The 72,089-nt window shown below is 41.1% G+C and overlaps 4 protein-coding genes across 6 annotated transcripts; all 4 read left to right on the forward strand.

The window, feature by feature from the left end:
* Window positions 1–4,268: 4,268 nt before the first annotated feature.
* On the forward strand, window positions 4,269–18,634 carry LOC311031956 (ras-related protein Rap-1b). 2 transcript variants are annotated; one of them, XM_084038556.1, is made up of 8 exons: window positions 4,269–4,356; window positions 9,491–9,563; window positions 10,858–10,926; window positions 12,398–12,454; window positions 13,090–13,230; window positions 15,204–15,347; window positions 16,648–16,740; window positions 16,813–18,634. In XM_084038556.1, the coding sequence occupies exons 2-7, from the start codon at window positions 9,507–9,509 to the stop codon at window positions 16,732–16,734; spliced, it is 555 nt and encodes a 184-aa protein (XP_083894682.1). In that variant the 5' UTR covers window positions 4,269–4,356; window positions 9,491–9,506; the 3' UTR covers window positions 16,735–16,740; window positions 16,813–18,634. The 2 variants fall into 2 exon arrangements, with proteins under 2 accessions (XP_083894682.1, XP_083894683.1); XM_084038557.1 differs by having other exon boundaries at window positions 4,276–4,356; window positions 9,494–9,563.
* A 2,414-nt stretch (window positions 18,635–21,048) lies between these two features.
* On the forward strand, window positions 21,049–40,117 carry mdm1 (Mdm1 nuclear protein). Of its 2 annotated transcripts, XM_084038507.1 has the most exons (16): window positions 21,050–21,252; window positions 22,466–22,565; window positions 22,860–22,997; window positions 23,245–23,436; window positions 23,589–23,680; window positions 23,759–23,896; window positions 25,763–25,927; window positions 30,120–30,235; window positions 30,409–30,496; window positions 35,243–35,484; window positions 35,560–35,700; window positions 36,520–36,602; window positions 36,703–36,761; window positions 37,081–37,327; window positions 38,808–38,867; window positions 38,963–40,117. In XM_084038507.1, exons 1-16 carry the CDS (start codon window positions 21,235–21,237, stop codon window positions 39,070–39,072), a joined length of 1,989 nt encoding a protein of 662 aa, XP_083894633.1. In that variant the 5' UTR covers window positions 21,050–21,234; the 3' UTR covers window positions 39,073–40,117. The 2 variants fall into 2 exon arrangements, with proteins under 2 accessions (XP_083894634.1, XP_083894633.1); XM_084038508.1 differs by lacking the exon at window positions 38,808–38,867 and having other exon boundaries at window positions 21,049–21,252.
* Window positions 40,118–46,108: 5,991 nt separating this feature from the next.
* il22 (interleukin 22) lies at window positions 46,109–49,786 on the forward strand. Its single transcript, XM_084038555.1, has 5 exons — window positions 46,109–46,431; window positions 47,337–47,402; window positions 47,480–47,629; window positions 48,325–48,384; window positions 49,313–49,786. Exons 1-5 carry the CDS (start codon window positions 46,264–46,266, stop codon window positions 49,430–49,432), a joined length of 564 nt encoding a protein of 187 aa, XP_083894681.1. The 5' UTR covers window positions 46,109–46,263; the 3' UTR covers window positions 49,433–49,786.
* An 11,303-nt stretch (window positions 49,787–61,089) lies between these two features.
* On the forward strand, window positions 61,090–66,385 carry LOC311032190 (uncharacterized protein; the record flags this gene model as incomplete). The annotated part of the gene is made up of 5 exons (XM_084038828.1): window positions 61,090–61,251; window positions 63,516–63,578; window positions 64,415–64,555; window positions 65,196–65,261; window positions 66,076–66,385. 5 exons carry the CDS (start codon window positions 61,090–61,092, stop codon window positions 66,166–66,168), a joined length of 525 nt encoding a protein of 174 aa, XP_083894954.1. The 3' UTR covers window positions 66,169–66,385.
* Window positions 66,386–72,089: the final 5,704 nt, after the last annotated feature.

Genomic DNA, 72,089 nt, shown 5'->3' on the forward strand with positions numbered 1-72,089 from the left:
GAGGTTAGCCTTTCAGAGAGGACGACTCCCATTGGTTGTTGAGGGCCGATGTTTGTTATCTGCTTTATGTTTGGTCTGAACGTCTTCAGAGGCAAAACTGTCAAAAGTCAACGGTGGGATTTTAATATTCAGCGTGACTTCCTATAGATCATCATCTCTGATGTGCATCATAAATAAATCTGCTTAGAAATCTTAAAGGAAAGAATCTGATCCGACCAGACGTAAGTATCAAAGTAATCCACTGATAGATGTCTACACAGCAAACCAAAGCTGCTTATAACTCATTCAGCATACTTGTAGTGGCAAAATGTAAACAAATATTAGTTGTAGCCAACAGAATGAGTCACTAAAGAGTGCAACCTTTCAGAAACGCTGGAATGGCACAATTTATTTTTAAAGGTAAAGATAATCCTTTATTTAAAGGTTGAGTTGGTCATTTTGAAAAACCTAAGTCGTCGACCTTGAATACATCTCCGAACTGACAAAGCCCCGCCCCCTTTATTCAGACCTCTTCAAAGCCCCGCCCCCTTTATTCAGACATTTTCAAAGCCCCGCCCCCTTTATTCAGACCTCTTCAAGGCCCCCCCCCCTTTATTCAGACCTCTTCAAAGCCCAGCCCCCTTTATTCAGACCTCTTCAAGGCCCCCCCCCTTTATTCAGACCTCTTCAAAGCCCCGCCCCCTTTATTCATACCTCTTCAAAGCCCCGCCCCCTTTATTCAGACCTCTTCAAGGCCCAACCCCCTTTATTCAGACCTCTTCAAGCCCCCCCCCCCCTTTATTCAGACCTCTTCAAAGCCCCGCCCCCAGAACGTCAAACAAGTGCTCGAGATCAGCAGAGTGCAATCAGGAAGTAAACATTAACAGACAGGCAGGTCGTCCAATTATTTTCTCCGGCCCGGCTGATTGGACGGGGTTTTTACAGTCCTGCCACGGCCACAGATTACATTTAAATTGTTTTAACGTATTCATTTTAATGTATAAATTTAATGTTATCGGTACGTTACAAGGATTTCAAGTAATATAACAAAGTGTTTCTGAATAGAATCACCTACTCAACCTTTAAGTAAGAGTAGCAATACCATGATGTAAAACTACTTAATCACAAATAAAAGTCCTGCATTCATTATTGTAAATAAGTCAAAGTAGACGCACCATCTACAACCCCATGAGTATTCTGTATTCTATATATTTCTGATTAATTAATAATGATGAGTTAGCATTTTAGCCCTGTGATAGACTGGCGTCCTGTCCAGGTGTACCCCGCCTTCGCCCAATGACAGCTGGGATCGGCTCCAGCCCCCCCGCGACCCTGAATACAGGATAAGCGGTAGAAAATGGATGGATGGATGGATGGATGGAGTTAGCATTTTAATATTTGGATCTTAATGTACTCTGTGACTCTCGCCTCACAGCAAGAGGGTCCTGGGTTCGATTCCCGGGTCGGCCCGGGTTCCTTCTGTGTGGAGTTTGCATGTTCTCCCCGTGTAAGCGTGGGTTCTCTCCGGGTTCTCCGGCTTCCTCCCACAGTCCAAAGACATGCAGGATGGGGATAGGTTAATTGGTGACTCTAAATTGCCCGTAGGTGTCAATGTGAGCGTGAATGGTTGTCTGTCTCTACATGTCGGCCCTGCGATAGACTGGCGTCCTGTCCAGAGTGTACCCTGCCTTCGCCCAATGACAGCTGGGATTGGCTCCAGCCCCCCCCGTGACCCTAAAATACAGGATAAGCGGTAGAAAATGGATGGATGGATGGATGTACTCTGTGATATTTATTTAATTTAAAAGAAATGTAATATAATGTTTACAAAGTAACTATGGGTGTGAAATAAATGTAGAAGTAAAAAGTAGTGTGTAATGTAGTTATCTGGTTAGGTCTGAGGGCGTCAAACAACCAGGTAAGTTTTTCTGTTTGGAGCTGTTATGTATCATTTGTACAAGCAGAGGGCGCCAGAACACAGTATTTGACGGTATTGCAGCAGAAACAACACACACTAGAAGCAGAGAGACTGAACCCTGAGTTCAGCTTGCAGGGCTCCACTAATCTTCTTGTTGTGTAGTCATGTAAGAATTAAAATAAACCACCAGATAAAAATAAGCTGCTCTGATTGGCTGTTTCAGCGAGGTGGAAAGTGACGCTCATTCATCCCGGTGTCTTAGCGACGGCTGAACCAGCGTTTGTAAAGCAGTCTGGCTGATCATTGACATGCTGATGATTTCTTTCCTCTTTGAAGTTAATGAATGCGTTCTGAGTTGTGAGCACTGAACCTCTTATGAACCAATATATTTCCATAACTGACAGAAATGATTAGAATAAGATGGTTGAGAATCACCTCCCCTCTAGTATTATCATTTTACACTTTCTTTTTGCTGCTGTGTTCTCACGACGCTATTCTTGGTGACTGCTTCCTGTTAGGGTGTGGCTTCACAGCGACGGAGTGTGTGTGTGTGTGTGTGTGTGTGTGTGTGTGTGTGTGTGTGTGTGTGTGTGTGTGTGTGTATGTATAGGCGTGTTCCGATCAACACGCTCTGACATGCTGCGTTGCTCTCTGACTGCAGTAACACTCTGTGAGTTCTGTGGTTTTCATTTCATTTTTCATTTTCATCTTTGGCGAACTCAGGACTCGCTTTTGACCTTTGACCTCCAATGTGAGCAGTTAGAAAAGGAAAAAAACTGATGACATCACAAGACATCATCAGCAACAGAAAAACATTTCGAGGCTCACATGGTCCTTTTGACCCTCTGGAGACATTCAGACGTGGGTCTAGTTTGATTCCGATCTTTTACTGCAGTGAAAGTACCTCGACCACGCTGTGAAAAATACTCCACTACAAGTAAAAGTACTTGCATTCAAACCCTTACTTCAAAGTATTATCAGCAGAATACTTGAAGGTGCAGTATGTGGAATTTCGGCACATTAACATCCATGTTGCAAGTCTATAACTAGATTAATCTGCAGCAGTGCATCATGTTCTATATGGTCACCACGTCCTGTGAGAACCACAGATCTGTTTTCAGCTCTCTGACGATGCTTTTGAGTATTTTACACACATTCAGATTCCGATAAATGTAGGAAGTGTAAAAAGTAGGACTACAATATTGACCTCTAAGATGTGAAGGAGGAGAAGAAGAAAGTAGCAGAACGTGGAAATAGTTGAGTACAAATACCTCGAATGTGTACTTTAGTACAGCGCCACTAGACTATTTGATACCATGCTGATAAAGTTTGATAGTTCTTCGACTGGTCGTCGTTTCATTGCAGTAAAAGTAGAAACCCGACATGTATTGTTTCTACTCTGCAGGAAGCGGGAAGCAGCTGAGAAAGAGGCCGAAACGTCACAAGAAAAAAAGAGCGAGCCAAATGTGACGAAGTTTGCGCGAAACCGGATGTAATTGTATTGTGCCTTCAAAATAAAAGGATATGATTAACGACTATACGATAACAACAGTGAAGGCAACGGACTACATTTCAACTTCATATGACCATAGAATAGATTTTGACAGTGAACAGTGTGTGTACGGTTTCTATTCTGTAGTGTTTAGAGTCTTGATTTTCGTTTTTATTTTGATCATTTTGTGAGGAAATTTGTATGTTTGTTTCATTTTGTGTTTATTAATATTACAAGCTCTCACAGATTTATAATCCATAGTTATAATAACTAATTATAATTTCGAATGTTTCTGAATCACAGTAAATTTTCTGATTTTAATTCATTTCCTGTAAAAAAAAAAAGTATGAATCTTTTTTTGTTGGTTTTGCTTTGTCACACATATAACACATTTCCTTTAGTGCTTGAGGTGGATGTTCTGTTGATTATTGTATATTATTTTAGTTTATCTGTGAAGGTTCTCAGTCATCCAGGTCATGGTAATATTTGAAAGCTTCATCATAGGCAACATGAGAATCCACTCTTGACCTTGCATCTAATAGTTTGAGAATAAATTATCTTAACTCAAAGTCTAATTACTTTCTTTTATCCATATATTTCAACCTCACATCACAGTCTTCATAAATGCCCCCCCCCCCCCCCCCCCCCCCCCATATATGACAGATTTTACTGTTAAGCTGATCATTGCACATAATTTACTTTAATTAATTTGTTTAAAATCCTTTTTCGTTTTGTTAATTTGTATCCTTTTGCCTTTACTATTACAAAGCCTCGTATTGTGTTATCAATACCGTACCTTTATTTTGAAAGAACTCACAGGAAGCGCCAGAGTTCACCACGTCGAACTTGACGTCAGCGCGCAGAGCGGCGTTAGGAGGGAGCGGCTCTGGTAGAGCGGCATAGACAGAGGGGGGGGAGAGAGAGAGCGAGAGAGAGAGAGAGCAGCGGAGCGGACGGTTGGATGACTGTGAGTACCGCTTCCTTTCTCTCATTTCTCTCTTTTCCTCTTTTCCTCCCCTTTCTTTTCGTTCCCCTCCATCATGTAGACGTAGCTTTACCCGCGAGGGTCCGGGACGGACCGTGACAGAGGGGTTGGGGGGACAGGCCGGTGCCGAGCTGGGCTGGGTTTGCGGAAGCGACCGGCGGACAGACAGGCAGGCAGGCGGAAAGGAGAGGCAGACAGACAGGAGCTCTGTTGATGATAATATTGTTGATATTACACACAGAAAGACAGCCGAGGGAACAACATGGCGGCTGTGTGTCTGTCCCCCTTCACGCCCAGAAACCATCTGTGCGTCCCAGCTTGCGTTTCGTTCGTCACCGGCTCCTCCAGCAGGGCAGCGGGGCCTGCCGCCACCGCTAGACGGGAAGCGAGCGTTATGAGGCGGCCTCACAGTTGCGGAACTGCCGCTGCTCTGCTGGAGAGAAAACAAAGAGGAAGTAACTTATTGCAGACTGCGGAGTTGAGGAGTTTTAAGACAAACACTTTGAAGAAACCTGTCTGTCTGTCTGTCTGTCTGCCTGTCTTTCTGTCTGCCTGCCTGCCTGTCTGTCTGTCTTTCTGACTGTCAGTCTTTCTGACTGTAGTGTATAGACAAGGCTTGGTTTTATTCCTCTGCTGTTGTACTCTCAGCAACACACACACACACACACACACACACACACACACACACACACACACACACACACACACACACACACACACACACCGAGTATTGGCAGGCCCCACCTAGTTCTGGTTGACTCAGGGATCTGTGTGTTTGTGTCCATCTCTCTCCTCCACGAACTTCACATTAGTAGATTAACATCATGCTGCATTCGGTGTCTGGTGGAAAAAGCAGAACTTAGTGCAAATAGCAATACAAATAGGTAAAATCAATGTTACGCTCGTTTATAAATCATTTTAATATTGAAACTCTTCTTTAGTACACAATTTTTTTTTTACTATTTTCTTAATTTGTATATTGATTGATAAGGCCTCTCATGACCAAAGTCCGATTTTGTGGCTTTGTGTCTTATTTCAATAATTTCTAGAGGCAAATAAAAACTATAATTCTGTGCAGCGGAAATGATTTGCCCCTCAGATGAATCTTACAAGTTGGGGTATTGAAAACAAAATGATAATATCAAATATTTGATGAGTATTTATCAGTAGGCTTATAACTATGTGGTCCAGATTTAGGCAATGCCATTTGTTACGGGCGTGGACAAAATAACAGGAGCGCTGGGAAAATGAGATGCTCTACATATCAGCTCTGCATTAAATGATCCATCTCTGCACTATATGATCAATATATTCTACAGGCGGAAAATCTAACAGTTACAATTCATTGTCATTTTTCAAACAAAATGCCAAAGAAATATCTGACTCTGATCCCCTGAAACAGTTCCGATAGGACAAGTAAAAACCGTTGTGGGGCGAGAAGATTCTGACGAAGGAAGTGGAAAAACAGTGTACATGTAAACATGGTGTCAGGGTAGCAAGTAACAGTTATTTTCATTTCTGCTCATTTTCTTTCACTTGACAAGATGATGTCCTCAAAGTTCTTGAGTTGTCTAATGTATATCAAATATTAACTTTAGTAAAAACATGACAAACAAAACCAGCAAATCTTCACATTTGAAAAGCTAGGACCACAAGATTTTTGTCATTTTTACTCTGAAAAATGGTTCAATCAATTATGGAAATCGGCCTTTCAGATCCATGTTTTACTACAACTATTGACTAATCAGTTGTGTTGTACATGCATCTTATTTAGTTCTGCCTGTGTTCTATGTGGTGTCCAGTTCACCCTGTTATCTGTCGTTAATTACATGCTTCAATGTTATACTTTGACTTTGAGTCAACAAGCTGTGACCTTTGACTGTTATCAAAACATTTCATCTCAACGTTTATGACCGTGAATGTTCAGTGAGTCAGTGACTTTAAGTGGAAAGAGAGAGTTTAGGTGAACCAGGTTTGAACTACAACAACTGTGTGTATTTGTACGTGTAAATATGAACGTTTTTCTCAAAGTGTGAAAACCACAAAGATGTTGTCAGCAAACTGCAGCTCTTTATCAAACTTTTTTAGCTTCTTAAAGCTTCTAGTTCCGGTTCAGCGTCAGTGTTTCCAGCAGTCAGCTGTTCTGGGGAACAGAGTGGAACATTTAGCAGCTATAGACAGATATATCCCTCAGGATTTGGAGGAGGAGACCAAAAACAGAGCTAAAAGTGTGACAATATTTGACTTAATTCATCAGGTGACACAAACACAAGGCCTGCTAGTCAAGCATCACCTTGCTCTGTTCCTGCTGGATGTGGATATAGTGAGATTATGCTAACTCGTTAGCCGTACCAGCTGTATAAGGTGATTATGTTTCCAGGTGTCTGTTAAGGGAAGAAAAATGACTGGATTTTGGTATTGTTAAAAGGGTGCAGACAATGTCCAGGGAGATGTGGTCTAAAATCTCCACTTTAAATGGTTTTATTATGCTTTAATTTGTACTTTGACTGTGAGTCATGGTGCACATGTTTAATTCAGGCCGAGTCATGAACTATGAGGGGAAAGGTCCTGATCCAGATCCAGAGTCACCCAGGTAGAGACGCCTGTAGGAGGATTCATGACTCTGTTTCCCTTCATGGGCCTCTCCTGCTGCTGCTTCGGTCTGACACTTCCTGCTAATCCCTGAACCCGCCCGGACTTGTTGCGTCAAATTAAGGAGAAACGTAGTGAGGCGGGTTCCCGTCAGACCTCCAGGCACAGAAATCCACCTCTGGTGATGCATTCACTTTGTTTTAATGATCTAGTCTAGTAGGGATTTAATAGGTTTGTTCACCCGACTAACATTTCTTTCATCTTTCTTTATGTCTTTCTGTAGCAGCTGGGTAAAGTGGATACTCACTGAAAATCCCTGTTAAATCCTAAAGCCCATAGTACCTTGTATAACAGTACTTTGTAATGATGTATGTATACAATGATAAGCCATTAAAATAATAATCGTTGACAGATTCATATATTTTTAGAACTTATTGTAATTCTATATTGGCAATTTCACACCCCAATTTACATTTATATTTGCTTATGAGATGTTGCATTAATGTTAATTTGGACATTTTACATTTTGGAAGTAAAAGAGTTTGGGATCAAATCATTTTGGAGACCGCCTGCTGTTTGTGGACCCCCTAGGGGTCCCGGACCCCCTGTTGAAGATCTCTGCTGTAAATAAATGATATTGGGCGTGCAGGTGGCGGAGTGGTTAGAGCGCATGCCATGTAAGAACGTACATACGCAGCCGGCCCCAGTTCAAATCCCGACCGGAGGTCTTTTGCTGCATGTCACACCCCCTCTCTCTCCTTTGTTTCTGAACTGTCCACTGCTAATAAAAGCCGTCTGTGCCTCAAAAAAAAAAAAAGATATTCAGCATTCGGAGTGGTAGAATAAGTATTGACATATCTTATTTTAGTACAAGTAAAAATACCAAACTTTAAAAAATACTGTTCTAAAATTAGAAAGAGGAACATTCAGGCATTCACACATTTCACAAGTAAAAGTACACAAGTATCGTCAACAAAATGTGTGTCCCATTTTATTGGCAGAAAATAATAAAAGAAATAATCTTATTACATTTGTTTTCTTGAGTGTACAATCACCTGAGACTGGTTGGTTCCTGACATGATTGGCATTCTGGGTTAGACGTTTCAGTTGTTGATGTGACCTCACCACCTGACAATCTGTGACCTCACCACTAGTTATCAGATTCAACGCACTGCATATGTATAGTATCAACAATGTTCTAAATGTGCTATTATTGTTCTGTTCACATTATAATTGGACTAAGTAATCGTTGGGGAATTAAAGCACATCTTTGAAAAGAAAGGACACTATATCATTCCACAGCTGGTTCAGGCTCAGCAAAAGAGAGGAGATGATAAGGAGTTACCATGGTAACTGACCTCAAGTTTTAAGTTCCCTCTCTTTCTGGAAGGGAAAAGCCAGAGTTTGCCTCTTCTCAGGGTGAACACACCTCAGACTACTTACCGGTGAGGCTGGTGTTGTGTCCCAGTTTGAATACTTTAGTTCAGGGGGGTCTTCATCCAATCTGGTCCAGTCTTATCCAAGAAGGGCCGGGTGAGTCCAGGTTTTTGTTTTAGTCCAGCACTCAGGCACCTAATTAACTCACCATGGTCTTCAATCAACACCTTGGTGAGTTGGATCAGGTGAGGTAGTGCTGGGCTGAAACAGAAACCTGGACCCACCCGGTCCGTCCTGGATTAGACTGGACACTACGGCTTTACTTCGTACAGCTCCATGTACTGTAGTATACAATGTACTTACCTGCACAGTGTGTGGGTGAAACATGGTTGTTGTGTACTCACCGGAGATGATGACCTCAACGTTGACTTCTTCTTATTCTTATTATTTTTAGCAAATTGCAACGGGACAAAGCGTTCCAGCCAATATTTGGCATATTTGACTGCCATTGGTGCCCACCAAAATATCAGCCAGCTAGATTGATCCTACTTACCACTTGATCTTTGGATTAAAGTCCTAGCGCGTCTGGTGGCCCCTCCCATTCCGCTACGTAGCCAAGATGGCCACCGTGGAGCTTGAGAAGTGTCCGAGTGTCATTCTGTCACTGTGAACGCTCGTAGGCACTCACAACAACCTTAGTATCAGACATGAGGAGCTCCCAGTGTGTGTGTGTGCGTGTGTGTGTGTGTGTGTGTGTGTGTGCGTGTGTGTGTGTCTTGTTGCTTCTTGTTGCTGCAACGGCAAACACGCAGCGAGGCATGACTGGTATGCAAAAACACACACACACACACACACACACACACACACACACACACACACACACACACACACACACACACACACACACACACACACATACATGCATATATATGAGGGCACATAGCAACAGTAACCAGGATGGATTCCACAGTTGTGACATCACCACCGGCTGTGTGTGATCACGTGGCCGGGCTGTGTTTTTAATGAACACACCCAGGTGCATGCTGGGAAATTATGACCTCCCAGTGAGAAGGAAGAGTCTCTCTCTGTGTGTGACTGAGTTTTCCAGGTGTGTTGTAGTAAAGCTGTCTGTCTCTCTGTCTCCCAGCAGACAGACAGTCAGGATGCGTGAATACAAGCTGGTTGTTTTAGGATCAGGAGGAGTCGGCAAGTCAGCTCTGGTGAGTTCTTAAGAAGCACTTTATTGTTCCTGTTAAAGAATAACCATCATATGTTTTTATTGTTGTCATAAAGCAGCAGTGAATGTGTCGACAAGTATGATGTGTGAGGAAAAGACAACGAGCCTCACTATTGTTTCTTCACCACCATGAACACACTCTGTAGTTGAGTTTGACCTCAATCCCACATACAAATACTCCAATGTGGATTCATCCGCTGCTGAAAATAGTCCTGGACCATTTTTGCCCTCATTTTATAAAAGAAAAAACATTTTCATTTATGATGTTTGGAAAATAAAATTAATATGTTTTATCAAATATTATATTTTACTCGAGAACATGCATTTCATGTGTACATTTTAATAATAATATTACTAGTATTAAGAAAAGCTACAGAGATGTACAGTGTTTACACTAGCCAGGCTTTTCTACATATTTAGAGCAACGATTCATGTTTCCATCCACTGGTACAAGTATTAGCAGTTCATTCATTGAACAACTCAACATTTTATTTAAAAATGTGTGGGTTTTAAGAAGTTTTGTTTATTTACAATGACGGCATTTTACAATCTAGCACATTGATATTTGTAGATAATTATTCATTCATAACAAAGAGAATAATGTGTATTGTTACATTTCATGAGAAAAGATGAATGTCTCTCAAAGGTGCCTTTTCATGCACAACAGTAGCAGAAAAATAAAAAAATGTGTATATATGTAATATATTAATATTAATTATATTATATTAGTTTCGAGTTTCAAAATAAAATTCCCAAATCCTGATACCTGCTTCCTGCTTCTTGTCATATGCAAGTGCTTTTGGTCCCTTTTAGGCCTTTAATCCAACAGAACCTACCTGCTGTTTAAAGCAGTTATATTGTGTTAGAGAGGACAACGTTGTCTTCGCTTCGACGTATTCATCGTGTACGAGACTTCAAACTTCCTCAATGCCACTGAAACGGCATCCAATCTGAGTTTTAGTTTGAATTTAGAAACATCAGAAACTCAGAATTTGTCATTGGACGTAAACGGATGTAGACTGAGGTCACACACACACACACACACACACACACACACACACACACACACACACACACACACACACACACACACACACACACACACAAAGTCTCACCACAATTCAGTGCTTTACTCCAGATGATATAATGGAGATGTGTCAGTGTGTCACATTAATTCCATTCTAATGACTTCCAATGGAGAACAGAACAGAGCTCCATTAACATGACTGGCCTACTTCTCTGTATCTGTCTGTCTCTCTGTCTGTCTGTCTCTCCAGACTGTCCAGTTTGTTCAGGGAATCTTTGTGGAGAAATATGACCCGACGATAGAGGACTCCTATAGGAAGGTAAGACAGTTTCAGCCTGTCTGTCTCTCCTGTGTGTCCTCCTACGTGAGTGATGTGAGACAGTTGGTCGTCACTGGTTCCCAAGGCCTGATGGGATGGACTGGATACTAATGTTAGCTGCTAACTATCCCACAATGCAACACAAAGGAAACGGATGAAAAGGAGGGGAGGGAGAAGAAAGAGAAAAGGGAAAATGATCAGAAGATATATATATAAACAATATGCATAACATTTTATAATAACTCAAAATTATACATGTTTAGTCACAATGAGGAGATAAGCCAAAGTTATCAAATAAAATTAATAAATATGATTAATTTCCTAAACTTTGACTTTAGGCAAATTATCACATAATACTTTAAAATGATTAAAATATAAGTCACTATCTATATTGACTCAACATTATTAAATAATATGTTCAAATTGATATATAATAAGTCAAATGTAAATATTAACGGATATCTGTTGAATATTATTAAGTGTGAAATATGAGATATTAAATAAACATTGTGAGTCAGAATATTATGTGCAAGAGAATATATTAAGCAAGAGATATTTAGTAATGTATTAAATTGTTAGTGAAAAATCATAATTATTAAGTCAAAATGATTAAATAATCAATAGGGTAATTCCGTGTCATTTCATCAAAAGCCTCCCACCTGACCATCTCAGAATGTCCTGTAAAAAGTCTAGTAAAAAGACACACTTGTTAATAGGACAAATCCAAAATATCATATTGATATATTTCTCATATAAACATCATTGAATAAAGGGTAGTTTAGACGGTTTTTGGCATCATGCTCTGAAAAGCCATTTTTAAACAGCAATATCTGGAAAACTATCTCACCTGTGGCCTTCAAAATTTTTACAGAGTTTATCTGTTACTAATAGCCTCCAGACATGAAATATCAGGGATGTAGCTCAATGATAACCTAGTATGGTAGGTACTTAAGATTAGGCTTTTTGAAATAAAGTAGTACATTTGAAGAGTAGCTGAGCTCCCATTTTTGCAGATAAAAGACTTCTATCACTTCTGCCTCTATCTCTGGGGTTAGCTTAAACATTCTACAAAATATGGTCTCTCTCAGATGATTAGTTTCACAGATATTAAGGCTCAAAAATGGAAGTAAACACATCTTTGCCCAACTTCAGAGCCATATTCCAAAAAACTGACAGGTATCAGGTCCAAACTTACTTTTTTTGAAAGTTGTTAAAATCATATTAAAAAATCGGGAGGGTGTTTTGCCTCATTTTGTTGCAGTGATTTTTTAAAATCCTGGTATTGGTAGGTTTTTGTGGCCGTCTTTGGTACTGCATGTCGTAACAGCCTACTAGTAAACATCACAGGAGGGCAATTCTTCTTGTAGCGCTGCTACAAGTCTCCATGTCTTCCAAACAGACGACACGTCTGATTTTATTTTGAAATCTTCAACGTGTTTGTGATGGATTCTGTCTCTTTGTCTCTTTGCAGCAAGTGGAGGTCGATGGACAGCAGTGTATGTTGGAGATCCTGGATACAGCAGGAACAGTAAGATCTGTCTGTCTGTCTGTCTACCTGTCTGTCTGCCTATCTCTATCTGCGTCTCTGTCTACCTGCCTGTTTGTCTACCTGTCTGTCTCTGTCTGTCTGTCTAGTACCTGGTTGTTTGTCTACCTGTCTTTCTCTGTCTGTCTGTATACCTGTCTGTTTGTCTACCTGTCTGTCTCTGCCTACCTGTCTATATACCCGTTTGTTCATCTACCTGTCTTTCTCTGTCTGTCTACCTTGTTTGTCAACCTGTTTTTCTACATGTCTGTCTGCCTATCTATATCTGCCTCTCTGTCTACCTGTCTGTCTGCCTATCTATATCTGCCTCTCTGTCTACCTGTCTGTCTGCCTATCTATATCTGCCTCTCTGTCTACCTGTCTGTCTGCCTATTTATATCTGCCTCTCTGTCTACCTGTCTGTCTCTGTCTGTCTGTCTGTCTGTCTATCTACCTGTCTGTCTCCCTGTCTGTCCATCTGTCTTACTCTCTCTAACCCTAGAAAGTATGAGACTTTCTGTTCATCTTCTAACATTTTCCATCATAAACCAGTAAAACAGAAACAGGAATCATATGTAACGTTTGAGTATGTCTTCCTGACCACCTGTCTGTCTCCCTGACCACCCGTCTGTCTTCAGGAGCAGTTCACGGCGATGAGAGACCTGTACATGAAGAACGGTCAGGGCTTCGCTCTGGTTTACTCCATCACGGCTCAGTCGACCTTCAATGATCTTCAGGACCTCCGAGAGCAGATCCTCAGAGTGAAGGACACCGAGGACGTACGACGCACACACTCAGACACGCCCCTCTTGTGATGTCACTTCCTCTGTTCCACTTGCTTTTGTGATCAATATAATCTGTCGTTCATTAGACGCTCTGTTGCTGGAAATAACCAATCAGCACTGAGTTACTTAGTTACTTTATGAGTTACAGAAAAAAGATCCCATGAAAGAACTACACGCTCTGCATCATGGGTATTCACGTCATCGTAACTTGGTTACATCCATATAATTGAAGTTGACAATTATTGAGTAAATATAATTTTAAAAAAAATATCTAAATTCTGAGATGCAAAATCAAAACTATTAAGTCAAAATAATGAGATTTTAAATAAACATTTTCATATGTCAGAATTTAGAGATATACCAAAAATATTAAATAAGTTAAAAAGGATAAATATTGAGTCAATATTATTGAAACATTTTATTCAGATATCAGAGACTTGATATAATACATTTTGAGATAAATACACATTTTTAGATGTTAAGTCAAAATGATTAAAAATTAGTAAAAATTGATACATTCATACACGCTTCATTTGTTTTTATGAGCCAGAGAGGTCTCCTCCATCACGGCTGAAATCACCACTACTGCTGCTCTGTACATGTTGAAGATCCACCAGGAAACCAAACACCATCCTGTCTGAGTTCATGACATCATCATGACATCACCCAAAAATGAGCTTTCACCACAGTCCACCACAGTCCACCACAGTCCACCACAGTCCACCACAGTCTTCAACAGTTATATGACAAATGAGACTTTCTTGATGTGCAAAATAGTCTTTTTAAGTGATAAACATGAGTATTATGAGTATTTCATGGTACAAGTCAAACAGGGTCAAAAAGTAATGTGTCTCTCCCGTAGAGATTTTGTTATATTGTTTTTGAAATAAGGTCCCATGGTGATGGGCAAGGATGCTAAAACATGAACATTAAACAGCATTATTCAATGTTTTTCCCAAAACAACCTTTTCTAAACATAAGAAACAAATGACATGTCGTTGACAAAGTCTCCAAGGCTGTAATTTAAGTTCTGAGAGTCGTTCCAAATGGCAATGAGATTTTGAATGAACATCACATCGTCCAAAATGATCATATCATTGAACGTCACTAAAACGGCTCAAATATGGAACATTCTCACCTTCCTGAGGATAGAAATGATATCAGGGCCGTTGTGTTAATGTGTTTTATTCAGTTTGATGGTGTCCGACAGCGACCAGGACGAGACTGTTTGGAGCCATAGATCAAGTGAAGTGACAGCCAGACATCACAGTGACTGTACATGTTGTACATGAAGTACTTTGTAGTGCTTTTTCTCAGACCTCATGAAGCTAATATCATCCAGCTGGAAAACACATGCTTCAAGGCAAAGCAAAACTGACACGCTTACTTTCATTTTTGCTTGATTCTTTGCTCCTTTTTTTTTGCTCTATATCTATCTATATATATATATATATATATATATATATATATATATATGTTTTATCTGAGCAATAAATTAATATTCCAATTATTAGTACCGTTGCATATATGGCTATGACTGTGTACTAACCTCACTAAAATCAAGGCATTGCAATTCAAAGAATAAATCAATTACAAAAGTATGAAAATATGTATTTAGCACTAACTGTGCACTGATTACAACAATGCACAGTATATAATAAAAAAATAAAATGTTTAATGTCTCATCGAACATATCAGACAACGAGGGTGCATGCCCCTCATCTGGCACAGAGAGAATGATGTTGGACATGAAGCTTTCCAAACTCTCCACGTTCAAGCAGTTCATACTTTCAGAGGGTTCGATGGGGAGGAAATGGCGACATCTGCTGGCCAACTAATGGGGCTGTATCTATCTGTGAAACCTCATAATCGAGGCTCTTTATGCATGTTGATACACAAGCGCAAGACATCAGAAATGCAAGTGTTGTTGGAATGCAGGAATGTGACCATCGGTTGTGGCGTTGCAGGTTCCCATGATCCTGGTTGGGAATAAGTGCGACCTGGAGGTGGAGCGCGTGGTGGCCAAAGAGTCGGGCACCGGCCTCGCCCGCCAGTGGAACTCCTGTGCCTTTCTGGAGACCTCGGCCAAGAGCAAGATCAACGTCAATGAGGTGACCACACACCCTTCATTTACGTTGGATACGTCAAAGCACAAAAACACAACACAATGGCATAAAAAAACCCAAACAAACACAGCATGACAAAAAGGAAAGCCGCCCAGCTGCAACAATTGTGCAAACCGGTGGCCTGAGGCATATGGTTTAAATCATATTTCACATATTAAACAAAGTAAATATCAGTGGCTATTTCAACTTGTTGCAGCTTAAACTCCCAACAGAATACTGCTTCAACACTCAGAGATGTCCTTAAACATTTCAGAAAACATCTAAGAGCTATTCAAAGAATCTTCTCCGGTCGGAGATTATGTCCACGATATGAAATGTTGGAAATGTAACCCTGGGAAATTTGTTAGATATGTGATAGATTGTGTGGAAAACATAACGTTCTACTAAGTATTTGCTGTCCTTCCACGTTAATTAGCAAAGGACTCCGCGTTCCTCCACAGCTGGTTCAGGCTCAGCAAAGCAGAGACGGATAGGGAGGAACTAGGTTCACTGAGTCTGTTACCATGGTAACTGACCTTAAGTTTAATGCTAGGCTCACACTACAGGACTTAAAATTCCTAACTGATTTTGAATTCGGGTTGCATCTCCACCGATGCTCTCGTCTCTAATCGTAGATTTATCTTGCAAAAGTAGATCCGCTCGAAAATTCCCGCTCTAACGATCCAGACATCAAACATGTTTGAAAATGATCGGAGCGGCCGCGACGGGCCTTAGAATGTTCCTATGGATCTGTAAACGCCTCACATTACCAGATAATCAGGACCGACCAAGGTGTCAGACCAGAAATCTCCGACTGTCGGGAGGCGTAATCGGGGTTAAATCAGCCCGATTCTCCTGTAGTGTGAGCCCAATTTAAGTTCACTCTCTTTCTTCTCAGGGTTAACAAACTCAAGAGTTTTAACAGAAGCCGCTTTCTGAAACACACCCCTGCTGTGTGAGAGCAACTGAAAACCCTTGTGAAACACTTGCGGTCTCGAGTGGGGTGAGCCAATCACACATTACAGTGGTTGCAGACACGAGTGGCGCAGACCTGCATCTACTGGGTTCACCTTTCTAGTTGCACATATAAAACCATCCACTGCTTAAAACCTTTTCCCCCTCTAACTTTAAATATATAGCCCAAATACTGATGTGCCTGTGTGTGTGTATGTGCCTGTGTGTGCCTGTGTGTGTGTGTGTGTGTGTGTGTGTGTGCCTGTGTGTGTGTGTGTGTGTGTGTGTGTGTGTGTGTGTGTGTGTGTGTGTGTGTGTGTGTGTGTGTGTGTGTGTGTGTGTGTGTGTGCAGATCTTCTACGACCTTGTGCGACAGATTAACAGGAAGAGTCCAGTTCAAGGGAAAACTCGCAAAAAGTCCAACTGTCAGCTTCTCTAATAACAGGTCAGTCTTTCTAGACGTGTATTATTCACCAACACGCCATCGTACGTCCACTAAACTGTTCTCTTTCTCTAGTTTTCTGCTCACCTGACAACCAACCAACCAACCAACCAACCAATCACAGGACATCTTCCAGCTGGCCACGCCCCTTTAACACAACCATGTCATCATCAACATCAGCCACCTCTGACCTCTGTTCCCATGACGACCACATCTCCCATCCCCTCACCACACAGTCGAACAGAGACTGTTGCCTTGGAAACATTCAAGCCAAACATCAAAGACTGCAGCGGCGATGATGATGATGATGATGATGATGATGATGATGATGAAGATAATGATGAGGAACGGGGGCTCAGTTCCATCATGTTCTCTGCAGGGCGTTAGTGCTGGGGAGTGGCCTGTTGCTTTTACTTTTCCATATTGCTTTTAGCTGTTTTCCAGCAGCCATTCACACACAGGCTGACCACTCCAGCTGTGTGTGTGTGGCTCTGGTTGAACCTGTGGATCCTTATCGTGATTATTATTACAGTGGTTATTATTATGAGTCTGTGTGAAGAGATATAAAAGTCATTTAATGTTTTTTTTTTTTACTTTTTGGGGGGGGGCAAGGGGGTAAGGGGTGCAGCAGGTCATGAGGTCAGCTCACCATGCTCATAGATTTGAGCTAACTGAAGTTAGCCAACAGCTAAGTCAAATCTTACATAGCTTTGGGCTAGTCTAGTAGCTTTTAGAAATTAGTAAAGTATACCAATATCCCCAAAACAGTGATGGTAGCTGTTGGCAAAAGGCCTAGTCCTAGTCCGATTCCTAGTCCGATTTCTTGTCCTAGTCCAAATCCTAGTCCTTGTCCCAGTCCTAGTCCTAGTCCCAGTAGCAAATGAAATTAATTGGCATTGTTAGGACTGAATGCTAACTGTGCTAAGACACTCCTTGTGGAGTGTTAGAGTTGTTAGCATATTAACAAAGAAACAAATGGGTGGTGTTGCTCTGAATTAACTTGTCAGCTAGCGGCGAGCTAACTTGTCAATTAAGAAAAGTTAACAATGCGAAACATGCCGTTTGTAAACCGTGTTGAGTTTCGCAAACATCAGCAATGAAACTTGGCATTTGGGGGTACAGTAGTAAAAAACAACTAATGCTAACAGCTAATGCAATATATTTGGTATGTAATAATGCAGCAAAATCAATATGAAAAATATTTATTGCTGGCAGGAGAGATGTTATATCTCAATGGTTATATTTCAGGTGAAATCCAGGATAAATAAAATCAATTAGTTGCTGTGTGCTAACTTGTTAGCGTAGCAGCACGGTGAGCTGACTCCAGATCTGCTGCTCATGGCGGATATGTTGCCTTTAGACAGCAGACTCACACTGGTCCAGTAGGCTACCTTGTGTTTGTGTGTGTGTGTGTGTGTGTGTGTGTGTGTGTGTGTGTGTGTGTGTGTGTGTGTGTGTGTGAGAGCTGCATAACAACAATGAACCACGCCATTTTCTGTGATGAACCTTTTGGCCCTGGGGGTATTGAATTATATTTACTGAGCAGTAACTGGGCAGCCAACAGGTGTTGTTTCTGTATTATTAACCACATTATTACCTGATTATTAATGTTATTAACCCATCTGAGAGGGAAGCACTGAATTGTCTGTCCTTTACATCCTGACTGATGAGCATTTATGAACCGTTCAGCTATGGAGGACCAGACTTGACTGCTCCTCCATATCCTTGCATCCTCAGACCATCGGGTGTCATATTTCATGTTCACACGTTACCATACACTGGGTCGAGTGGTAGTAGCTTTGGGCTAACTGCTAACGTGTTAGCATGGCTGGTTTTGTTGTCAACATGCTCATCAGTCAAAGAATAACTAAAATGTCAGTGTTTCTTTCTAACAGTAGCACAGCTGAGGTTGAGACCGACCAGAGGACGTTGTGCTTGAGGCGGAAGCCCCGCCCCCTTTGTGTATTTGGGGCGTGGCCTGTGAAGCAGCAGCCACGGAAAGCCTTTGAATACCTCTCTTTGTTTGAAATTGTGAGAGAGGTCATCTTACAGACACAGTATGTTGGACCTCTGTGAGTACTGCTGTGCAGTGTTGTACTACCAGGAGTACTGCGGTACAGTGTGGTACTGCTGTACTCCTCTGGTTCTCCTCCAGTACGTTCAGTCATGTAGCATGTTGATGTTTCTGTCGGTCTGACCTCCAGGAGGTGCTGTGACAGTTTGCATGCCGAGCAGAGGATTCCAGGTCAAAGGTCTGACTGCGGCAGCTCCGGCATTGGCGAGGTTATCGCAAATTACAATAGAAATACAAATGTTGCTTGCTAACATGCTAGCATGCTGACAGAAAAGCAGCGCTATGATAGCCCCCGGAATAGTGCCATTTCAAACCTTTTGATCAAGCAAACATCTCCACATGACGCTGTCCCAGTGTTCCTGTGTGAGAAAGACTCAGTTGCTCAGTGGCTCATGGCAGCATCTTGATGTCACACCTTTTCAGCCAATCACTTTAACACCTGGCAACACAGCAGCTGCAGGCAGACCTTTTCTGGCTTCCACAGTTAACAGAGGTTGTGGTGTCATTTGTCATTTTGTGCGACTTCTGGGGTTGTAATGCTTAGCAGCTCAAATAGTGATCATGTGTCGTAGACATTTGCAACTGAAGGCCTCTGTATGCTTCAAAAGTAAAAGGTCGTCCGACCATCTCTGAAAGCAAAATGTTTTACTCTTGATGCAGAATGGCACAGTTTCTGTCCTCTAACACATCCATGCATGGAGCTTGTGTGAGAGAAGTTAAAATGTGGCCTTTCTTTCACATTCCTGTGTTGTATTATTTCCTTTTTAGGAAAGTCATAAGAATTATCAGAAATGTTGTCAAAAAGCACTGAAACATACAGAGGCTTCAACGTCATGATACATTAAGGGATTTTTTTTTTCACTTTGATTAGAGCTAGGCTAGCTTTTTTTCCCTCTGTTTGCATTAAATGTGTGCTAAGCTAGGCTAAATGCATCCTGGACCTATCTGTACAGATGAAATTGTGATCTCCTTACCCGAGTATCTGAAAAACAGCTCCTTTAATGAACAGAAGTCGCACCGAAGTGAAGAGTGCAACTGCAGCCAAATGCAAACTGAAATGATTCATTCAAAGAAGAACTTATTTTACATTACCGCTTCTTTTTCTCTGTATGGCATGATGACCAGTGAAATGTAAAAGGAACCAGTTCAACCAGTGCAAGTATCAGGCTAAAATCCCATTTCCATCCCGCTGAATCGTCACAGTTCAGCCGGCAACGGAGTTTAAATCTGGTCTGAAAACTGGTCTGAAAACTGGTCTGAAGGGGTTTCTTCTAGTACAGAAGCCCACAGCAGCAGCTGGAGGTAGGGGAGGGGAGGGCCGTGGGGGTGGTGTGTGGGGCGGGGGGTGAAGCCAAATGTAAAGTAAAAACTAAAAAGCCTTAAATGAATAAAAGTGGTGCAATTTTGTAACAGCAACCTTCCATGTGGAGTCATTCTGGATTAGATAGACAAACAAAATACATCTGTATATACACACATACATACATACATACATTTAGAAATGAAAATATATATATATATGACCAGACCGGTGTCATCAGTGTCAAAATTGTTATGCTTATGATGATATTCCTAATACAGAAAACAATAACGGTCAGAGAAGGTCTGTTTTGAAAAACGAAAGAAACTAAATCAATGTTACCTCTCTGGGAACCACAAATGTAATTACATTATAGAAACATGCTAAACTTTAGGCTTTCCTCCTCTTCTCTCTGTTTCTCTACATCTGTCACTTCATCCTCTGTTCCTCTTCTCTCCTTTTCTCCACTGTGGTGCACCTCTTTCTTTATTTCCTCTTACTTTCCTCCTCTCTTTCTCCTCCCTCTCTTTGACCTCCTGACCCTCCTCTCTCACCCCTGCCTATAAAATACATGTACAATGAGTTGCATTGGAGAGTTCTGCCCTGGGTACATCTGTTAGGCAGCCTGTCACTTTATTCAGCCTCCTGGCTGATCTCCCTGTCGCTAAAATACCAGAAGGAGGGGGGGCTCCCCTTGTAAACTTCCTGCCGGAGTGCTTGTTCTTTATTTCCCTACGAAGTGATGACGTCACCGACATCATCCACACCTGCTCGTTGGGACTTTATACCTGAGATTGCATTGGAAGATGGAAGGTGCGTAAACGACGTTTCTGTGCGTTTAGCCTCCACTACAGGCCTGTGTATATATACACAATATTTGTATGAGTCAGAGGAATGACAAACCAGCTGACGTCAGCTGTCAACGCCTCCATGCGCTACGTCAGCCGCTGAGCTGCCATGACAACGGCGGCAGCTTGAGCCTGTAACTGTAGCTGAGGAGCAGCTAGTTAGCATGCTGGTCAACCTAGTTAAAGTCTACGGCATTAACCAGCTAGTTAACCGAGTCAGAGTCGGCGCCATGACAAAAGAGTGACTCGTGGTGTTTCCCGCCTGTGAGAGCGTCATGAACGTCCGCTTCAAGGTAAGCAACAGGTGTCAGGTGTTAGCATGGTCAGCCAAACAAAGTGATGCTAACGAAGCTAACTGACGCTGCTTGCTAAATGCAGCTTTCTTGAACTAAATGTAACTCATCCATTGCTTTGGCTCCAGTGCACCTGTCGCGGTCCCAACAGAATCGTGCAGGAGACCGCAGCGTCAGGAGAAACGAGGTGTAATCGGATGTAATGGGCTAATCCAGCGTTGTGCTGCTGTCCATGTTTTAACTCCATTATTTACTGTTGACTCGTTTAATCTACAGAAATGCATCATATTCCATAATATGTTTGTACCAACCACGTATCTGTAAAAAGAAAAGCAGCGCTGTCTTCTGCTTTGTGACGATACAAGTACTTTTAGTTTGTACTGAAGTACTTAAGTAAATATACTTAGTTACATTCCACCACTGGTGGTGTCTGAAATATGTCTGTTGAATAATGAAAATGCTTCCCAGCGATTATTTAAATGAATAACAAAGTAGTGATATGTTTGCTGTCGGTGGACTGATCCATTAATCTACTTGATTCAGTGATAACCACTGTAACTTGTTCCCTGCTACTCTACTTTGTTTACTATGTCTACTTCTAGTGTGAGACATAAACACTTTGTTTTGTAATTATTGCTCTAAAGGAAATGATTACTATTACTTATTTTATTAATTGCTTTGTCTCAACACTCATCAGTCAAACTAAATAAGGACTTTTATTCAAACACGTTTCTGAAATGCCGATGGATGTGTAGTATTATTTTTGACATTGAGTCCTCCAACTAATGATTTTTGTCACCATTGATCACTCTTTTGATAATATTGACATTCATTGGCGAATAAACGTCAGAAAATATCATAGTGATATCTTCAAATACCTTGTTTTGTCTGACCAGCAGTACACAACTCCAGCACTTTCAGATTACAACGATAGAAGGAAGAGAAAATAAATTATCTTCACACTGGGGTAGCTGGAATCAGATCAGTGTTTCTATTGATGCTTCTAAATGTCTGCTGTGTGTCCACTCATGGAAGCTAAATGATGCTTACAAAAGGTTAAATATTCAAACCCAGGATTTTTAAATTTTTTATGGCTGCACTGGTTAATTCAATGGGAATATCTTGTGCATCACATATTTAGATCTCTCGAAATAGCCAGTTTTGTTTAGCCACATGAGCTGGATTTGCATGTGAGTGTGTGTGTTTGTTTCAGGGTCAGAGTGAATATCAGAAGAGCTACGGGGTTTCCCGGTCCAGAAGTGCGTCTCCTCATCGCTGCGCCCCATTGGCCGGCCTGTGCTCCAACCAGATGGGTAGGAACCCAGATATCTCCTCTGAATTATGCAAACAGATGTTTCATGAGCATAACATATAGGGAATTTTAATTAATAACACCTTGATCATCCAAAAATGGTCACACTTCCCTGTGCACCACCATCAATAGTTAAATATCAAACAGTTCTAGCTCTGACATCAAGTACCAATAAATGTGTAAAGTGTGAGATGATCTTCAGTACGTAAGATGTTGATTCACAATGCCAGAACAACAAAGAATATGACCATCATGCCTTTAAAAGTCTAGTTTCTTTGACATGTCTGTCTATCAGGGATCAACAGAGAACCGCGTCTCCAGCGTCGGAAGAGGCTCGGCCCTGGTGGTCACGCTCATTCCTGCAGCTCTCTGCTGTGTCCTCCACAGCACTCCTTCACTGAGCCGATTGCACACAGAGCAGCACCCCCTGCTGGTAGGAAGCCTCCATAACAAACTTATGATTATCTCCTCAGAAATACATTGGCCTAAGAACACAATAAAGTTATGAAAGTGCTGTAACAAAGGTAATCCTCAAATATGTAATGTAATAACATATGTACACTACAGTTAAAGCTACTAACACAAAATCCAAATAAAGCTGCTCTTAAGCATGTAACTATGCTAACGGTAGCATGTTAGCATCCTATCTAAGCTAATGTGTGTTCCTTTTTCATTATCAGCCTCAAGGAGTTGCTCAGCTCACAGGAAGAAGTCCTCCCTGGAGCCAAGACCTCCGACATCTCCTGGAACACAAACTGATCCTGAGTCTGCAGCAGGACCTCGACCTGCTGCAGACCCTGCACCTCCAGCAGGACCTCGACCTGCTGCAGATCCTGGACCACCAATAGAACCAGGAGGTGCTGCAAAATATGGTAAATACACATCATATAACCCTGCTTGCATTAACTTATTATATCTCAACTCTTTTCATTCTCCTTTGTCTGTTTTTTTTTAAACAACATACGACACCCTCCATCTTTAGACCCTTGATTCTGAGCGGTTACATGTTTTTCGGTCTCCTCAGCGAAGCCCCGCCCCTCCAAACCTGACAGCCAACCACAGCTGAAGCAACCTTTGACAGCAGCTCCTGATCGACAGCAGCCCTCAGCCAATGACGTGAGCCACAATGTAGCCAGTGAGTACCTCCACCACAGGCGGGTCTCTCTGTTAAATACGCCTTCATTTGTGTTGCAGGCTCAGCACGCTCTGCGCTGGAGGGCAGGGCTGAGGGCAGGAGGTCAAAGGTCAGGAAGTCAAAGGTCAGAGTACCACAGACTGTTCGGCTGGAAAAAACCTGCACCTGCTGCTTCACCCATACTGACAGCGGAGCAGGTATACTGCAATCTAAATACTACCACATGTTTAACTGGTACAATGTCACCGAATAGACTAGCTGGCTAACGTGACATCACGCACCCAAGCTGACTGTCTGACTGCTATATGACTGCCAACTACTGTACAGTATATATTGTAACATCATCAGATACCAATGACAGTCAATGTTAAGTATCAGTGTCTTACTGTTTTCATCCTGAACACAAACGGAAGCTTTGTTATGAAAAATACTACATTTATGCAAACGAGGAATTCACAACAACAAGTTCAGGGAATTAAGGTATGACATAAAAAAAAATCGAATAAAACATGAAATAAAAACAAAATCATGCACTGTGCACAGAATTAAGCAACATCATTGCACGTAGAACCTGTTATTTGTTTTGCAAAAATCGACAGCGCCCGGATCATCCTGTCCAATCAGCACGCAGGGCTGTGTTCGTGCACACACAGAGCCCCTCCCCCCTCGGGTCGTTCCACTATCACAGGGGGGAGGCGGAGGGAAGTAGCGACAAGCTTCCAATTCCAAAACGAGGAGGTCCAAAACAACCAAGGAAAAGAAAACACCGGTGGAAAAGAAGGAAAAAAGAAAGAAGAGATCTAAGGGGTTTCAAAGGGCACGGAGTTGAGGGGAAGGAGCTCGGTGGTCGTGGGGGAGGAGCGTGAGAGTTGGAAACATTCAAAATCTGACAGAGTGCACTCCATCCGCCAGACTTGCTGACTGGGACTTTAAATATTGCTTCTATGTTTTCCATATCAATCAAAAATATTTGGGGAAAACATACAATGGAGAACAAAAATGAAGAATTGTCTTGTTTGTAGATTACAGAAATCATAATTAATATACAATTAAACCATTCAAATTCACTTTGTTTTTCTTTAAGAAGAATGGATACTATAAAACATGAATGTAACAAGACAATTTAAAAACACTCGAATGAATTCAACAAAGGCCTCAAGAATCATAGACACAGTGAACATAAACCCACAAGCCACCTTTCATGTACTTTCGACTCATTTTTTTTCTTTTTTCTCTCCGATCTCAATCTCTGTCCTCATGTTACCTCACATAAACATATGCCAATGGGTTTCACACATGAGGTACAGAGATACGTACTCTGTAAAGGCAGATACACAGGTGTCAGAATCGGTGCATCTCTTGTGCTTCTTTCATGTTTAAGTCTTTATTTGTCATATACACAAACAAAAACAGGGGTGCAGTCATCCTCAGGCTACCTCCAACAAGGAATGTATCCAAATAGTGAAGAGGTTAAAATATCATATCAAATATAACACTGTATTCCTTCTGTTGACAGTAAAACAAGTACTACTGTGTAACTACTTATATGCATGCTGCTGCATACAGTACTATAAACTGTTCAAGTCAGCTGCATGATGACAATGCACCTTAAGCTGAACTTGTACTGTGTACCGACTGGATATCTGCTATGTAGTAGTACTGCTGTGTGTCCATGGGGTGGCGGTAGACTGTTCTTTTTCTGGTTCAGATGAATAGCGTGACTGATAACTATACTGATTGTTTAGTTATTGATTTAACTGGCTCCATTCTATTATTTTGATGAGTTTTAAATGTGGTTTTATTAAATTAGTCACTTCATTGTCGATTTATTGATTAGAATCAGACAGGTTTATGGCCTTTATGGGTATTGTGGTTCAAATCGATCACATTAAAGTAGTAGGGTGGAAGAAAAGCTGCAGAGTCATGAATGTAAAGTAGAAATGTACAATAAGATGTATCTGTTTTAAAAACAAAAGAGCTGTACAGTTATTAAAGTGCTCAGTATGTTTTTTGTATTAAGCGGCTGGTCATAACTGACTGCTGACCTTTGACCCTCCCTGCAGGTTCTCCACTCCAGCAGCAGATCTGTGCCCCCCTTTAAGAAACATCCAGTTCCCATGGAAACAGAGTACCGCCGCAGCTTCCGGGGTCTGGTCCAGCCCACCGAGCCCCGCCTCCACAAACACCTGCAGAATCATCAGCGAGTCCCACTGTTTCACTTACACAAGGTATATATATATATATATACACAACAAAAATATAAACGCAACACTTTTGTTTTTGCTCCCATTTTTCATGAGATGGACTTAAAGATCTAAAATTAATTCCAGATACACAATATTACCATTTCTCTCAAACATTGTTCACAAATCTGTCTAAATGTGTGATAGTGAGCACTTCTGCTTTGCTGAGATAATCCATCCCACCTCACAGGTGTGCCACATCAAGATGCTGATCTGACATCATGATTAGTGCACAGGTGTACCTTATACTGCCCACAATAAAAGGCCACTCTGAAATGTGCAGTTTTGTCTCACAGCAAAATGCCACAGATGCCACAAGCATTGAGGGAGCGTGCAATTGGCATGCTGACAGCAGGAATGTCAACCAGATCTGTTGCTCGTGCATTGAATGTTCATTTCTCCACCATAAGCCGTCTCCAAAGGCGTTTCACAGAATATGGCAGTACATCCAACCGGCCTCACAACCGCAGACCACGTGTAACCACACCAGCCCAGGACCTCCACATCCAGCAGGTTCACCTCCAAGATCGTCTGAGACCAGCCACTCAGACAGCTGCTGAAACAATTGGTTTGCATAACCAAACAATTTCTGCACAAACTGTCAGAAACCGTCTCAGGGAAGCTCAACTGCATGCTCGTCGTCCTCATCGGGGTCTTGACCTGACTCCAGCTCGTCGCCATAACAGACTTGAGTGGGCAAATGCTCACATTCGATGGCGTCTGGCACGTTGGAGAGGTGTTCTCTTCACGGATGAATCTCGGTTTACATTGTTCAGGGCAGATGGCAGACAGCGTGTGTGGCGTCGTGTGGGTGAGCGCTTTGCTGATGTCAATGTTGTGGATCGAGTGGCCCATGGTGGTGGTGGGGTTATGGTATGGGCAGGCATCTGTTATGGACGAAGAACACAGGTGCATTTTATTGATGGCATTTTGAATGCACAGAGATACCGTGATGAGATCCTGAGGCCCATTGTTGTGCCATAACATCCATGAACATCACCTCATGTTTCAGCAAGATAATGCACGGCCCCATGTTGCAAGGATCTGTACACAATTCTTGGAAGCTGAAAATGTCCCAGTTCTTGCATGGCCAGCATACTCACCGGACACAGGGGTTGAAACTAACTTTTTGGCTTACCAGACAACTGGCGAGTAGATGAAAATTTTTACTAGACAAACAGATTTTTTACCAGACAAAAATATTAAATTGCCATTTGTTAGAATTACTTTTTCGTATGTCTGTCTAAATTGATTTTCAATCATAGTAATCGCAGTCTCTTTTCTTCACAATATTAGCAGTATATATACAGAAACATTTCATGCCCTCTTTGGCCCTATACTCAAGCCATGTTCTTGCCTCACCCGACACCGTGTAGCGCCACTTCTCATTAAATTTCCGAACATAATTCAGTGTTTCCCCTAGAATTTTTTTCAGGCCCGGTGGTACCCACCGAAAAAACCCTAAACAGACGAGACGCGTGGGATGGTGTATTGGTGCAGTTGGATTAAGTCAGGTGGCACAGCAAGCAGTCTGCAATTCTGCAATTATTATATTTGCATTCAACATTTTTGTTCAACCAGAGTGTATTCAAGATCACAAGGAGAGAGTGACTTATTAAGGTGATGGTTGATGGAAATGATCAGGGTCCAGAAAAATATGTCTGGAAAATGATGAGCATCACATTAATAGCTACAGATACTGTAAAACACTACAACGACATATGAGTGCATATATTGTCTTATTTTATCAAGTAAAATATAAGTTATAGGTTTACTCAACAGCAGTTAACTCAAAGTTCCACATCTTATCAAAAACAATCCTTCCCCCGGGGAGGGGGGGCAAACGGGCTATGGCCGGTTGTACATACGTCATCACGTCCTAATACTACACACACATGGCGTGATGTTGTTTTTAAGGAGCGCCGTCTCTGCTTATATTTCTCGACAACACTCGACCTGCATCAGCGCATGTGCGCACGAGCGGATCTGTGCGAGCAGACAGCGCGAGCGCAGCGGGTTTTGGACGGAGACACACAGCGGCATTTTTATTATGTAAAAATAAATAATAATGTAATGTAATAAAATAAATATTATGGACCCTATGGACCGGTTCCGCTCACACCACGAGTCTGAAGAGTGCAACAGCTTATCAAAACACAGTGTCAACGTTCCGTGTTTTCAAAGTAGAAAGCGACAAGTACACGGAAGAAGAACGTAGCGGGAGCGCGCGTCTTGCAGAGCAAGTCTGCTGTGCTGCGCGGAGGCGCTCCTAATGTAAATGATTATTGATTTATGAATGAATTGATAGGTGGCTTATTTTTGGTATATGGATTTTTTTTTGGGCCTGGCGGCAGGTCTCCTGTACAATGGTAGGGGAAACACTGATAATATTTCGCCGGTTTTGACTGAGACGAGGTGGGCGCTGAGACGCTGTCGGTCGATTCTTCCTCCGTCCTCGTTTTTTTTCTTGGGGGCTGCCCCCCCACAAGAAATCTCCACATAATGGAGTAGCTAAATCGGGAAAAAATAGTTTATAGGCTGCGGTAAAAAGGTCTACAAAGTATGAATGAACAAGTGTGGGAAGTGGTGTTGATTTCCGCGGGATCATCTGGGATAGCCCGCCTTACTCTGCCTCTGATTGCCTCACTCCTCATGCCTACACCTAACCGCCAATGAGAGGCGTCCATCCCAGAACTGACGGGAGACGTGTTAAGTTGCTGATCAAAACACACAACTTCCTGTTTTTGCTGCTTCACATTAAAAGCTTCTACACAAGAAAGATATGATGGGCTTTTATTTTTTTAGATTACTCGCTAGAGTGGCGAGTGGTCTTCATAAATTACTCGACAAATACAAAAATTACTCGCATTTGGCGAGTAAAACAGCTTAATTTCAACCCCTGACCGGACATGTCACCCATTGAGCATGTTTGGGATGTGCTTGACCGGCGTATACGACAGCGTGTACCAGTTCCCACTAATATCCAGCAACTTCGCACAGCCATTGAAGAGGAGTGGACCAACATTCCACAGGCCACAATTGACAATCTGATAAACTCTATGCGAAGAAGATGTGTTGCACTGCATGAGGCAAATGGTGGTCACACCAGATACTGACTGGTTCTGAGTCCCCAGACCCCCAATGCAAAAAAATGCACATTTCAGAGTGGCCTTTTATTGTGGACAGTCTAAGGCACACCTGTGCACTAATCATGATGTCAGATCAGCATCTTGATGTGGCACACCTGTGAGGTGGGATGGATTATCTCAGCAAAGCAGAAGTGCTCACTATCACACATTTAGACAGATTTGTGAACAATGTTTGAGAGAAATGGTAATATTGTGTATCTGGAATGAATTTTAGATCTTTAAATCCATCTCATGAAAAATGGGAGCAAAAACAAAAGTGTTGCGTTTATATTTTTGTTGAGTGTATATATATACACACACACACATACACTTTTTGAGTTTGTATTTAACGATTTTATATATATATATATATATATATTATATATATAAACATACAGTATATATATATATATATATATATAAACATACAGTAGTCAACAGTATGAGACACATTTTTGATCCTGTTTGAATTGCACCATGAATTACACATATGATTTACGTCAATTTAAAAAAAACGAAACGAAACCCCTTCGTTCAGACCTCCGTTCAAAGCCCCGCCCCAAAACGCCAAACGAGTGCTCGAGATCGGCAGCGTGCAATCAGGAAGTAACCATTGACAGACAGACAGGACGTCCAATTATTTTCTCCGGCCCGGCTCTTTTGATTGGACAGGGTTTTTACAGTCCTGCCACGGCCACAGGCGACATTTTTAAAATGTTTTTTATGTCAGAGTATTTAATGTATTCATTGCTATCGGTATGCCACGAGGATTTCAAGTAATATAACAGAAAGTGTTTCAGAATAGAATCACCCACTCAACCTTTCAAGATCAGATCAAAGTACAGAAAGTTTGTTGTGGTATCATTTAGTTTAGTGGGAAACCGCTCCGTGAACTCCTTGCATTAACAGAAGGATAAAAACATTTTAAATATGTGTTTTTGTAACCTCAATTTTTCTTGCAAATGATCCCACTAATGGAAATTCACCCCGATCAACTTTTTTATTGCGAACTGTAACATGATGTATCGTCCTGACTGAACTGTCTCCAGACTAACAAGAAGAGGAGGGAGGGGTCAGAGAAGAAGCCAGGCCCCAGACAAGAAGCCCCCGCCCCCCAGAAAGATAAAGACACGCCCCCTCCTCCTCAGGTGCAGAGAGGACACAGGTGTGTTTCTGTGTGTGTGTGTGTGTGTGTGTGTGTGTGTGTGTGTGTGTGTGTGTGTGTGTGTGTGTGTGTGTCTGTGTCTGTGTCTGTGTCTGTGTGTGTGTGTGTGTGTGTGTGTGTGTGTGTGTGTATCGTTAATGCATTACGTTTATGAATGTCTGTCTGTCTGACAGGATGTTGACAGAGTATGAGACCAGACTTGGTTCTCAGCTCGACAGGATCCCCAAGGGAGGAGGAGCCACGGACGGAGACCCCTGTCAGGTTGGGGTTCAGTCATATTGAGCTGCATTATAACGAGGGGCGACGTCGCTTACTGTCTTCATTACATTCATCAAGCTGCAGGTCAGATGATAAGCTGGATGCTCATGTTAGCCTAGCTTAGCATAAAGGCTTGATGTAGGGGGGAAACTGCTGGCCTCGCACCACTAAAGAGGAAAAAAATACACTTTCAAACAACTCCAAAGTGTGTGAGCCAACACAGCAGTGGTGGAAGAAGTACTCTGGTCTTTCACTTAAAGTAACTTAAAGTAAACGTAGCAATACTACAGTGTGTGCTTGTGTATCTATTGTCTATCTATTTAGATTCCTAATGTAAGTCCATCTCTCAGTAATCTCCTAAAACAGCAGCAAATAGTGCATTTGTTGAGGACTATTTTGAGTGGCGGATGAATCCACGTTTGGTGGGTATTTGTGGAAGCAGGGAGGTGTATGTGGCATTTTTCTTAGTGAGTATTAAACCCCGCAGGCCGTTGTCCACCTGAACGTTTCAGCATCTCAATGAGGAGACGCTTGATCTGACTGATCACTATTTCCCTGATCACTTTGCTTGATGTGGTTGTCGGGGGATTTGCGCAATGCCCGCATGCTAGCTAAACTGTTTGTGTGCGTTGCTGATGGAAAACCAAAGTGCTGAGTTTCAGCAGTGAAACCACAGAGCTTCATTTCAGGGAAATAACTCACTACGAGTCACACACACACACACACACACACACACACACACACACACACACACACACACACACACACACACACACACAGGTAGGTTCCCACCAACCTCGTGGAAAGTGTCGGTTGAGGAGGGGGGCAGATGCTTTTGCAACATGAAAGGTTTTTTTGGGGTTTTCTGCATTAAATCTCCAGTTTTCAACTGAAAACAACACAAGCAACTTCAGGCAAACAACATCATGTTTATTCCCTAAAGCTGTGCAGGGAGAACAGTCTCTAGAAAGTGACGTTAGGGTTGATGGATTGGACGTCTTCTATCTACTGTTGGTAATTAGCTGGGTCCGTCACCACTTGTTCCTTTTGGAGGTGTTTTTATGTGACATTATTTTGCCTCCTGGAAAATCCAACTCATTAAAGTCGGGCCATGTTATGCATGTTCTCGTTGCACCGGTATCCAATGAACCTTCACACAACGTGGCAGTCAAGCCATCTTTAGGCCACAGTCACACAGAGACATGTCGCAACAGATACAGTCGCTTCAAAAAGGCCTTGTCAAAGTGCAAAACAGCGCTGATGATCCTGTGTAGCGGGGGAGTGTTCCACCAGCTGATGTGGATTCAAGCAGACGTGGAGCTCTGGATGAGGAGGACAAAACTCCAGAGAAAGATACAGACTGAACAACTAGCTGGTTCATCCTGATTAAAAACCACTAATGTCAACATTTCATTGTCCGTTCCACATGTACTGCCATCAAAACAGGAAGGAATTGCTTTAGTAGTAAAGCGCTTCCTCCATTTGATTGGCTGCCTGGTCTACGTGTCAACATTGGCAAGTGGTGTGACTCCACACCTGGCACTGAACAGTTTGATGTGCTTTATCTAAAAAAATATCTAGCAACATGGCTCTGTGTGATTAGGGACTAAGTGGCATCGCAACAGGAAGGACCATAACGCAGGGGATGCTTTAGGGGCGGGGCTTACCTGCTGATTGACAGGTCGCTACCTTGCTACCAATGCAGTTAGCTTTACACTTATATGTAAAGTTTACTTTACATTTGTTAACAGCTTCACACCAGAATCCAGATCCAGTAAGGTTGCCACTTGGGCTGCTGCTCTGCCGCTGGTGTTCCTCAGACCAAATATGGTAACTTCCTTCACTGGTTGCAAAATGCCCAACATGAGGCTTCAAAACTGTAGTCCACTTCTTATCTATTTTTATTTTTTTTTCACCTCGAGATTCATCAGCCAACACTTCATAGGTGTTTCTTTTCTATCTGAAGATGTCTCTCATCTTTTAAGTAGTTGTTTGGATTTCTATTCTAATGAAAATGCAAAAACTAAATGTAGCAATGTCAAGTTTTAAAGTATTTACAGACTTTATTTTACTTTTTATTTGTATATCTTTGCAGTTAGAGTTGCTAGTGAAGTACTTCTCTTTAATAGTGCATTACATGTTATTTGCTATTTTAGTATAAATGTATGTCTATGAATAGCATCAGTTTGTGGTTGGAAAAACCTTCACCTTCATCCTCTCATTGATAAAAAACAATATTAGTAATCTCTTAAAAGGTTTAAACACATCCTGAACCTTCTGTTGCAGGTGTTGTTCCTAATAAACTGGCAGCTGAGTGTAGGTTTATACAGCTTTCAGTGCGTTTCTGTGCATGAATGACGTGCGTGTGCACTGATGGAACTAAATGCAACTGAGCCGTAAACCAATGTGTAACCGTCCGGTTAACTTTCCATCATCTCTGCGGTGGCTCTGGCCTGTAAAGACTTTCATATTGTGGAGGGAAGCTGACGTCAGCAGAGTGTGTTCAGAGGAAACAAACCTTCACAGGCTGAGAGCCGCTGCCGTCGAGCAGGCTGGCAGCCGCCGCCAAGATGCAGCGTCAGCCTTCACTCCGTCTCTGGTTGAGGTTTAGATGAGAGACGCACTGAGGTTAGCTTTGAAGGCACGGCCGGGGCAACCCAGGGTTCGGACTGGGGCCGGGGCAGTTTACCTTCAGGTTTCCCAGAATCTACACCTGCAACTCACGGATATGGTGATGATGAGAGAACTTAATGATGTGTGACGAAGGTGTGTTTGTACAAACCTGTTCATGACTTTTCATCACTCCCTTCTTGTCTTCCAGTGTTTCCAGGGTTTTATCCCAGTCCATCACTGGTGATTCATCATCACTTTATCAACCTCTATTTTCATGTTTTTGATGGATTTGATTGATTAATTGTCATATGTTTAAAATGGAGCAACGTCTTTTTGTTGCTGCTTTCTGAATGTGAGATTGTGTCCGTTTATTAAAGTTTATATGCATTAATATAGTAATTCGGACTGCAACGAAGGAGTCACTGTGGATGGTACTTTAAAATCACGTCACCAGCACTCATAGCAACTTGTACTTTTACAACCAAAAGCTCAAAATCTGACCTCATGGTGGCACCAGAGGAACGAGGTCAGGAGGTCACTGTAATCATTAACCATGAATGTCTTTCAAAATGAAAACCATACATATCCAATTTCAAACTACAAGGGTACACCACTGCCATTTACCTAACTGAAATATATACATAAAATATGTGTATCTGCCAGCCATACACAGACATTTGTTTGTTCAGATATACACACAATTTGCTAAAGAAAATAGTTTTTATGTAATTCTGCTGACAAACAAACCAAACTGAAAACATAACCACCTCGGCAGACTTCCAGTTTTCTAAATTGGTTCTGCACAATTCTCAAGTCGTAGCACACAAACCCACAATGTGTGAACCTGGAGGAACCTGGTCAGGTAGATAATGAACAGGGCAACTCCCTGCTGGAGGAAGAGGAGGAGGAAGAGGAGGAAGGACCCCCTGGTGGTGTCGTGAGGGGAAGACCGTTGCTTTACATAAATGCAAATACAGTACAAATGCAATGTGTAATACTGTAAAAAACAAAACAAAACGTGTACAGTAGACAGCGAGGAAAGTGAAGCATTGTGATCTGCATCAACATGTTTCGGTGATTAACTCGTTGGATACGCTGTTGGAGATAGCTGGGCTGTTTACTGTGGTAACGGTCATGTTGGCTTAGCATTTTAACTAGCATTAGCCAACACTGGAACGCCTGAAACTCCTCACCACCATGATGTTTAGTCACCACAACACAGAGTTATGAGTGTGACCATCAATAAATAAATGGTGGACTATTAACGGGAAATATCACAGTATGACGTACAGCGGCTATCAACAGTGCTATCAAAACAGGATGGAACTCATGTGCATCATCAACACGTGTTGCCATGGTGACTGAGACAGTTTGAGTGTCAAGAGATGGATTTTATTTCACGTGGTGTTTAACAAAATAATAGAAATAAAAACTGCGTCGAAGTTGAAACCTTGAGACTTATTTTTATATAAAAGAAATGTTTTTACAGTAAAGAACCAAAAACAGTTCCCGTTGGATTCCAGGAAAACAGGAAATGCTTTCAACTTTATGGGCTCATATATTTGTCTTTATATAAACTGTATGAAATACTGACTAATGAATGAACTTCCATACGTCTGCTTCATTAAAAGATCTTTCAAATCAAACATTTTGAGATACGACGAGTATGAAGTCTCAGTGCATTTGTAACACTTTACTCAGATGGAACTTAACGTGTCAAGTGTGTCATAGTCTTGTTGTGGCACGCCCAATATCTGCTGTGTACTCATGGATGTACACGTCCTGCATCCCTGGATGCTGAGTTGAAAACATGCTGAGACTAGACACGCTCGGCAGTCTTTTCTGTGGTTTCTTAGCAGATTTATGGATTTGGACTTTGGTTTATTCAAGATAATGGTAATCTTCAGAGAGTGAAAGTCGCACTGAATCTAAAAAGGTGCATCATGTCTGTGTGTTCAGATGTGACTGAGTTATGAATCAGAACAGAAGAGTCCAAATGTTGGTGGCAATCAGGCCAAACTGCCGTCACTGACTTCCTCTAAAGCACCTGTTGATGTCCCTCATATGCGGTTTGACTGGCTTTATTCCTACGGATACTTCTCTGATACTGAAGCCCCCCGCTGTGTTTCCGTCCAGGCCCAAGAGCTGAGGCAGCAGGCCCAGGAGCTGAGGCAGCAGGCCTCGTCGTACCGCCGGCGAGCCTGGGGAGCTAACTTCTCCAGAGATCACCTGAGCCAGCTACTGTCCGAACACAACGCTCTCTGGGAGCCAACGGACACCACAGACTCCGACCCCCGGACCCCCTGCCTGACTTCTGACCTCTGCCATGATGCTGACAGCCACAGTGCTTCCCCTGTGGAAGCCCTGGACCTGGCCAGGTGAGAGAAAGAGAGCGTCGGCTGAAAGCGTCTCCGAGGTGATTTGTAAATGTCTGTCTTTGTGTTTGTTTCCAGCTGCTCCAGTAAGATGTCCTCTGTTATTGGCTCAGGAAGCAAAGACACACAAATAAAAACACATACGAGTCCTCCTGCTGAACGGCGTACGGCCTGGGGAGGAGGAGGAGGAGGAGGAGAAGAAGAAGAAAACACAGATGAGTAAGTGTTTCCTCTCAGATTAAACCAGGGACGTGAGTTCACACATCAACACCTCATCTACCGAACAAAAGAGATACAGCGTGTTACAAGAAATGTTGTGGTCGGTGGATTCTGTTACCTGAACAGTTGGAAGTGCTGTCTGCTAACATTCAAGGGTCATTTACAGTCATGGTGCAACACACAAATGTACAACAAAATGCACTTGTTGCTCCACAAGAAGGAGAAGACAGACAACATTTTAAAAAGTAGGGCATTCCTGCAGTGCATGTTGACATTAGCATCAGGAGGAGTGTAAACTGCTGTATATAAACAATCCTCTGGCCAGATAACTCAAATATCAAACATCAGTATTAGGAGTTTGAAGGCTTCATGGTTCATGTGACAGGAAACCGTTCATACAGCAGAGTTTCCTCCTTTCTTACTTATGTTCTGACTTGCTTACTTGCTTAATTACAAACTACTTTCTTTTTTTCGTGCTTACTAACTATTTTCATTCCAGCTTTCTACAGTCACACTGAGGGACCGCCTACTCAACATCAGTAGTAGGCGGTCCCTCAGTGGGCTCAGGACACTTTCACACACTGATCAAAGAATGAGGCCATGCCACCTCTGGATGTGTGTGTCTGCTAGAAACACATGAAGAAGAAAGTCTTCTTCTACATCTGAAACTGTGTCATCCTGCCAACTCAGGTCAGAGTTTCTCTGCACTGGTTCTCAAGAACTGTGTGTGTGTGTGTGTGTGTGTGTGTGTGTGTGTGTGTGTGTGTGTGTGTGTGTGTGTGTGTGTGTGTGTGTGTGTGTGTGTGTGTGTGTGTGTAGGGAGGAGGGAAGGTTACCCACTCCGAGGCTGAAGATACGACCAGTTCAGAGAACTCACCATGACATCACCACACCTGCCACCGGTATACACACACACACACACACACACACACACACACACACACGCACACACACAGAGTTTGCACCACATTGTGTGACCTCTGACCTCTGTTTGTGCTCCAGGAGGCGCCATACTGGTGGGAAAACTGAAGAACAGTACTGGATCTTCTCCACACAAACAGGTTATATTATAATCAAACACATCACACATTATATCACAATTTAATATATATAACTGTATATTATAATATATTATTTTAATATTGTTAATATTGTTATGTTATATTTTACATCATATTAGATTCTACATTATATTAGAATTATACATTGTGACATATTATGTCATAATATATTACATTATATCATGTTATATTATACTTTATTTTTATGTATTATTATTATATAATATGTAATATTATGTCATAGTATATGATTTTATATTATATTATACATTATCTGATATTATATGACATTATATTTTCCATACATTTTGTTATATAGAGGTGTGGGTCAGGTGTTTCCGTGACAGATCTGCCAGTCAAAGAGAAGGAGGCGTGGCCGGATAATAACTCCTCCCACCTGTCGTCTTCTGGCCCTTCCCCCGATCACAAACCAGCTGCCAGTCATACCTCTAAACCAATCAGGACGAAGCAAACGCCTCCTTGCCATGGAGCTCGACTCCCGCTGGCCCCGCCCCCACAGCACTGCATCCAAGGGACTCTGAGAAATGCCGACTTCCAGCACAACGGTGAGCCAGCATGTGTTGGGACCTCTGACTGAGATAACAATCAGTTTCACTTTTGATGAATCGATTGATTGTCTGATATCAGAACATTGAGAAAAATGTTTTGCAAAATCAGAGGAAAGCAGCAAATATTTCTTTAAAAATGACATAATTTCATTTTCAATTTCAGTTCAACTCAGTTAATTAAACCATTTTGGCTTTTTTAAATATTACACTATATTGCCAAAAGTATTCACTCACCCATCCAAATAATATAAATCAGGTGTTCCAATCACTTCATGGCCACAGGTGTATAAAAGCAGCACCTAGGCATGCAGACTGTTTCTACAAACATGTGTGAAAGAATGGGTCGCTCTCAGGAGCTCAGTGAATTCCAGCGTGGTACTGTGATAGGATGCCACCTGTGCAACAAGTCCAGTCGTGAAATGTCCTCACTCCTAAATATTCCAGTCAACTGTCAGTGGGATTAGAACAAACGACAGCAACTCAGCCAAGAAGTAGATAGGTAGACCACGTAAACTGACGGAGCGGGGTCAGCAGATGCTGAGGCACATAGTGCACAGAGGTCACCAACTATCAATCACTACAGACCTCCAAACTTCATGTGGCCTTCAGATTAGCTCAAGAACAGTGTAGAGAGCTTCATTGAATGGGTTTCCATGGCGATCAGCTGCATCCAAGCCATACATCAAAGCAAAGCGTCGGATGCAGTGGTGTAAAGCATGTCGCCACTGGACTCTAGAGCAGTGGAGATGCATTCTCTGGAGGGACCAATCACGCTTCTCCATCTGGCAATCTGATGGACGAGTCTGGGTTTGGTGGTTGCCAAGAGACGGTTAACGGGGACTAAAATAATCCTCGTTAACCATGGGTGACTGTACCTGGGTCTATAATATTAATAATATAATATTAATAATATATATAATATATAGAAATGTTATATATATATATATATATATATATATATATTTATGAATATATTTATATACATAAATAATGAATGACAATGAACTGGAAAAGAAAGAGCTAGCTAAGAAAAGAGCAAAATGTTTTTATTTCTGAATGGAGTCTGCTTGATGGGTGCTAGGCTACGCTAACCTTGTAGCTCCTCCGTCAACACTCCAAATAAGGTCATCTAGACATAAACATGGCGACCACAGACAGTGTCTGGTTTCTACAGTTTGATCTGGTTTTTGGACTAATATGAGGTTCTATCAGATACAACACTTCTGATTCAGCAGCATCAGGATGTCTGGAGGAGAATCTCAGAGTTGTGAGGTTTTTTCAGCACATCATCACGCAGATTTCTCGCTTGAGTTGAAATATTTTGCATGGCCACCTCGTTCGCGTTTCTTCATTTACACTGCTGAAACATTTGCTTTGTTTCTGGTGTGAACACATAAGTTTCCTGTAAGTTTCATCCGACTTTCTATCCAAGGGTCTTCCCTTGTTGATCAATGATCACTAATCACTGTCTCCTCAGGTGAGTTGGGTTTGAGGTTCAGGGAGCTGCAGTGTTCAGGAGGCTGTGGCTCTGATGAAGGTGAACATTTAAAAACGTCCCTACACGTCTAAATCAAAACCATTCTACTTCTATTCTTGATCAAATGAAAATCATTTTATTGTCCTGTTGCCTAGACGACCGGCTGTCGGTGATGTCGTGGCGTTCGGCGGCCTCCTGCTCCATGGCGGCTGCTGTACTGGAGCGCACTCAGAAGAGACGAGAGAACTTCTGGGGGAAGAGATGACCTCTGACCTCCTGACTGCACCCACTGCTGTTGCTATGGAAAACTAGAATCTAGTCTTTAGTCCATTAATCACTGTTGTACAGTAATTTGTATTTGTATAGATGTAAGTAATACATTTCATGTCATGTATTTTAATAGATGAATTCAAGGTGCTGATAAGATTTTTACAAATAGATGTTTTTATAAAAGTCAGTAATCACATATCATGAGTCATGTTTGTTTTTACCTCAGTTTGTTAAAGAATTCCATCAAAAGTTCAAAGAAATGTGAACCAGTTTATTTGAAATCTGTTGAAAAGAAGTTGAACCTCAAACTCTTCTTGAACTTGCTGCAGTTTTTTGACCTCTTTTTGACCTCTGAGGGTGCACTCCCACTGGGCCGTCCCTACCGGGCCTCGGCACTATGGAGCCTGAAGTCCGCATTGTTTGGCCCGTGTGATGCTCCGATCTGTACTTGAGAACGGTCCACTTCCTCGGCCCGGCACGCTTGGAAGAGGTGGATTTGAGAACGGTACGGTTCATGCATGAGAACATGCACGGCTACGCAATGTGGACATGATGTAGGCTTTAATCGAGAGGCTGTCCCTCTCATTATCGCTCAGTGTTCTACTCGGATCTCCCCCCGCTATCGAGCCAATTTGTGACTGAAAATACTGTTGATGTCTGTGTAGGACCCAGATGGATTATGGGTCTGGTATTACGATGTGATGACGTATGTACAAGAGGTAACCGTGCTCAGGCCCGGTTGGGTTTGGAGCAGTGTGAGTGCCGGCTGGTGGGGGAGGAGGGGCCATTGGGCCACATAGGATCAGTTTTATTTATTTGCGGGATCATATGTGTTTATTCATGTTAAAAAAATGACCTAATATGTGTATCTTTCGTGCAGCGTTATTTGCATCTAACCATGTCATGTGATCTGCAATGAAGCATATTGACACACTCGATCCACACCTATCTCTCCTCCTGAATCAGAATCAGAATCAGCTTTATTGGCCAAGTATGCACACATACAAGGGATTGGGCTCCGGTAGAGTGGACACTCTTTCAGACAGACATACATACAAACATACACATACACACAACAATAAAGACATTTTCCACATAGGGAAGATGGACAAATCTTATGTACAAAATATACATAATATATTAATTATGCATATATATGAAATATATATTTATATATATAAATATGGGCTGAAGGAGGGACTTATAATGTACAATGTGGGCATGGTATGTACAGTATGTATGGAGGAAGGGCAGCAGTGTACAGTGCAAGGAATGACGTTTGACAAGTTGAGAGGAAATTCCTTCAACAGTTGATGTACTTTCCTCTCACAGCTCTTTTCTCCTCCCGATACTCCCAACATAGTTGTTAGGTTAAATATGAGCTGACATGTAGAGACAGACAGGTAACGGGAGGTTTAGCTCAGGAGGTAGAGCGTTTGGCTGGGTTCAGTTCAATCCCCGGCTCCTCCTAGCTGAGTGCCTGGTGTCCCTGAGCAAGACACCTCACCCCAATTGCTCCTGACGAGCTGGCTGTCGCCCTGCGTGGTTGACTCCGCCGTCGGTGTGTGAATGTGTGAATGAATGTGTGAATGTCAGTCATACTGTAAAGTGCTTTGGACAAAAGCACTATATAAATGAGGCCATTTAGGTAACCAGTCTATCACAGGGCCGACATGTAGAGACAGACAGGTAACCAGTCTATCACAGGGAGACATGTAGAGACAGACAGGTAACCAGTCTATCACAGGGCTGACATGTAGAGACAGACAGGTAACCAGTCTATCACAGGGAGACATGTAGAGACAGACAGGTAACCAGTCTATCACAGGGCCGACATGTAGAGACAGACAGTCCTCAGGTAACCAGTCTATCACAGGGCTGACATGTAGAGACAGACAGGTAACCAGTCTATCACAGGGAGAACCTACCTGTGTGTGTATATATGTGTGTGCGTGTGTGTGTGTGTGTCAGTCATCCTTATTAATTAGGTACACAGTTCCCTGTGTGTCTATAAATATGTCTTGTGATGTCATTAGAGGTCGTCGTGGAAGCAGAACAAACATGGTCATCACTTCCTCTGGACACAGAGGTGACCGACTACCTGGCAACGTCTCATACTCTTTAAACACTTTAACAAGCTCACGCTGCACACAGCAGTGCTGCAGGCTGAACTGTGGATGAACCAACTGACTGTGAATTCCCCTCCTCACTATACACACAGCAGATGAAACGGCGTGGGCTCTCCTGTGATGACATCATCACATGGGAAAGGTTCCTTTCAGTGGGATCCAGTGATCTGACTATATGTTTTTTATTGCTGTTTAAGTCTTCAATGAGATTGAAAATTGAGATTCTTTGGTCATTAACTCATTTCGGATCACATGCCATGAAGAACGGTCTGCATGTGTCATCATCTGATATGTTAGTTTCAAAAAGCATGTTTCTATCATTTTTATTGAAAATGTTCAGCTCTGCTTACACTAAAAAAAATGAAATCTGAGAAATGATCTCAGCGGTCATTTCCTGTATGGTGCACTAGATGAAACGGTCACACGGAGGTCCATCCATCCTGTATTCAGGGGGGGGGGGGCTGGAGCCGATCCCAGCTGTCATTGGGCAGGGTACACCCTGGACAGGACGCCAGTCTATCACAGGGCTGACATGTAGAGACAGACAACCATTCACGCTCACATTCACACCTACAGGCAATTTAGAGTCACCAATGAACCTATCCCCATCCTGCATGTCTTTGGACTGTGGGAGGAAGCCGGAGAACCCGGAGAGAACCCACGCTTACACGGGGAGAACATGCAAACTCCACACAGAAGGAACCCGGGCCGACCCGGGACCCTCTTGCTGTGAGGCGTCACTGTGCTACCCACTACACCACCGTGCAGCCCCACACGGAAGTCATGTTGCCTAATTAAACTGACTTTTCTTTTCATCATTTCTGACTTCCATCCATCCTCAAAAACCGAAGGATCACATCTTTTCTGGTTCTCCTACACTTCATCATTTCTAGACGGAAATCTTCAAGTGGCTCTCAAAAGCGACTTCCAAAAACATTCGGCCTGATCACATGCTGGCTATCGTTGGCTGCTCTACAGGAACGGGTGGGCTCTCATGTGACTTACAAGCTGCTTTGCATGGAGCTGTGCTGGTTTATAAGAAGCACATCCTCCTTACCTGTCTGAAAGTGTGTAACTGTGCTGTCTCGGTACTTCTGTCATCTCGCTCATGTGATGCTGTTTACTGTCGCACGATGTCTCACAGACAAATGTTGTATTCTGTACAATACTGTCCGGTGTGGTGACATGTTCTGTTTTGTTTGTGAGGAATTGGAAGACATGCCTTTAAATTTAAAGCCCCATCCGAGTGGAAAAACTTGCCCGTCTCTCTTCAATCAATCACTACATTTGGTTTCTTTAAGGCATCCATATTTAATTATCTTCAAATAACATGTTTGTGACTCATGATTGTTATTTATTTATTTAATTTGTTATTCATTTGTTGCTTAATGTGTGGTAAATAGCATGGTATATGGGGCACATATGTTAACTTGCTTTTTATATATTGTTATGTATTTTATCACTCTTATTCTTATTGTTATTCTTTTCTTTTTTTAAGGGGGGGGGGGGGGGCGGTGAGTATCAGTGTAGTTGGGCGTGGGAGAGCTTTGTGTGTGTGTGAATGTATTTTGTGTTTTTGTCTTTTGTATTCTTTGTATATTTGTGCTAAGGACCCCCTCGAAAACAAGATGGTTCATCTCAAGGGGTTATCCTGCTTATAAACTTAAACTTAAACTTCCATTACTGTTGTAAAATTGAAAAACCTGAAAATTACATAAATAAATACATACATCCATACAACTTGGGATATAGCTTTATAATATACCTTTCACAGACTAAAATTAAAAGTAGAGGGCAAAATAAACATTATTTACTTACTCCATGGCATCAATATTAATAACGTTTTCACACACTATAAACCAGATCACATCAAATATTATAATTTATTTTCACTTTAACAGTCTTTCATATATAAAAGGTACATCTGGTGCAACAACCGGCAGATCTCTATGACGTAGCAATTACAATTACGTAACACAATGAATGAATTTGAAACAGAACTTCCTCTGCTCGGGTGAGACTTTTTATTAAAATGCCTTTTGGATTTACCTACAAACTTCCAGCAGCTCTGCTCAGTTCTCTGTTGCTGCTGCTGTTCCTCACACGTCGCCGGTTATTTCCCCTCATTGTTATCTGGGTGTTCCACTTCATGTGGCGTCTTACTACATTCAACATGTTGCAACATGTCATGACTAATGCCTCTTCGTGTGACGCACAGGTGATGTCACACCTGATTTGATGAGTTTACGGAGCAATGGATGCAAGAGATGCAGCAGTTGAGAATGATGCTGCTACAGACTAGGGAATATGAACAATTTACCATCATTTTAGAATGAGTGAGTTTGTTTGAATGGAGGTGTTCACTTTAATTTGGATTCAGGTTATCCTGAATAACAAGCTGCACCGCCTTTTGTCCATTACAAAGGGCTGAAGTGTCACTGCTTGAAGAATGTCTGCTCAGTCTCTGAGGGATTCACACACCCACATCCAACACAATGATTTATGAAACTGAATGGAAAAAGGACCCTCACTCTTAGCTTCACGTTCAGAAAACACAAACTGCCATGAAAATTCTAGTTACCCTTTATTTGTGAGTCCCCCAGGGGTCTATCCTGGGTCCCCTTTTAATCTTTACTCAAAAGCTTCCCTTGGGGATGTCCTCAGCAGACATAGCACTAATTTTCACTATTATGCAGATGATATGCAGCATCCTGCATCCTGAGGAAACCAGCTGTTTCATAATGTTCTCTTTTTCCTTATCTCTGTTTGAAATCTACTGATCTAAAAAAATAAACTTCTTGTTGAATCATGGAACTTTTACGCCTGCCTCTAGACCAGGTATTGGCCCAACTGGAGGCTTAACGGAGCATTAAGCTTTGTCTATGCTTGCCGTAGTGAAGTCCAGATGAGGTGGAGGTGTGCATGTCAGAAAATGACGTGGCTTTCAGGTAAACCGTGAAGGTTCGGCAAGTTGTGCAAAAGCTGAATTTTGTAACTAGTTTACTGGTGAGTATGTTTTGGGCTTTTGAGACATGACTGTCACAAATATTTTGATAAAAGCACTATTAACCTGTCTGATGATTTTTAAACATTTTAAAACAGGGATTCAAAGTTACATTTGAGTAAATATGTTGCCTCCCAAATTAAATTGATTAAAGATTCAACCTTTAAACCTACAATCCTTGATTCCTTTCTTGTATAAAGGTGATAAAGGTGCTTCTTCACAGGATATGTTTTTTACATCCTCTAGCAGGGAAAACATGCGCCTAATAGCCCATTGAGCATAAATGCATTTATGTGTCCACATGCCATCCGTGGTGCCTCACTAAGCTTTTTGTTGGGTTTTAGCTCTTTGTTCATCCGTCAGGCAGGTAGTCAGTTAGAGATGAGCTGGTGAACATAGGGGGGCATTTAGCTGCAAGAGAGACAGATATTTCCCTCAGGAGTTGGACGTGTAAAAAGGCACCTCAGAGATTCACCATTTTCACTGCAGATAAAACAACGATTTCTATTGAAATATAGCTATTGGATGGATTACCATTCAATGTTGTACAGACATTCATGATCTCGGATGAAGAATCTTGGAGACTTTGGGGAGCCTCTGACTTTTTCTTTAGTGCCAGCATGAGGTTGAATGTTGCGGTTTTGAGTGAAACAACAGCAATTGGATGGATTAGTGCCTAGATTTTGATTCCTATTGATTTTGATGATCCTGTTGTGCTCGATCAGAAGGGTAAGTTGTTCATAACGTGTCCAACACTTTGGTTTGTGACCAAATACCTTCCAATCCAAGGTCTTCATCCATCAGCCTCAGCTGTATTTTGTGTTTAATACTAATTAGTGGATATTAGCATGCTAACACTAATTTTAGGTGGTGAAAATTATACCTGCTAAATGTGAAATAATCCAGCATCTGGTCTAGATTCAACACCGAACTTGACTGAGAATTATAAATGTGGTCCATTATAAATGCTTTGGGGGGATTTATTGGTATGTCTTCATAATTTTGTGTAAAAAATAGGGATTTCTACATAGAGATGGAAGTTTCCCCATTCAGTTCAATTCAAAAAGACTATTGTTGGGCAAAGTTAAAGGATTTTCACTTAGCTTTGATGTACAAAAATGTATCTAGTAGTATTTTTCAGAAAAGTGTAGATTAGCACAACGAAATTACATTCAGGGAAATAAATGGTATTCATTTTTTAAAAGCTTGCATGTGAAAACACAAATTATTATCAATGAGTTACTCTGTATTTGTTTTAGTTATTGCATCATTAAAATATACAGTATTACACAATTGCTGTGTATTCCAGGTTCCTGTACCTTTTCATCAAAAGTGCCATGCAATAAAAAAATAAAAAAACTGTACTGTACTACTATCAGTCACAAGCTGGTTGGGCAAGTTTTTTCTTTTTTTCATCACAGGGAAGTTGATCCATCGCACACACACCCTCCAAAAAGAGGATGTGATGTCACTGCAGTATTACAATTAGAAATGCTCTTTTAGAAAATTGACAAACATTATTCATAGTTCGCGTCACACCTTCACTGACAGTTAATTTCCTCCTGTGTAAGTGACAGTAAATACATATTGTACCAGCTCAGCAGTGACCTGTGTGTGTGTGTGTGTGTGTGTGTGTGTGTGTGTGTGTGTGTGTGTGTGTGTGTGTGTGTGTGTATGTGTGTGTGTGTGTGAGCGTGAGTGTGTGTGTGTGTGTGTGTGTGTGTGTGTGTGTGTGTGTGTGTGTGTGTGTGAGTGTAGTGTGAGTGTGTGAGTGTGTGTGTGTGTGTTGGGGTTTTTTGGATGGTTACCTGTCCTATATTTCTACAGTGGTGGGCGGAGGATTCATCTGTATAAAGAGACGGGGCACAGAGACGTCTTCACAACAGCATCCACTGAGGTGAGCACACACCAACAGATGCAGCGGATTCATTTTTACACTTTTTTATTCAATAAGCTCATATACTAATTCGTAATAATTTATAATCTGTTTGTGTGTTGCAGCTGAAAAACTTTACGGATTAAGATCATTTGAGATAATTTAACCACCTTAACCATGAAGCTCGTCGCCGCCACACTCGCCTCCTTCCTCCGTCCAGCCACCGCCATGCTCGTCCTCCAGCTTCTGATTGGCTGGGCAGCGGCGGTCCCCGTCGACCGGCCGCTCAGCCAGCCGCTGAGAAACCCGGAGACATACCTGGCTGTCCGGAGCGTATCGCAACACGTAAGTGGTCAATTGTAACGTATTCTTAACATTAAATTGTTGGGTACTTGACTTGGGTATAAGAATACAACAATTCTGTTTTTATGCATCTTTCATCAATTGATTAAGTATTTTTAAAATAAAAGTAGCAAAACACAAGTAAAAATCAAATGCATACTTATGTTGAAATATAAAAAAATATATAGTTATACTTAAAATATCAAAACTAAAAGTACTCACTATACTGCAGAAACAACCGTGTTACAATATTAAATATTGTGTGATTATTATTATTCATTCATTAACTTAGTTGTATAACTTAGCTAGTATTATTTTCATGTTGTAACATGTAACTACTTTAAATTCCATTTGTTTATTTAAAATACATAATCACATTTTATATGTAAAACCTGCATCTGCAAAAGGATTTGTATAATGGTGTTTTGGCACTAATGGCCCTCCGTACATTTAGCCATCGCTTTACCTGCGTCTTCTCATAGCTCCTATGGAATACACTGAGGTGATATTTGGGGGAATCTTGAGGGTTTTAGCACTCAGAGGTAAACAGGAATATTATTTGCTAATTCCAGGATATTTTCAGATTTGGTAACCATTAAATAAAACTAGAAAATAAATTCTTGGTTGCAATGCTAACTAAAGACCAAAATCGTTTGTGCATTCGTACTGTGATTCAGATCCCAAAATATAAAAGCATGCTACACCCCAGCTTATTTTCAGGTTGGTAGTTTTCTGTAATCCTGCTGATAGACGGAGGTAATAATGGATTCTCCATCAGATTTATATGTTTGCAGGATGGAGAAACACAATTTTGTGTGTAAATCTGAAATCAGCTTGAATAAACAAAGATGTATCAAATCCAAATCCTGAATCGTGTGTTAACTAAGTGTGGTTTTATGCATCTCCAGGCTCAGAGTGTGCAGACGGAGGACGACTCCAGCAGCAGACTGATGCCGAGAGTCAACACCGACCAGGTGAGAATCATTTCAACAAACACGTCAGAACAATCCATCAGTAGAACATTCTAGTAGTGACCCTCCACCTCCTCCAGGACCACCTGAAGATCTGCTGCCTCCACGCCAACATCCTCGACTACTACCTCAACAACATCCTCCACCAGTATGACAATGCGCATCCCACAATGCACCGCCTGAAGACCGACCTCACCCGCGTCAGCGACGACCTGAAGACTCATGGCTGTGTGAGTGTCACATGTGGAAACGTCTTTTAATTCATCTGCTGATGAGAAGCTGGCTAGCTTAGCTTAGCTTAGCTTAGCATACAGACTGCATTCTTTAGAATTCAATGATTCAATGATTCAAAGATTGATAATTGATTGACAAGTGACCATGGGCAGCACACTGAACTCCCAGAATGCTGAGCCATCAGTGTATGTGTGTGTGAATGAGTTAATGTAGCCTGAATGTGGTGTAAAGAACAGCATTATGTAATTGCAGGTCTTAGGTGATTAGGAATCTGCAGCCAGGCCAGTTAACTTAGCATAAATGGTAAACGGTGTTGCTAGCCAGGCTCGTTGTTTCCCCATGTTTCTAGTCATTATGCTAAGCTAACACGAAGCAGAGCTAACCAGTTACTAGCTGTAGCTTCATATCTACAAACATAGAACAAAAATATAATGTAGAAAAAAACATACATGTATTGTTTTTAAGAAAGTTTTTTTTAAAATAATAAAAATTGTTGAGCTGCAGCTGCATTTCCACTAAGCGAGTGTGTGTGTGTGTGTGTGTGTGTGTGTGTGTGTGTGTGTGTGTATGTGTATGTGTGCGGTGATGCGGTTGATTGATTAATATCAACTTTCTGTGGTTTCAAAGTGACAACACTGAGCAAAGATAAAAGTGATACGTGCTAACCTGAAGACCCTGTTCTTCTCTGCAGAACGTGACTCACTATCAGGACCATCACCACGCTGTGGAGTTTCGCAGGAAGCTCACCAAGGTGAGGTTTTACTGCAGAGACACTTTGACATCATTCAAACACGACGCCGCTCTGCTCTGTCTTTACTGTGTGATCCTGCAGTCGCTATTAATGTCTACTTTTTTTAATGGAGTTTGGTGCAGGAGCAGGATGTTGTTCTTAATTTTCAGGCCTTAAGGCTTGTCATGTAATTAATTACAAATAAAGAAAAAAAGATTGTTATCTCTAAATAATGACATGTTTTATATGAATAGATCTTGTTTAGTAACTGAAGATAACAAGCTTAAAAAACGAAGTATGAGCACCATTGGTAAGCTCCAGATGACAATAATTATTATATTTCTTCATTTGTCAACTAGAGCTGAAACACTGAATCAATTAGTTGGTCGCGAGAAAATCAATCGTCAAATATTTTCATCCTCACTTAACCATTTAACACAAATCTTCAACTTGAATCTTTGTATAAAAATCGTATATTTTGAAACAGTGAATTATAAAGTATTCAGTCATGTTAGTGTTTAAATGATGAGTCAATTCATCATTCAGCTGATCAAAAGAAAATATATGTGTGCAATTGATTTATTGCTAAAGATAGTTTAACCTTACATTTTTAAGTATTTTCTGACATTTTATAGACCAAACAAATAATTTTAATTGACAAAATAATCAGCAGATTAATTCATAATTTAAACAACTAATATTTGCTCTCCTTTTAGCAATAATTCCAATAAAAAAATATCCATTATGACAGTGTGTAGATTCATAAACTGACAAATCAGATGCTCACTAGTTCAAACGGGAGGAAATTGTGGATTTGTTGGGGACTATTTTCAACGGCGGATAAATACACATTTTGTGCTCCAGTGAGGATTATGTGTGAGGAGATGACCCATCAGGCTTGTAAACGTATGTGTTTCTATTGTTTCTAACGTGACTCTGTTTGTTCCAGATGGGGGGCGAGCGAGGCATCAACAAAGCCGTGGGAGAGATCGACATCCTGTTCACGTACCTGCAGGACTTCTGCATCCAGCCGAGGAATGCCACCGCCACCTCCACCGCCGCTAACTGACCTCGACTGTTGCTACTGAACACCCAGCACACGCTTTTCTATTTATCACCTTTTATAACAACAACTTTTATACTTGTATTTATTGTTCATCTATTTAATTTGAGAACATATTTAACATTTTTGTATACAATATTTATTTATCAGCATCGTCACCACCATACTCGAGTATTGATCTGTTTATTGATCAGAAAGTTTTAATGCCTGAGCTGAAAGGACTCCGGTGTTCATCGCGTTGCCATGTTATGGCTCATTATTATGAAGGACTTTAAATTATATTTAAGTTTTACATGTTACACTCTGTACTCAACCAACTGTGTTACAAGAAAGCAAATAAAGTATGGTTTTTAATATGCACATTGGTTCTTCTCTCTGCTGGTGTTGTAGTAGTAGTAGTATTAGTACTAGTACTAGTACGAGTAGTAGTGTTTCCTGTTTTTCAATGCAGGACTTATTTAATTATGATTTACCGTTAATTTATAATTGAGAAAAGATGGCAAAACATGAAAATCAACAAAAAACAAACACAATATAAAAAAGCATAAAAAAATAACAATATATAATATTGTCGACCAATAATAGAAATAGATAACGCAACATCAAACGAAGCAGTTGGTTCAATCCAACAGGCTGTTGGCATGTGTTGCAGTATAGTAGTATAGTGTAACTATAGCAGATAATTATGAATTAAATTAACAGATACATCAAGTGAATAACAATTCTCGTTAATAAAATAAAACAGATTATAAGTAGACGATGTGACATACGTGAGTGTGTTCACGGAGCTGGAACCAGTTTAACCAGTGACCAGTTTAACCAGTAACCTTCAAGGTTGCTTGCTGTGACGGCAGATGTTGAAAACTCCAACGAACATGAAGGCGTCCTCATAAAGCCTTCAATCTATTTGAAATACATCTGTGTTTATTATAAGGCATCCATTTTCTGGAGTTACAAGTTGAGAGTCACCAGTTAACACGGTTGCTGGTTAAACTGAAACACCCGTCCCCCTGTTCATGTTTTCTTTTGGAAGCTTCCGGAGCATTTAACTAAATGTTCTTATAGCTTTCTTATTTAAACTGGACTTTTTAAACTTTTGTGTTACCTTGTGCAGCTCAGTGTTAATCTAATCTTTGTGTTTTAACATCTGTTTTGTTGTTATTGTTTGTTTGTTTAGAAACGTTTATGGTTTTTATTTTTCATTTTTAAAAATATAAGTTTTTTTTAAAGCACTTTGGTGGTGTACAGCTACACCAATGTGTCATCCACACATTTCCGTGGTGATTCTTGGTGCAGGAAGAAAACGTAGAGAAACGTTGATTTTCATGCTCGGGTTAATCTTGAGATTTTGGTGTATTTAGCTTCCACCATGTCTTCTGTTGTGGAAAATAACTAAATAGACATTAATGTGTTATATTTGAGTTTGTAGATTGTTTCTAAATGCACCAGAAGTTATCATTAAATAATACCATATTTGCATTTTTAATCACAACATTTCAGAAATGGTAATACTACAATAATTGTCTTAATGTTAGTAATAATAGTCTGAAGGTTTTTACTGTTTGTTCATATAACACTCATAACCTCATTTATACAACATTATATTCATTAAAACATTAAGACATTTTTCAAGGCTGTTTACAGTATTTTCAGTGATAAAAAAAGATATCCAAAATTAAGTCAACAAAATGAAACAATACTTTTGGTTCCTGGTTTTATCCAGTGTACAGATTTCTGTTCTGGAAATGTGTGGAAATAATAATGATAGCCTATTTAATAAGAGAATGCTTAATTTGCATATTTAAACATAACATTTCAGAAAATGTGTAATATTAAACTTGTAACATTAAAAGGTGGAGCTCATTTAATGACTAATACATACTGTACTGCTTTATAATACGTCATCATTTATTATTTGGATTAGATTAGATAAAGTAAATAAAAGAAATGTAGTAGAATGTAGAAAGAAAAGACAATAACCTCAAAATTATACTTAAGCAAAGGTTACAGATATATGTATATGTATTAATTAGGCTTTTAGCCAAAACTTACTGACAAATATTATTATTAAATGTAGTATTTATTATTTTAAGATGTATTTATTTAAGTTAATTTATTTCTACATTATATATTTAAGGCTATAATCAATGTATTGTGAATTAATTGTATTCTATAATGAATAGGAGAAAAAATTTCATGAAACATTATTCTTATTAGATCAGATTAGTTAAGTCTTATCTGATGACACACACAAACACACACACACACACACACACACACACACACACAACACACACACACACACACACACACACACACACACAAACACACGCACACACAATGCAAATGTTCAACTGGTGCAGGAACCTGCAGAAACCGCAAGTAGACGAGACCTACTTACCTACTTTCAATGGTGTAGGTTTGGTCTGAGCGCACTGTGTGTACAGTAAGAGTGTGTGTGTGTGTGTGTGTGTGTGTGTGTGGGGGGGGGGGGGGTCCTCACCCCAACAACTTAAAGATAGATCATGTACTTTGTCATGAAAGGTGGCGTTTTATTAAAACTCATCAGTTGGTATCTTCTCTGATTCTGAAATGAAATTTATACATTTATATTTATATATATATATATATATATATATATATATATATATATATATATATATATATATATATATATATATATATATATATCCAGTCTCTTTATACATGCTTTCATTTAGATGAGAAGACAGAGATCATAATTTCTGAGAGCAACTCATAATGTCACTCAGTAGTGTGTTTGCCCCGACAATGTCATTGCTGCTCCTGTGGCTGGCGTCGTCAGATGCACCGATACACAACATCTCATTGCTCATCTGGTTTTAGTTCAGGGGAACGTTAGGGCCAGTCAATGGTATGAGGAACCCCGTACTCACTGCACCAGGAGGAACCCAGGACCCACTGCACCAGGAGGAACCCAGGGCCCACTGCACTAGGATGAACCCAGGGCCCACTGCACCAGGAGGAACCCAGGACCCTCTGCACCAGGAGGAACCCAGGGCCCACTACACCAGGAGGAACCCAGGACCCACTGCCTGACGAGCTGGCTGTCGCCCTGCGTGGTTGACTCTGCCGTCAGTGTGTGAATGTGTGCATGAATGGGTGAATGTCAGTCAACAATGTAAAGCGCTTTGGATAAAAGCGCTATATAAATGAGGACCATTTACCATTTACCATTCACTGCACCAGGAGGAACTCAGGACTCTCTGCACCAGCATAAGGTCTGACAATCCCTCTGAGGATTCCATCCCTGTACCTAACAGCAGTCTGGGTACTGTTGGCTATGCTTTGGAGGTCTGTGTGACCCTTCAAGGATATGCCTCCCCAGACCATCACTGACCCATTGCAAAACCGGTCATGTGGTAGGTTGCCAATGGAGGACCTGCCAATTCTGGTGTCCTTTTGTAAAAGCTGAACGGCGCAGGGCTGTTAGACCCTAATGGAGTCTGATTCTTACAGTCTGGTCAGAAAAATGAACACCAGCAGCTGGAGGTCATCTTGTTGGACTCTGGCAGTGATCCTCCTGATCCTCCTCATATAAAGGGAGCAGATACCGGTCCTGGTACTGAGTTGATGTCCTTCTTCTATGGTCCTGTCCAGCTCTCCTGGTGTACAGCTGGTCTCCTGGTCCTCCTCCAGGCTCTTGAGACTGTGCTGGGAGACACCGCAAACCTTCTTGAGACTGGCTTGTCTTGATTTTACCTCCATTTCTCCTGTTGTCACTTTCATTTGCACAAAAGCAGCTGAAACTGATTCACAATCACTTGTGTTCCTAAATGGACACATTGAAGTTTAACTGACTTGGTATTAGACTGTGATGATTAAGTGTTCCCTTCATTTGTAGTGTAGTTGATGTAAAATGTATGTAAAAACTCACTATTTTCAAACTTTAATCCAGCTAAATTAGCCATTTCAAGGCATTGTTGTGTACTAAAGATCTGATTTTAATTCACCACTGTAAAAGAAATGACTCAGATCAAACACCTGTCCTCTGCAGTCACTTCCTCTATTCCCTCGGCCTCTTCATTGCCATTTTCCATCCATCCACCAGATGTCCTCAGTCTCTCTTTTCTTCCCCATCTACTCACCGGTTCCTATCATCAGCTGATCCGTGGCTGCACCATAACCAGATCAAAATTCAGCAATAAACTTCAGCAAAGCCAGGAAAATAAAAGACAACACAAACATAAAGACTGGATGCATGTTACCCTTCAATATGCGGTGCTAAAGCTCACTGAGTCAGTGGAGTAAAAGGAACCTCTGTACATCACGTCAATTTCAGTAAAAAAAAAAAAAAAAGCATAATTAACCAAAACTGCCACCCCTACTATAAACTATATGCTTTTAAGGCACCAAAACATGGAAACACAGAGTCACCATCTCTCTGAGCTTGCTTCCTCTTACACTAGACAAAAATCCTAACGTCAGGATGTTAATTCCCTGGTTACCATAATATCCCCCCTAGTACTCACCTCCCTCGGCTTTCTCTGGCCCCAGTAACAGTTATATTTTAAAAAGCGTGAAGGAGAACCCCCAAAAAATGAAAACTAACAGATTCAAGGAAAGATAGCTAAATAAGATATCGGATCCATACCAGTGGGGATATTATGAATTATGATTAATGTACACAACTATCTGTGTGTCTTATGTTGAACACAGCAGCACTGTCCAGGGTCTCTAATGGGTTTGCTTCAGGTTTTCCCTCTGTGACTCCCTCTAGTGGACGGACCTACATAGACCAGCTGAAATGAACTGATTCATATTCTCGACTAGAACAAAACAGCAGCGCAGGCTTTCAGGATCAAGTTATCATAACTATCAACTTGTGTATTTCAGCATCATGAATATCAGCAGAATGAAATAGACTGATTGAATGACAATCATCCATCTATGAAACTCTCTTCCATTGCAGTTTTCCTGACCATGAACATGATTCATAGAGGAAGGACAGCGGTGTGGGAAGAACACGGGTTGGGAATCTACATAGTTACTTTTCCTTGGTTACTGCAATGTTTTAAAAACTCAATAAAGTGGTATATTTACGGTCCTGGAATGAGAAGTTCAACAGCTTTAGCCTTCAGTCACTGTTCAATCCTCACATGTGTGTTCCAACAACGGGGAATCACCGAACCAACAAGCCCCTGAGAGCCTCCTGTGCAGCAGAAAAGGAATTCCTTCATGGGAGGATAACCCAATAATTATTTCCATGAGCCCATCAGTAGATGAGGTCTACCCATGTGATGTCATCACAGGGGATTTCCCACAAAGGTGACACCAGGAAGTACAATAAGAACAGCAAACTTCCCACTTTGTGTGTCTGTGTGTGATAAGGTTCTATCTTTAGCAGAGGGCTTTGTGTTGAGCAGACAGCAGCTCAAACAGATCAGATCACATGACCAAGTCACCTGCAGGGCCGTACAAAGACCTCAAGTCGCCGCCAAATTTAGAGCAGCAGCTTGTACAGATGGAGGTGATTTTACTGTTTACTCACTGAAATCTTTCTCAATATACTATACAATGTTCAAACAGTTTACTATTTGATCTCTAAGCACATGTTTCCAGCCTCAGGTCTAAGGGATCCTAGGCTCCCAGCAATCCGGTCAAGGGGAACCTGGGCTCCCAGCAATCAAGTCTAGGGGAAACTGGGCTCCCAGCAATCCAGTCTAGGGGAACCTGGGCTCCCAGCAAACAACCTGAGACAAAGAATACAAGAGACAAAAGTTGAGCGGCTGTTTACTTCATGAAAGTAGAATTTATTCTTCTTGAAAATTATACTTCAGGCATCACACATATCTTTTATAAAGGAATTAGCTTAGCCTTACTCCGTTTCACTATGGCCATAACTGTAATCACTGTATCCACGAAAAATAATAAATACATTTGTTTTAGCTGTCTCAGCACAAACTGTCCTTACAGAACTATTCTTAACCAAGACGTATAACATGGCTTCTGTAGGTGATATAACATCTTGTTCTGGATTCATCCACTTAACCTAAAAAAATACTTTGTTCACCTTTTCTATGAAACATTTGAAACACAGACAAAGTTCAACCACAACAATATTTACACTACATTTGTTAAGTCACGTGCATTTGCTATTTTATGCACACTTTTACTCAACAATAGCATTTTTCTCTGGTTAAGACCATAAACCACAAATACATCCCTTTGGCTGTAAGTAACAGGACACAACTTCTTGCATGAATGAAAACAGCTTCTAGCATTTAAGTGCATAAACAAGTAAATGTAATTAGTCAATTCACACGTTTCTGTCTTCGTGTTAGCTTTCCCACTACACCAAATTACACAAGTCCGCTAGCATTAGCAAGTTAGCATACTTCGCGGCGTAGCGGCCTTCTATTTGCAGAAGCGTATTTGTAAGGTCACTGTTACACCCCACCCTTTGGGGTGAACAACAATCCATCACCGACCCCCATAAATAACAAAAAGACACCTTTTAAAACCATGAAAATCCACAGGATTTAATAACATGCCAAATACAACAACACATGGACAGAATACCACAACACAATGACAACATGCTAAGAGGCAGCAAGACCAGCAGTGTCTGCACAAGAGGCCTCATTTCCTGCTGCTGGCACCAAAGCTTTTAAAGAACTTCCTCCCAGGCCAGGTGCACCTCGTTGTAGGATTAAGCTCACCTGCAGCCACGGGAGGGGAATAAGGGACAAGAGCACAGGGAAACATACAGCCATAACAGTCACACACTGATGTTGGAGGGAAGGCCTCACTTTCAGTCTCCACTCTAGTTCATCCCAAAGGTGTTCTATCGGGTTGAGGTCAGGACTCTGCAGGCCAGTCAAGTTCATCCACACCAAACTCTCTCATCCATGTCTTTATGGACCTTGCTTTGTGCACTGGTGCACAGTCATGTTGGAACAGGAAGGGGACATCCCCAAACTGTTCCACAAAGTTGGGAGCATGGAATTGTCCAACATCTCTTGGTATGCTGAAGCATTCAGAGTTCCTTTCACTGGAAATAAGGGGCCAAGCCCAGCTCCTGAAAAACAACCCCACACCATAATCCCCCTCCACCAAACTTTGCACGTGGCACAATGCAGTTAGACAAGTACTGTTGTCCTGGCAACCGCCAAACCCAGACTCGTCCATCAGATTGCCAGATGGAGAAGCGTGATTGGTCCCTCCAGAGAACGCGTTTCCACTGCTCTAGAGTCCAGTGGTGGCGTGCTTTACACCACTGCATCCAACACTTTGCATTGCACTTGCTGATGCTTGGATGCAGCTGATCGCCATGGAAACCCATTCCATGAAGCTCTCTACGCTGTTCTTGAGCCAATCTGAAGGTCACATGAAGTTTGGAGGTCTGTAGTGATTGATAGTTGGTGACCTCTGTGCACTATGTGCCTCAGCATCCGCTGACCCCGCTCCGTCAGTTTACGTGGTCTACCACTTCTTGGCTGAGTTGCTGTCGTTCCTAATCTCTTCCACTTTGTTATAATCCCACTGACAGTTGACTGGAATATTTAGGAGTGAGGACATGACGACTGGACTTGTTGCACAGGTGGCATCCTATCACAGTACCATGCTGGAATTCACTGAGCTCCTGAGAGCGACCCATTCTTTCACAGATGTTTGTAGAAACAGTCTGCATGCCGAGGTGCTGCTTTTATACACCTGTGGCCAAGAAGTGATTGTAACACCTGATTTATATTATTTGGATGGGTGAGTGAATACTTTTGGCAATATAGTGTATGTATGTAATTTATGAGGCTAATTGGGATAATCGAGACTTTTAAAATAGCTAGCTCGGTAGTGCTCGGTTTGCTTTCTCATAGTTCCTTCAGCGTTTTTTGAATTGACTCACGTCTTGGCAGTGTCATTCGACAAGTTTTTCCTTTTATACCTACCCGGGTTTTTCCCGTGTGCTCAGGTTTCCTATGTGCTTCGCTGCTTCACCAGTTCGAGTGTCTTTAGTGCCTGAGTTTTTCCACATTCGTGTCATCTCCTGGAATCCGTTCTCTCCTCCACTGTCTTCTCTTTTTGTTTGATAAACTCTTTATATACCTACCTGCGTCAGTCTTTGCTTGCAGAACCTAACATCCTGCAGGTCATATCTCCAGGGAGTTGGAATGTTGGAGGGAACTGGAGCACCTGCAGAAACCCCCCACTGTGTCGTGTTTGTGGACTTTTAAAAACTCATGCATGAGCCAGAAGTGTTGGATGCCGCCCGTCGACTGGAAGAAAGAAGCCGCACTGTTATATGGGTCGAACAGCAACGCTCTGAAATCTGCTGTGTGGGAAAAAACAAACCTGCACAGTCAAAGCTTCCCGGCTAAGTCGTCAAAACGGCAACCTACTTTTACACACCGCTCAAACCTGCTTACCAAAAATAAATGTGTTAACAATGCCGCCCTGTTATCAGAGACAATGAAATGTGATAAGTTCAGAGATTTTTAAAACAACTTCTTAGATTTCATTATGGCTGCAAACAAATATTTTTCATAACAATCAACAATGAATTGAATGTCAGAAAATAGCGACAAATGTTGTTTTGTTCGACCAGTAGTCCAAAACTCAAAGATTTTCAGCCAATTATGATATGAAACAGCAAATCCTCACATGAGAGAAAGTGGACTATATAGTTTGTATATAGCTATACTGTTTTGAATAAAAGTAGATTTATTATCTTAGTAAACATTATAAACATTAGTTTTTTGGACTCAATCTCTAGTTTCAAGTCTTCTTCAGTCCAGCATGATGTTCATTTAGTAAATGTTGGTCCATTTAGAGTCCAACAGATCTGAAAGCAGGAGATGCTTTAGGGCGGGGCCACACTTAGCTGTAAAGTTGAAGCTAACTTTGTTAACAGCTTTACCTGAAGCCAGATGGATCCAGTTGCAGTAAGGTTGCTGCTCGGGGTGGCGCTCTGCCACTTCCAGATCCATCTGTCGCTCCTTCGTAGCCCAAATATGGTCACTTCCATTCACTGGTTGCAAAAATTCCAAGATGGTGACAGCCAAAATGCCGAACGCCAGGATTCAAAACAGTAGTCCACACAACCAATGGGTGATGTCACAATGACTATGGTACGTCCCATTGCTATATAACAGGAAATAAGAACTGAGATGATAACAATGGAAGCGAAAAGAAAACACTGAATGGATATGAAATAATCCACGGTGGAGACGGAAATAAACAAAGATGGTGACAGCAATAAACCAAGATGAGGACAAACAAAAACCAAGATGGGGAAGACCGAAAAACCAAGGTGTCAAACAAAAAAATAACCATACTTGGCTAAAAACCAAGATGGGGATGACTGATATCCAAGATGACAATGGCCTAATTGTTGATTTGATGCTTCAAAACGGTAGTCCGTTATTGATGGTGAAGGTGATGTTATGGTGGCTACGTCCACTCACACTAGGTCCCATAATAATATTCACACGCATGGCTTTACGGTGTTTTCAAGAAGCACCGTCTCAAAGTCATCACGACACAGAGAACATGACTTCAACTTCACTGACAAGTGGCGTCTGCACATGTTTCTAGTCAACCCTCGACCTGGATCAGAGCATGTGAGTGGATTTTAACAGAGCTCAGAGCCACATTTTTACTATAAAAGGACGGAATTCTCCTCCGGTATGTTCACACCACAAGTCTGAAGCCCAAGTCGGACCCAGAATCCCATTGTGTCCCACACAGTCATCAACTGTATTTGTCATAAATCGGCTTGATAGTGGGAGAGATCCGAGTAGAACACGGAGCGATAATGAGAGGGACGAGCTCTCGATTAAAGCCTACATCATGTCAACATTGAGTACCCATGCATGTACTTAATGCACCTCTTCCAAGCGTGCCGGGCCGAGGAAGCATTCTTAAGTATATACGGAACAGAGCATCACACTGGTCAAACAACCAGACTTTAGGCTCCATGGTGCTGAGGCACGGAACGTTTGGCCTCATGGAAGTGCATCTTATATTCCATCTATGGTTGAAACATCGGCGCTCTTCACAGGTCACTCATCAAATAATGACCCATTCACACTACGACACTTTGCACCAGTGAGGAGAATGCTGATGCCTCTCCCATCATGCATTGCACAAGCTGATCACCTGTCAGTCAACTGCGGGATGATTTGTGATTTGACAAAAATTATTCTTGTAAAATGTGCACTTTTAAACTGCAGACCGACAGACAGGCAGTCGGTATAGCCTATTGTCATTGTGGCTGCTTGACCTGGTTACTGTTCTGACTTGCAGGAAGTTCTGTCATCACACACACACACACACACACACACACACACACACACACACACACACACACACACTCACTCACACACACACACACACACACACACACACACACACACACACACACACACACACTCACTCTCACACACACACACACACACACACACACACACACACACACACACACACACACACACACACACACACACACACACGCACACACATTCACACACACACACACACACACCTGAACTTTGGGTTTTTGAATCAGAAACAGCAGCATGTTTTGCTGACATTGTCTGTAATCTGGGTTGGACGACATACGACTCGGAACTATCTGAAACCTGCCAAGGCTGGAAACCTGCTGAGTCACTGTTTCCTCAGCTGTGTTGAACCGAAGCCGCAACCTAGTTTTATCTAACTGCGTATCTAAACCCCAAAACCAGGCTTTACCTAAACTTGTTCAAACCGACAGGAAGTGGCATCATCAATGGAGAGGAGTAGGGAGAAAAGAAGCAGAAGGAAACGGGAAACAGAAAAGTGGAGATGAAGAGAAAGTATGGAGGAAGGAGGCAAGGAAGGATACAGGAAGAAAGGATCCTAGAAAGGAAACAGGATGAGATGAAGAAGGGGAGAAGAAAAGATAAGTGGGGAAGGAAGGAAGCAGAGAAGGGGGAAGAGGAGAAAAGAAGAAGAGAAATAGAGTAGAGAAAAGGAGGAGAAAGGATATGAAAAAAGGAGAGAAGAAAGGTGGGAAGAGGAAAGAAGGAGGATGAGTGCTGACGGGAGGAGAAAGAGAAAGAAAAAACAAAAAGAAGAGGAAGCAAATCAAACAGGAAGGAACAAAGATAAGAGAGGAAAAGCAAAGAAAGGAGAAAGAGGAGGAGAACATTAAAAAAGAGACACATGGGACAGAAGGAGGAAGGAGGAAGGAAAGGGATATGGAGAAAAGTGAAGAGGAACACAGACAGGAGGAGAAAATAAAGAGACAACAAAAGGTAGAGAAAGGAAGAGGAGGGAAATAAAGTGGAGGAGAGGAGGAAGAGGAGGAAAGAAAATCATGTAAGGAAAGCAGGAAGGAAGGGGGGGGGGTGTAAAGGTATAGGGAGAGCGAATAAGGAGAAGGTGGAAAGCCGAGGAGGACAGAAAAAGGAGAAGAAAATGGAGAGAAGAGAACAGAGGAGAAGGAAGGATGCAGGAAAGAGGAGAGAAAGGGGGAGTGACATCAGCAGGGAGAGTCCTTGGAAATTTGCAGCATTGGGTCAGAGTTATCAGGACTTTTCTGAAACAGGAGAGGAGGTGAATGAAGAGTAGAAGAGGGGGAGGAGTAGAAGGAGGAGTAGGAGGTATAAATATAATGACTGCAGTGAAACTGCTGCAGTGAAACAATGTTTGTCCTCCTCGTCGGGCCGTCTGCTCTCCTCCTGCTCTCCAGCCTCGTCTCCGTGGCGACCGCCGCCGAGCGAGGACTCAGCTGTCCACAGGAAGTCCCCGCCGAGCTGATCCGGGACCTGTGGAGCCGCACCAGGCAGCTGGTCCAGCACATGCCGGTGAGATCAATCACCACGATCAATATGTCAGCTGACTGCTCTGATAGGGCAATAATAACTGTCATTCATTAGTTTATCAATATCTGAGTTTATAACTTTAATAGGTCAAACATAACTGCTATAGATTATTAGGTTATCAATATCTGAGTTTATTACTTTAATAGGTCAAACATAACTGCTATAGATTATTAGGTTATCAATATCTGAGTTTATTACTTTAATAGGTCAAACATAACTGCTATAGATTATTAGGTTATCAATATCTGAGTTTATTACTTTAATAAGTCAAACATAACTGCTATAGATTATTAGGTTATCAATATGTGACTTTATTACTTTAATAAGTCAATATTAAAAGTTATTGATTAGGTTATCAATATGTGAGTTTACTACTTTAATAGGTCAATAATACATTGTATGATTAGTCTATCAATGTTTAAGTATATTACTTGTACAAGTCAATAATAATTATTGATTATTTAATCAATATGACAGTGTACTTTTATAGGTCAATAATAACAGTTATTGATGAGTTTATCAATACGTGAGCTTACTACTTTTGTATGTCGATGATAACAGTTATTGATTTGAATATGTTAGTCGACTACTTATTTGGGTCAATAAGAACGGTTATTGATTAGTCTGCCAATATGTGAGTTTACTAATCTAAATGACTGCTATTGACTAGTTTATCCATATATAAACCTTTATTTTTATAGGTCAACTTTTATTCATTAGACTTTCATTGTTTCACTTCACTACGTTCATCGGTCAATAATTAATGTTATTGATTAATCAATATTATTATTCTACATAATTTATTATCAATTATTTATTAGCTTATCAATATGAGAGTTTGCCACTTTTATAGCTCAAACATGACTGCTTTTGATTAGTTTATTAATATGAGTTTACTTTTATAGAACATGTCAGTTCAATACGTCAGTAATAATTGTTATTGATCAATCAATCAATCAATCAATCAATCAATCAATCAATCAATCAATCAATCAATCAATCAATCAGTAATACGTTTAATTGATTATTTAATAAACATGTCAGTTGATAACTTTAAATAACTGTTATTGATCAGTCCATCAATAACAGTAATTATATAATTATAATATAATGTATTGAGAAGTCTGCCAATATGTGAATCTACGACAAACATCTGATCTGATTGTTTCAGATTCCTAAACCAAACTGTCACAACCTCATGTTATGATTCATAATCATGAGTAATATACTGTCAGCTGATGGGACAGACAGGAAGTGAACGTTTGAAAAACTGCAGGTTTTGAACCAGATCAAAGACTTTTTACTTTACTTACGTCTACTATCAGTAATACTAAAACTACTACTGCTCCAGAGCACATTACAGTACTCACAAAGTACTGTGCATGAATGGTACTGACTCAGGTGCTACTTTTGACTTTTACTTCTTTTTTCTTTTTTTTGTTACTTCTTTTTGCTTGTTTACTTGTACTACATGTATATACATTTATTTATGTACATAACTTTAAGTAGAATTTTACTTGCACACATTATTTTCACATTTTGATTTACGAAAGCAAGCCCTGTGATAGACTGGCGTCCTGTCCAGGGTGAACCCTGCCTTCGCCCAATGACAGCTGGGATCGGCTCCAGCCCCCCACGACCCTCAATACAGGATAAGCGGTAGACGATGGATGGATGGATGGATTTACGAAAGCAACTCAGTATTCCTCCCATTGCTGACTAATAACCATAAATACTACTACTACTACTAATAATGATAGTTAACAATAGCAACAATAGATCACTAAGACGCTTTGGTTAATTAGAAAAAAATGTATCAAGTCATAAAATCATTTACATGAAAAAAGTAGATTATGTTTTTAGACTAAAAGTAAAGGCGTCAACTTACTCCCTTTTCCATTAGCTTTCAACTACATCTCACAGTCTTCCTCAGTTGGAGTTTTCCACAGAGGCCTCCCCGAACCTTGCTACGCATTATAATAAAAATATTCCTTATGTGGTCCCTTTTTACCTTTTGTGTATTTAGATATGACGTTGTATATTTATTGTGATATTCCTGATACTACAGTCCCCTTTTAGTGACACAAGTCTGTGTGTGCTAAGTGAATACTATCTTGTTTCTCACATTACTCGTTATTGCAGAAAATATTGCAACAAATACCAAGAATGTTGATGTTATTCTTTTTTGCAGCGGGCCTGTTCATATAAAAGCAATGAGATTAATATTAGGCTAATTTTATCTGCAGAAAGAAGAAAAATTCTCCAGACATCAGAGACTCCTGCCCAAGTTCTGCACCAAATGTCCCGAGGTCAGTTCACCGTCTGTGTGCGTTGTCTTAGTATCTGTCATGAAAATTAGACGTTTTTTGAATGGAATCTGGTGGAGAGCAAAAGTGGAAGTGTTTCAGCCTGCAGCCATGATGGCGTCTGCTTGGTTTACCTCAACCACACGTGTACCATGTGGAACTGTAGAGAACCGCGCTGAACCTCCCAACACACATGACAGGAAAGTGACCATGTCCCAGCAGCCACTTCCTGGTGCTTCAGACACCTGAGCTGATGTCCAGTCACATGACCCGTTCATACGCTGTATCTCTTGATCCTGGTGATGTTGGGACTTTGAACGTCATTGATCTGAAAGTCATGAGCGTGTTCTAGTCCTGCTCTATGTGTAACGTGTCTTGAGATAACTGGTCTTGTGATATGACACGATCAATAAAATGACATTGAATTGAAGTTTTGGAATTAATTTACTGGACAGAATGCCAGCGTTTATAAAACAACACTGAGGTTCTGTAGTCGGAACCGAGATTAGAACCTCGTTACTCACTACTTCATCATTCCACAAAAGCAGAGCAGATCCACTACTTCTGTTATCACCTTTCACAATAAAAGCCCTACAGTATCATATTCCTAGGTGAATATTTCACATCTCTGTGTCATGTATTTGTGTAAAGACTGACAAAGTGTGTAGCTGGTTACAAACACAGACATAAATATTAATATGAAGCTGCAGTGTCAGATTAACATTGAGTAAGCTCAGCGTCGGTGTGACGGATCGTCTGCATGACTGCTCCTTTACAATATGGATCATTAATGAGGTCATGGACTGATGATGCTTTGTGTGATCTCGTCCTCTCCTCAGCGTGTGATTGGCTGGCTGGAGATGCGAGAATTGATTGATGTCTACCAGAGGAGTGTGTTCAGCAGAGAGGTCATCCAGAAGCTCCTCCCCCTCCACTACAGCGACCTGCTGTACCGAATCCAGCACACACTGCAGCACTGTGTGAGTACACAAGTACACACTCCATCACACACTGTGTGAGTACACAAGTACACACTCCATCACACACTGTGTGAGTACACAAGTACACACTCCATCACACACTGTGAGTACACAAGTACACACTCCATCACACACTGTGTGAGTACACAAGTACACACTCCATCACACACTGTGAGTACACAAGTACACACTCCATCACACACTGTGAGTACACAAGTACACACTCTATCACACACTGTGTGAGTACACAAGTACACACTCCATCACACACCTTCTGAGTACACTAGTACACACTCCATCACACACTGTGTGAGTACACAAGTACACACTCTATCACACACTGTGAATACACAAGTACACACTCGATCACACACTGTGTGAGTACACAAGTACACACTTGATCACACACCTTGTGAGTACACAAGTACACACTCGATCACACACTGTGTGAGTACACAAGTACACACTTGATCACACGCTGTGAGAACACAAATATTAAACACACACACGCATGCCCAGAAATACACAAACACACACACACACACACACACACACACACACACACACACACACACACACACACACACAATATTACAACTTATACACATTGACTAATCTGTTTCGTGTACTTTGTTTTCAGGTTTCTTCCTCTAAACCTTCACGATGGTTCAAACTCATCAAGAAACTGGAAAGGAAAATTAAAAAGGTAAAAAAAAACTAAAATGACATTCATTCCTCCTACTACTAGTACTACTAGTATTAGTACTGGCACTTATACTCGTAGTACAAGTATTAGTAACAGTAATAGTAGTAGTATTAGTAATAGCTATAGTACTATGGTGCTGGCGCCAACACTACTACCGCTGCTGGTGCTACTATTACCTCTATTACTTTTACTACTGCTAATACTACTAGTATTAGCACTGGCATCTCTACTACTATTCCTCCTCCTCCTACTACTACTACTACTACTATTGTTATTGCTACTACTGTTACTATTGCTAGTACTTTTAGTACTACTGACACAATTACTCCTGCTAGTACAACTACTACTGGCACTATTACTACTGCTACTAATACTATTACTGTTACTACTGCTAGTACTACTATTGGCACTAATTCTACTACTACTGCTACTACTAAGTTTACTATTACTACGATAGTGCTACTAGTATTACTACTGGCTGAAATACTATTACTAGTATTACCAAAGCCTTGACTGCAGATATTACAACCAGTATCTCCTGCTGCTGCTATCATTGCTTACTATATGTACTTTGTTTAATATTAAACAGCAACAGAGTACTCACTAATCAAATAAAAATTGTAATCCTACTTAAAATATTGTCATTGTGTACTTGTATCTGTTTTTACTGTATCAAGCTGTCAGATAGTAACATAGTATGATTCATCCATCCATTGATAATTTCACCCCACAATATAATACTTTATTCATGAATTCATACCATGTACTGCAACATTCTACTCATTACTACTAATACTACTGTACCCGGCTGCAGAAGAGGAGAGACGAAGGAGCGATGAAGGCTGTCGGAGAGTTCACCTTCATCCTCAGGTGGATTGATGAGCTGACTGAGCACCACGTCCTGTAGACATCCTCCTCATCTTCATCCTCACTATTATGATCATAGTAATCGGCATCATCATCTCCATCATCATCATCATAGTCATCTTCATCGCCGTCTCCATCATTATCATCCTCACTATTATCATCATCATCGTCATATTCATCATCATCATCATCATCATCATCATCATCATCAGCTTTGAATGTTTGTATTAATGTATTTTATTTACAAGATAAGTTATTTTTCAAAAATATATTTATTTTATATGAGTATTAAATGAAGAAGAGTTTCAAGTACTTGGAAGATTAATATATTGAATGAAGAACAAAATGAAGGAAAATATTTTTATATGAATTATTGTAGCTTTATTTATGTGGATTTGTTCTTTCTGCAATAAAGTCGATTTTTTGTGATCTTTACCTGTGTTGGTTTCTCATCTGTCAACTGTAAAGTTTTGAGTGTTGGCTCCCTCTGCTGGTCACGACTCAGTACAACAACACATGATTATACAGAGAGTGCTGTTCTTTATGTTGTAAACGATGAAGAAAGGAAAGATGGAGGGAGGAAAAGGAAAGATACAGAGAGGAAGGGTTAGGAAATGAGGGTTATAGGAAAGGAAAAGTTAAATAAAAGGAAAGGTTAAAGGAAAGGAAGGGTAAAAGGAAAGGTTAAAGGAAAGGAAAGGTTAAATGAAAGGAAGGGTTAAAGTAAAGGAAGGGTAAAAGAAAAGGAAGGGTTAAATGAAAGGTAAGGTTAAAGGAAAGGAAGGGTTAAAGTAAAGGAAGGGTAAAAGGAAAGGAAGGGTTAAATGAAAGGAAAGGTTAAAGGAAAGGAAGGGTTAAATGAAAGGAAAGGTTAAAGGAAAGGAAGGGTTAAATGAAAGGAAAGGTTAAAGGAAAGGAAGGGTTAACGTAAAGGAAGGGTAAAAGGAAAGGAAGGGTTAAATGAAAGGAAAGGTTAAAGGAAAGGAAGGGTGTAATGAAAGGAAAGGTTAAAGGAAAGGAAGGGTTAAAGTAAAGGAAGGGTAAAATAAAAAAGGAAGGGTTAAATGAAAGGAAAGGTTAAAGGAAAGGAAGGGTTAAATGAAAGGAAAGGTTAAAGGAAAGGAAGGGTTAAAGTAAAGGAAGGGTAAAAGGAAAGGAAGGGTTAAAGTAAAGGAAGGGTTAAAGTAAAGGAAGGGTAAAAGGAAAGGAAGGGTTAAAGTAAAGGAAGGGTAAAAGGAAAGGAAGGGTTAAATGAAAGGAAAGGTTAAAGGAAAGGAAGGGTTAAAGTAAAGGAAGGGTAAAAGGAAAGGAAGGGTTAAATGAAAGGAAAGGTTAAAGGGAATGAAGGGTTAAATGAAAGGAAAGGTTAAAGGAAAGGAAGGGTTAAAGTAAAGGAAGGGTCAAATAAAAAAGGAAAGGTTAAAGGAAAGGAAAGGTTTAATGAAAGGAAGGGTTAAAGGAAAGGAAGGGTTAAAGGAAAGGAAGAGTTAAATGAAAGGAAAGGTTAAAGGAAAGGAAGGGTTAAATGAAAGGAAAGGTTAAAGGAAAGGAAGGGTTAAAGGAAAGGAAGGGTTTAATGAAAGGAAAGGTTAAAGGAAAGGAAGGGTTAAATGAAAGGAAAGGTTAAAGGAAAGGAAGGGTTAAATGAAAGGAAAGGTTAAAGGAAAGGAAGGGTGAAATGAAAGGAAAGGTTAAAGGAAAGGTTAAGGTAGAGGAAGGGTTAAATGAAAGGAAGGGTTAAAGTAAAGGAAAGGTAAAAGGAAAGGATGGGTTAAAGGAAAGGAAAGGTTAAAGGCAAGGAAGGGTTAAATGAAAGGAAAGGTTGAAGGAAAGGAAGGGTTAAATGAAAGGAAAGGTTAAAGGAAAGGTTAAAGGAAAGGAAGGGTTAAATGAAAGGAAGGGTTAAATGAAAGGAAAGGTTAAAGGAAAGGAAGGGTTAAATGAAGGAAAGGTTAAAGGAAAGGAAGGGTTAAATGAAAGGAAAGGTTAAAGGAAAGGTTAAAGTAGAGGAAGGGTTAAAGGAAAGGAAGGGTTAAATGAAAGGAAAGGTTAAAGGAAAGGAAGGGTTAAAGTAAAGGAAGGGTAAAAGGAAAGGAAGGGTTAAATGAAAGGAAAGGTTAAAGGAAAGGTTAAAGTAGAGGAAGGGTTAAAGGAAAGGAAGGGTTAAAGAAAAGGAAAGGTGAAGAAGAAGGACAGGTTAAGGAAAAGGAAGAGTAAAAAGTTCAAGAGAGGAAAGCAAAGGATGAAAGAAGAGAAAATGAGTGTGAAGAGAAGGAAAGAAAGAGGAAATGATGGGAGTGAAGCAAGATTTCAGCTTCATTAAAGAAGCGTTAGCCAAAAGCAAAACTGAGTCACGACCCGCTCCCTTACCTGGAAACTTGCCGTCGCCACGACGACCGCAGCGAGATCTTCGCCTCCACGCGATGACACCACACTACACGGACGCATCATGGATGCCATCTCCATGCTGAGTCAGCTGTAAAGTTCCTGTCTGTGTTGATGAAGTAAGCTGATGGACTGGTTCATACTGAAGCAGCAGCAGCAGCTCACAGACCAGTGTTCCTCTGTCTGTCGTTCAGCTAAATACAGTCTTTAAAAAGCTGCATGAAAACAGACTTCACATGACAGCAACGCCACAAGCACAGGAGGATTTAATAAAACCTGAGGTGCCATTCTGAAACGTGCTTGTTCATCAGTGTGCCATGTCGACGTTGACATTAACATGAAGATTAATTATGGCATCACATCAAAATGAAAAATGTGTAATTTTATGACATCCATATAGGTAACATGCAAAGCAACATTTTTAAAAACACATTCGGCTTCCATAATCAGGATTTTGTAATTATATATTCTATTGTATATGATACTATACAAGCAGATAGACATGAAAACGTAACAAACTCTGCAAAGAAGGCAACAAGTAGGAGCCAATCAGAGGCAGAGGTCTGACCTCACTCCTGTTCATCCACTTAATGTGGTTATCATCAAGATTATTATTATATATCATTATATTATATTACATTATTATTATTATTAGTCGTAGTAGTAGTAGTAGTATTATATATTTGTTGATTGTTTGTTTTTATTATTATAATTAGATACATTTTTTAACATTTTTTATTATTATTATTATTATTATTGCTATTATTACTTAATGGTTGTTTCATATCATATGGCTGTAACATCAACTTTTTCTCTCTTTCTGTCAGTCCATGAAACACTACGACCTACTTCTCTCTCTCTCCAACACACACACACACACACACACACACACACACACACACACACACACACACACACACACACACACACACACACACACACACACACACACACACACTCCTCAATGACGTACACCATTGTAACTGATTTCTGTTATTATGAGTTTGTCTGTCTATGACTGTAAGTGTCAGCCATGATGTAAGAAGGTGCTTCGATGCTTCCTTTCAGATTTAGCCGAGGAAACACCAGACCTTCCGTTACCAAAGGAGAGGAGAGCACGCTAAGTAAAGCTAACGAGAGCACTGCGATCTTTTCCTCAATCCTGATGAGTTCTTCTTCTCGTCACGTTTTCCCCCGAGGTTGAGGAAAAGTGGGAGGGAAGACGTTAGGATGTCATTTTTTCACTTTTCAACCATCAAAGATTTTTGACTGACTGACTTTCTCACATAACCTGTCAATCAATCATCTCATGAAGTCATTAATGCTGGATTCATCCATCGATGCACAGAAGAAGCTGGACGGAGTCTCCGTAAACCGCTAAGAGACAACGTTCTCAGGAAACCCGTGTTCTTCCCACACCGCTCCCCTTCCTCTATGAATCATGTTCATGGTCAGGAAAACTGCAATGGAAGAGAGTTTCATAGATGGATGATTGTCATTCATCTGTGGTTTCATCGTCTATTTCATTCTGCTGCTATTCATGCTGCTGAAATACTCAAGTTGATAGTTATTAGAGACCTTAGACCCTGGACAGTTTTCCTTCATATTAATTTGCAAAATCATCGTGATCAAAGATCATGAAGTGCAATCAGTGCTGCGGTGTTTGACATACGATACACAGATAGTTGTGTACATGAACCATAATTCATCACATATCCCACCGGATCCGGCTTTAGGCTGGTCTAGTTCTTGTTTCTGTGTGTCACCTGTGTAGTTGTCGTCTCGTCAGCCTCTGCTTCCTTTGTTTCCACCACTCAGTTTTCAGCCCGCCCTCATGTCTGCCCACCTGTGTCTCATTGACTCATTCGTTTCATGCGTGTTCAGCATAGCCTGAAAACAAGAAGTGGGTGTTGTCATGGTGATGTCACACATCGGTTTGTGGACTACGGTTTTGAAGCGTCTAAACGGTTTGGCTGTCGCCATCTTGGATTTTTGCAGTCAGTAAATGGAATTGTTGATATTTGGTCGTGGAGGAGCAACGGGTGGATCTGACAAACACAAACCTTACTGGATCTGGATCCATCTGGATTCTGGTGTGAAGCTGTTAACAAAGTTTCATAATTCAAGGTCAACTTTTCAGCTAAGTAAAGTCATCTTAGTAGCTAATTGCATTGTTAGCATGGTAGTGATGGTTACAAGGTAGCCCCACCCTAAAGCATCCCCTGCTTTCTGCTCTGGTGGACTCTAAATGGACCATAATGTACTAAATGAACATCATGCTGGTTTGAAGAAGACTTGAAACTAGAGATTGAGACCATAAACTCATGTTAACTATGTTTACTGAGATAATACATCAAGAGAGAAGTAGGACCATTTTCTCATAGACTTCTATACAACCAGAGAGGAGTCACCCCCTGGTGGCCAGAAGAGAGACTGCAGGTATAAGGCACTTCAGCATGGGATTCACTTTTCAGAACCGGAGGTTGACGTTAACCCTCAAATAGCCCCTACGACTGTTTAGTGAAGATGTTACACAGACCTTGAAGTAGAGGGCGACAGGAGTACCAAGTCCACATTCCAGAAGGGGGGCCGTCCCATCAGGGCCTGCGGTGACGAACACCCATAAGATGACAATTTGGCCTCATATAAAATTAACCAACAATAAGCATCAACCTCATCACCCTAAGGACCTTAACGAGGGGTTGTTAGGATCATAATAAAGTCGCAATTTTGTGACTTTTTTTCTCGGAATATTGCCCACCTCTCTTTTTTTTTTTACGTCGTCGTACATTACAGTTTTTCGGATTGCTAAACGACACTCACCTGATCTAAACATCACATCAGCTGCTAAACTCACTCCAAACAACACAACTCTGCACACGTCTCTAGACAGGTACAGTGCAACCATCGTCATGACGACAACACACACGCACACACACATAAAAATATATATATATATATATATATATATATATATATATATATATATAATTATTTTTTTATTTTGTCCATAGTCATTTCTGATTCTGCTCATTTGGACGTATCCTTCCTCTCCCTCCTGCCTTTGGGTCCAATTTTAAAACTATATTTTACATTAAAAACTGTTACAATATATCTGTGTAAATATTCTATCATTGCAAAACAGAATTCACGTCCTGTAATGCCCCCCCCCCCCCCCCCCCCCACCAACCTGTCTCCCTCTTCTCCCTCCACCAACCTGTCTTTCTCTATATCTCCATGTGTTCACTACCAAGTCTAAAACAAGACACCTGCTGAGGCTTTCAGCTGAAGTTACAATCATTAGTGTTTGAAAGTCAACAGGCTGAATTCATCCTGTGTTGAATGTGAGGTTTACAGTTTAGACAGCAGTGTGTTAACATTTGAACAAAGTGCTGTAAATCCACAGTGTTGTGCAGGTTGTGGTTAAAGTCAGGAGAGAAGTGTGGAGAGTTTATGAAACTGTGTTCTAACAATGAAAAAGGAGCTAGAGTTTGGTCACATGAACTGCTGCTGTGCAGACTGGAGTTAGAGTTTTACACATGTGACTTCAGTTCGTTTAGCAATCAAAAAAACTGT

This window comes from Eutrigla gurnardus (assembly GCF_963514095.1).
Source record: "Eutrigla gurnardus genome assembly, chromosome: 21".
Classification (NCBI taxonomy): domain Eukaryota; kingdom Metazoa; phylum Chordata; class Actinopteri; order Perciformes; family Triglidae; genus Eutrigla; species Eutrigla gurnardus.

Bases quoted from the DNA above. Each gene is read 5' to 3' on its own strand.
- LOC311031956 (XM_084038556.1), top strand. From the start codon at position 9,507: ATGCGTGAATACAAGCTGGTTGTTTTAGGATCAGGAGGAGTCGGCAAG. The intron at 9,564-10,857 runs GTGAGTTCTTAA...CTGTCTCTCCAG, and splicing joins GAGTCGGCAAGTCAGCTCTG to ACTGTCCAGTTTGTTCAGGG. The intron at 15,348-16,647 runs GTGACCACACAC...GTGTGTGTGCAG, and splicing joins GCAAGATCAACGTCAATGAG to ATCTTCTACGACCTTGTGCG.
- mdm1 (XM_084038507.1), top strand. The intron at 22,998-23,244 runs GTAGGAAGCCTC...TTTCATTATCAG, and splicing joins CAGAGCAGCACCCCCTGCTG to CCTCAAGGAGTTGCTCAGCT. The intron at 36,762-37,080 runs GTTATATTATAA...TTTGTTATATAG, and splicing joins GATCTTCTCCACACAAACAG to AGGTGTGGGTCAGGTGTTTC.
- il22 (XM_084038555.1), top strand. From the start codon at position 46,264: ATGAAGCTCGTCGCCGCCACACTCGCCTCCTTCCTCCGTCCAGCCACC. The intron at 46,432-47,336 runs GTAAGTGGTCAA...ATGCATCTCCAG, and splicing joins TCCGGAGCGTATCGCAACAC to GCTCAGAGTGTGCAGACGGA. The intron at 47,630-48,324 runs GTGAGTGTCACA...TCTTCTCTGCAG, and splicing joins ACCTGAAGACTCATGGCTGT to AACGTGACTCACTATCAGGA.